The 72089-nt window shown below is 37.9% G+C and overlaps 1 protein-coding gene across 3 annotated transcripts; it reads left to right on the top strand.

Moving 5' to 3' along the window:
* The first annotated feature begins 15972 nt into the window (after positions 1 to 15972).
* Positions 15973 to 66065, top strand: LOC125878274 (dnaJ homolog subfamily C GRV2). 3 transcript variants are annotated; one of them, XM_049559491.1, is made up of 23 exons: positions 15978 to 16837; positions 18448 to 18681; positions 18827 to 18914; positions 19025 to 19233; positions 27160 to 27261; positions 27350 to 27412; positions 28418 to 29683; positions 29753 to 30658; positions 33093 to 33455; positions 34877 to 35017; positions 40285 to 40677; positions 40756 to 41238; positions 43462 to 43685; positions 43774 to 44118; positions 48533 to 48827; positions 50183 to 50620; positions 50692 to 51037; positions 51113 to 51453; positions 51543 to 52010; positions 52152 to 52276; positions 58179 to 58302; positions 62183 to 62251; positions 65443 to 66065. In XM_049559491.1, the coding sequence occupies exons 1-23, from the start codon at positions 16376 to 16378 to the stop codon at positions 65647 to 65649; spliced, it is 7692 nt and encodes a 2563-aa protein (XP_049415448.1). In that variant the 5' UTR covers positions 15978 to 16375; the 3' UTR covers positions 65650 to 66065. The 3 variants fall into 3 exon arrangements, with proteins under 3 accessions (XP_049415447.1, XP_049415446.1, XP_049415448.1); XM_049559490.1 differs by having other exon boundaries at positions 15973 to 16837; positions 28418 to 30658; positions 51116 to 51453; XM_049559489.1 differs by having other exon boundaries at positions 15977 to 16837; positions 28418 to 30658.
* Positions 66066 to 72089: the final 6024 nt, after the last annotated feature.

The raw sequence follows: 72089 nt of genomic DNA, 5'->3' as shown, positions 1-72089 counted from the left end.
AGTTAGGTATCTCTAATTCATTGGTCCGGCAACTAGAGAATTTCACCCCGCACATTGGTCCGAATACGTTTGTATAATTTACTAACCCTTACCTTTACCTCATATTAGACATCGCATCAATGTATGGCTTAGTCTTCACCCTCGCACCAATTGACACTAGACTATTAGATAGTATCACACTAAATCTATGTTGATAATTCTTTTCTTATTAACTACCTCCTTGGTCTGGCAAGTAGCAACAAGGCGAGTTCTAACGTTAGCCACCGTTAAAAAGACTTCTAAATGAAAGAATTATCAATGCATGTAATAACACTATAAAAGAATTACTTAGTTACTATTCATACGTTGTTAATCGCTTATGGTTCTCACAACCCTAGTTGTAGATTTAGTTACCCATAATAGCAAGAACACATTTCATATTTTTAGATGAAGAAATCATGAACTTACGTAATGAGAGGAATAAACCCAGAATCTCAACTTGAATTTCAAAGTCAAAATCTTCAAAATGAACTTAGAAAATCAAGAATTGCTAAAGTTGCAAGTTAATCTCCAAAGCCAAAAACTAGAATAAAAGTAATAAAGTCTCACCCCCAAAAACGAAGTTTACATGCCCTATATATAGAAAGACAAATCCCAAATAAAAAGGAAACAAAATAAGGAAATAAAGTTTCTAGACGCGGTTGTAGTTGACGACATTGACCTACAGTCCGTAGGTCCCTTCCAAGATTTGGGACTCAGGAGATTTTTCAACTCTTCAAATCTCCTCCTCTTAGTTGCAATTGACAGATCAACATCACGGACCGTGATTCAATCCACGATCCGTGGATCCTTCTCCATGGTTTCATACTTAGACTTTTGAAATCAGGTACTGGAACACCCTTCTCTGAATGGTTTGACGGAGTTGCAGGACGGCTTGTAGGTCGACCTATGGTCCATAAGTTGAGGTCGTGATTCCACACTTGGTCAACAATTCCCTGATTTCTTCTTCATGCTTTGCCTGTCCATCTACAATCACAATCTACGGAACGTGACTGGATCAACGGTCCATGAGTCACTTCCACGTCCGAACTTAATTCCTACAAACATGATAAAAACACATTACTACAAATACAAAATGGCTCTTGACACACACAACTTGTAAGTGAAATGTATTAAAAATACCGTAAAATCACGGTATAGCAAGTCTCTTGGCAATTCAACCAACCACTTACATGCTTCTCCCATTAAGGAAAATGGGAACAACCTCAATCGGACCGACTCTTGGGATATGTTCTTGAAGGAGAACGACCTGCAAACATCAACAAAGTTCCTTATATGCTCATGGGGATCCTCATGAGCCAACCCACCAAACAATCCTTTCAATTGCAAGAGCTACAACATGGTGCTTATGATGTGGAACACAACGTTCCCTTCATTCGGAGGCAAGCAAATGGAACCAACTCCACCCACAAGATTAGGGTCATTAGCATTCGGCTCATTGACATCATTGAGATTGTCGATGTCATCTTGGTGGCCCACTTGGCTACCATTGCTTCCGTTGACACTATTTCCTCTGTTTTTAAAACAACAACACAAACAAAAACTAAAAGTAAGTAGATTCAACTATAACTAAAAACAACAAAATTCAACTTCACCAAACAATCTCAACCAACACTACTCCTCGGTAGCGGGGCCATTTTTTATTAACGTTTCACGGACACTTCATCCAATTCTAAGTGTCAACGATCGCTAGTCAGTATAAACCCCAACTAATTAACGTTTCAAGGACACTTTATCCAATTCTAAGTGTCAACGATCGCTAGTCAGTATAAACCCCAACTAAATGAGTTGGGGTCGGATCCCATAGGGAGCGGTACGTGTTTGAGATTCAATTTGGAAGTACAAATTTGGTAAAATCAGTCACAGGGATAAATATTATCGAATAAAAACATAATTCAAATTAGGGAGTGACACGAATGTAAAATGAGGGGTTTTTTGTTTGGAATTATGAACTACAAACAGTGGCAAACAATACAAAATAACAATAATGAGAAAGGGTTCTTGGGTTGTGATTCGATTATAGGCTAATGTAGACAGATGGGTAATTGCAACTATTAACAAATAGATAAATATTAGTGAGTAAGCTAGGGTGTAGAGGAGATAAACTTTCTCTCGAACAATTTATCCCGAATCAAGTTGATTTCTTTTGAATATCAACAAGCAAGCAAAATAAGGACAACCCACACCTTAGTCCATTCATTCTCTCGAGCTGAATGTGTGGGATTAAGTTTAAGATTCACTCTCTTGAGCTGAACCCAGGTCAACCCAATACCCACTGACCATCAATCAATAAGCTTAGTTTTAAAACTTCTCTCTCGAGCAAGCCATAAACACGAGGGTGGAACTGCATTTGCAGCTACAATTCTTAAATTAAACCACAATTGATGATTGAACTCACTTCTAAATAACATTTAAACTAACAATTAGCAATACACATAAACTAAATCCGCCCATAATCACATAATCACACCCCAAGAATTGGGGTTTTATCTAGACATTATAAAAAGATAAAAATCGTTACCAAATTGAGTTTCCATCAACTGGGTAAGATTGATTTTGTCTTAACAATGTTCCAATTCGAAGAATATGAAACACCCACTTCCAATTTCTCAAATGTGTAAAACTTCAATTCTCCAAAGTTTAGGAAAATTAGAGAAAACTTGTCTCAATGCTAAGAATATTATGATATTAGATATAATGAAAATTTCATTCTAAGCTAAATGTTCAAAAATTTATTTATAGTCGTCAAAAATATGTTGCGAAGAGCCACTTGGCGAAGTAAGTCGGGCTCGCCGAACCACTCGGTGAGCCGCCCTTTGGTCACTTTCATCGCCTTTCTGCCTTGGCATTCGCATTCTCAAGTTCTGTAACTTTGGGCGATCCAACACTACATCGCGGAACAACTCGACGAACCACCATTTGGTCACTTTCATCGCCTTTCTGCCTTGGCATTCAGCATCCTGAAGTTCTGTAACTTTGGGCTATCCAACACTACATTGCGAAACCACTCAGCGATCCGCCGACTGCTCCTTTCTCTCGCCAACTTGGTTCTTTCCTTCAGAGCTTGGCACACTAGAACTTTAGGTGGTCAAATAGTCATTCCGCGATTCGCCAAGTGGACTTAGCGATCACCAGGCTTGCATTTCTTCATTTTTTCAGCTCACTTTGTTCCTTATTGCAAATTAGTGTCCTTGCTTTGTTCCTCAATCAATATACCTAGAAATCAAGGGCTTTACATCAGTTATTGACACAAAATAAGCATTTGAAGACACTAAATCTATATAAATAAAGCCATAAATAAGTTCAAATCTCGGACTCATAAGTTGTCTATGAGTAGTATATTGATTAATGTTTCAAGGACACTTCATCCAATTCTAAGTGTCAACGATCGCTAGTCAGTATATAACCCAACTAAATGAGTTGGAGTCTAATCCCACAGGAGTGGTACGTGTTTAAGATTCAATATGAAAGTACGAATATGCTCAACTCAGTCATAGGAATAAACATTTACGAAGAGAAACATAATTGAAATCAGCGGGTGACACGAATGTCAAATATAGGGGTTTTGGTTTTAATTTTCAACTACAGTAGCATCAAATAATATGGAATAAAAATAATGAGACGGGTTCTTGGGATGTCATCCGATTATAGGCTAATGTTGACAAATGGGTAATTGCAACTGTTAGGAAATAACTGTAAATTAGTGAATAAGCTAGACTATAGAGGAGGTAAACTTTCTCTCGAACAATTTACCCCGAATCAAGTCAATTTCTCTCAAACATCGATAAGCATGCAAAATAAGAACAACCTACGCCTTAGTCCATTCACTCTCTCGAGTTAAATGTGTGGAAAAGGGTTTAGGATTCACTCTCTCGAGCTGAACCCATGACAACCCAATACCCACAGATCATCAACCAATAATCTTGGTTTTAAAACCTCTCTCTCGAGCAAGCAAAAAACACGAAGCTAGAACTGCATTTGCAACTACAATTCTTTAAATTAACCCATAATTACTGATTGAAATCACTTCTAAATAGGATTTAAACTAAAAATTAGCAATATCGATAAACTAAATCAGCGCATAATCACATAATCACACCCCAAGAGTTGAGATTTTAGCTAGACATCATAAAAAGATAAAAATCGTTACCAAATTGTGTATCCAGCAACTGGGTAAGATTAATTTCGTCTTTACAAAGGTCCAAATTTAAGAATCTCAAAGACCCACTTCCAATTTCTCAAAAGTGAAAAAACTTCAATTCTTCAAAGCAAAGGAAAACTTGTCACAATACTCAAAGTTCAAAGCTCCAAATTCTCTCAAGATTAAAAGATAGCTATAAGATATATAACTAAAATGTTCAAAAACGTATTTATAGTCGCCAAAAATATGTTGTGAAGGACCATTTGGCACAATAAGTTGGGCTCGCAGATCAACTTGGCGATCCTCCATTTGGTCAATTCTATTGGCTTTTTGCCTTGGCCTTCAACATCCTCCAGGTCTGTAACTTTGGGCGATCTAACACTGTATCGCGGAACCACTCGGCGATCCGCCGACTGCTCCTTTCTCTCGCCAACTTGATTTTCTCCTTCAGAGCCTGGCACACTAGAACTTTAGACGGTCAAATGGCCACTCGACGACTCGCCAAATGGACTTGGCGATCACCAGGCTCTCTTTTCTTCCTTCTTTCAGCTTGTTTCGTTCCTTTTTCAAAATTATTATCCTTGCTTTGTTACTCAATCCAAATACTTGGAAATTAAGGATTTTATATCATTTATTGGCACAAAATAAACATTTGAGGACACTAAATATGTACAAATATAGCCCTAAATGAGTCCAAATCTTGGACTCATCATAGCACATGTAGATGAAGAAAGGAAAGAGTTAGCCAAAGATGTTCACCGGCTTGCTCACTTAGATAGTTCAGAATGGGTCAACATCTTCATTGGTAGCGGAGGTTAAGGAAAAACAAGATAGTGATCCTATATTACTTCACTTGAAAGGTGTAATTCATCAGCAGAAGGTTGAGGTTTTCTCCCAAGAGGGAGATATTGCTTCGTTACTATGGGCCACTTATGTGTTCCTAATGTGGGTGAGTTGAGGGCAACATATCCTTACAGAAGCCCATAAGTCCAGATATTCTATTTATCCAGGTGCCACTAAGATGTACCGTGATCTACAGGAAGTCTTTTGGTGGAACGGCATAAAGAGAGACATCGCATAATTTGTGGCTAAGTGTTCTAATTGTCAACAGGTGAAGGTAGAACAACAAAAACCAGGAGTTATGACTCAAGATATTAACATTCCTACATGGAAGAGGGAAATGATAAACATGGACTTCATTACGGGTTTACCTCGTACTCGCAGACAACATGACTCCATTTGGGTGATAGTGGACAAAGTCACTAAGTCCACTCACTTCTTGGCTATCAAAACTACAGATTCAGTGGAGGACTGAGCCCTTTGGTCATTTCCATTGCCCTTTTTGCTTGGGCCTTCAGCATCCTTAAGTTCTGTAACTTTGGGCTATCCAACACTGTATCGCGAAACCACTCGGTGATTCGACGACTACTCATTTCTCTCGCCAACTTGGTTTTCTTCTTTTAAGGCTTGACACACTGGAACTTTAGGCGGTCAAATAGCCATTCAGCGACTCGCCAAGTGGACTTGGCGATCACCAGACTTTCTTTCATTCACTCTTTCAGCTCGCTTAATTCCTTTTTGCAAATTAGTGTCCTTGCATTGCTCCTCAATCCATATACCTGGAAATCAAGGGCTTTACATTAGTTATTGGCACAAAACAAGCATTTGAGGACACTAAATCATTGTAAACAAAGCCCCAAATGAATCCAAATCGCGGATTCATCAACACCTCTAACTTAAACTTTTGCTTATCCTCAAGTAAAACTCAAGTTCAACAGTTCAAAAAGGATAACTCAAACCGTGGTACACAAGACTCAATCATGAATGCACATAAAAAGACTTAAACTTACTTATGCAAGGATCAATTGTGCACTCAATGGTTCAAGTTGTGACTCACCATTACCAAAGATTCTCAAGTTCACAATACTTGCTTCAAATGCAAGTTCAAGCTCAACAAAGGTACTCAAATGCCCTCACACAAAGTTGATTCCTTATTCACACACAATGGTTCAACACTTTATAGTTCTGAAATAAAAAACAACTCTCACACTCACAAAGATGAACACATGTATGACTTCACCCATAGGTTTGCCCTTATTTTCCAACTAACACTTGTTTCAGCTCACTCAAGATTAAAAAGGTCTTTTCAAGGTTTGTAACGGGGCTGAGTGTAAAGGTATGGTCATTTAGGCTTAGTGGCTGCTATTCTCATGAAATGTGGTACGAACAACACTTTCTTTCCTTTTCTTCAACATTTTCGTTCATGCTCAAAAGTCACCCCATTATTCTCTTTCCATGGAATACCGGACACCCCATTTCTTTTGCACTTTCACAACTTTATTTCAAAAAATTTTCATTCTTTTTCTTTTTCATTCTTCTTTTCTTTTTCTCTTTCCTTTTTTTTCTTTTTTTGTTTTGTATGGAGGGGTTTCATCTTTTTCACAACCATGGACCAAAGGGGACTTATTTGCACTACTTGATTTACCTTCTCTTTTTACCACACCCCAACTTAGGCTTTCGGTATAAGTTGGCTATTCAAACAAACCGCACTTCATGAGAATTATGGGTGAAGAGATAAAGAAAGGTCACAATTTCATCACGTTTCTTCCAAGGAAATGTTAAGGCTCAAAAGGGTGTTCACGCAAAATTCACACACTCACAAGGTTGGCCACAAAAGAGGTATAATGCCAAATTATTTCACTCTTTAAAAATGTTGCCTAAGATCATTTCAAGAGCTTGCATAACTTAGTCAACCGTACCAACAGGGGAAATTCTAGGTGTCATCACATAACGTTCACGGTAAGCTTATCCCACAAGGCATTGGAACCAATATCAAACAAGACTCCACACTTTCGCTAGTGTGTAATGTTCATCACAAGAGACTCAATTAGATAACCGGCTAGTCATAATCAGATGTAAAAAGTTCACATATTATCTATGCAACTTCATTTGGCCTCATTGTAGCCACACATTCATTTTTGTTCAATTGAGAGCACTATTCAAGTCATCGGTATTCATCACAACCGACACTCAAATTTGTACAAGAACAACCACAATTAAATACACAAGATGTGACAAAAAATTTTCAGAAGGGACCAAAAATCATTTACATTCAAAATAAGGAGCCACAAGCTCTAACATCCACAAAACAGAGTCAAAACACAAATTAAACACAAAACCCAATATATACAAAAGTAATAATCATAAGAGGTAGGTATGGAAATACCTCACCCCACCACAAACAAAAAGCAATTTGTCCTCAAATGTAATAAAATACTAAAACATCAATAAAAGTGACAAAAATAGAGGTAAAGAAAAGTCATGTCTAATCAGTCTCTCCATCTGTCGGGGAATCAGTGCCCGGTGTAGTACTCTGATCATGGGCATCAGTGTTCAGAGTATTAGGAAGAATAGATCCGGCCATGGTGGTGTCCGTCAGAGAAATCCGCATAGTTGAATCTATTATCACCTCTTCAACCTCTTTCAGGCCCTTATAGGAAGCCTCCTCATTAGCAACAAGTAGCTCCTCGTCGGTCTCATCCTTTGACTCGGCAACAACTACTTCCTCATTTCAAACCTCATCTCCGTTAGTTGCCAGAGGCACATCTGGATCAACTAGCACATCAGAGATCTCCACTATCCTGAAAATCATCGACATGTTGGTGGACTTCAGCTGGTCCACATCTCTCCTCAGTGCAACAATAGCGACTTTTAAGGCCGTCACCTTCTCAGTGGCCTATTGGCCACACTCGCACACCGCTATCCTTGCCACAAGGGCATCAATAGTAGAACTCAAGGGTGTCACAACATCAACAAGGGCCCTCTCGATCACGCCATGAATGGTAGCCTCACGCCTTTAGGCATGCCTATCGGCAGAATGTGCTAGTTGCCCCATCCGTAGCAATGTAGCTTGGGTGAGCGGGGATCGGCCAGCAGCAGTACCAGATCTAGGAGGCAAGGGAGCAGTAGAGGAACTGGAGTAACAGAAGGGATAACACTAGATGTACCTGAAGGCCCGGGGCTGGAGTAGGCAATACTACCTTTGCAGGTAGTGTCTGAATATCAACAACCAGGGATGTATCCACTGGGGATGCCTTCTTCTTCTCGGTATCATCTTTCAAGTACTCCACTTCAATCCTCCGGATGTAAGTACAAGAGGTGGGAGTAACTTCTACATCCTTTTTCTCATCCTTAGGCACCCGAGCCCATCTGCACAGCTCGATGATTAACATCGAAAAAGAGAGGAAAGTCTGGCGTTGTTTGGCCCTCATGACCATCTCCTGTGCCATAATCATCCCAGGTTCAACCTTGTCCCATCAATGGTGCAACCAAGACATGCTACTTTGGCGTGGCGAATAATCCACTCGTTCTGGGATGGCATGATGGTCCTGCTGATGAAGCCAATCCAGAACCTTGCTGCGATATTGAGGTCCTTATTTTCAATAGGTTCTCCAGCCTCGATCCACTTAGGAGCATCATCAAATATCAGAGGAGCCAACCATTTCTTCATATTCTCCAGCGTCTTTGTCCTGATCATATATTGACAGCCATCCTCAATTTCTGTTGAGCACTCCAGGACTGCATTAATAACATCACTATCACACTTCACCTTTTTATCCCTGACAACCACATGGTCAACCGGCTTGAATTTGGCTGCCGACTTCTTCATTTGTGGCACAAAGGCATTGTAGGCATGTAGAAGTCTCTAACCCAATTTGGAATGTACGGGCCACGGGGCTTAGTGAATAACTGGAATTTGTGTGATCTTAGGCAGTTCATGATCTCTGGGTACCTATTTATAATGCCATCTGTAGATAGCCTCTTCTCCTCTATGATGGTCCTCAATCCCTTAGTTTTTAGTTTGTTCATAGACCGAGAAAGAGGACCCTGTACCGGTGGTGCTAGGACCACAACATGTGCTGGAGCAAGAGGAGTAGTGGTGACCTGGGGAGTCCCCATCCTAGACGGATCATTCATTCTCTTGGATCGCATCTCCGCTCTTTAGGCTGCTACTAACTCATCATCCTCAGGCTCAAAAGTGGTATCTCAAGGATTCAGTGCTCACCCTTACTCTCAGACATGGTGAGGTGAGTGGCATAGATCCCATCACTATCGGAGCTGACCTCCGATGACGTAGGTACAGGTGCCTTGCCCTTTCCTTTTCCCTTCCCACTTGTTGTGGGGAGTTTGGTAGCCTTAGTCTTAGATGCAACTGCATCCTTGCTGATTTTTATTCCATTAGCCCTGTTGCAGGGTGGCATGTCTCTACCGACCACTTTTGGTCTAGCCATATCTGCAAAAACATCAAAAAGAGTTAGATTCATTTCAAGAAAAGTTGTAGAAAATTGTTGCAGGTAGACTCACAGAATCACTTTGGCGAGCCAGATCGGGGTCGCCGAAAGTATTGGCTCAAAATTTCTCGATAAAATTGTTTTGTCGTCAATGGGAAGGGCCTTTCAGCGAATCACCGACAACATTCGGCGAACAAGGACTAGCCCATCGAAAGTTACAGCGCATTTTAGGGGTTAGGGACGTAGAAAGGGCAGTCAAGAAAAACAATCGGTGAGTTGTCGAGTGCACTCGGCGAACTCAGGCTTCTTGCCGAAAGTTACAGAACCCAAATTCAATTTTAGCATGAAATAAAAGGTGATTTAGGGGGATTCGGTGAACCGTCGAGTGGTTTAGTGAGCTCGACCCAGCTCGCCAAACTGCCCAACGTGCCTACTTTCAACCCCGACTTCCAAATTCAACCCCACTGCCCCCGAAAACAAAATCAAACCATACACTGACCCAATTAGACTAAGACCCATGTTACCCATCCCTCCGGGATACTCAGACTTCTCCCGATTTGGCCAAATTTGGCCATTTGACGACTTTAGCCCTTAGGAATGACGCCAAACGCTCCATCATCGGGTAAAATACGTCATTTAGCACAAATGCGGGTTACTTAGACTTCACCCGACTAAACCCAACAACAACATAACACAACCCAACAAGATTTTGATCAATTTTAAGCACGAAAATTCGGGAAATCAACAATATAGATACTTTAGGTAAGATATTCGAATTAAAATAGGCACACATGCAAACAAGCACAAAAACAATGAAATCAAAGAGGCCCAACACACATCACAAAGGTAAGATCAATTGCAAATGAGTAAAATCACTAATTACAAGTTTGAGGTTCGGAAAACCAACCTTTTATGTCGAATACGAGATTTGAAAAGCTAGGCGATAAAGAATCTAACTCTGAACACAAAATCAACGACTAGGAGGTAGTAAAAACACAAAAATACGGGAAATATAGTGTGGGTGTGATTTTAGAAAGTTAAAAAGTGAGGGAATGTGAACGAGTTTGAAATTTTAAACCTTTGGCCTTTAAAATCCGTCCATTTCTCACCCATTTGACGACGTTAGTCTTGCTCGCCGACCCTTACAGGACCTCCAGTTAATGTGGGGTCCAAATGGCGGACAAAGTCGCGATCACCAACCCGTTCGGTGACACGGCGATTTGCTCCTTGCCCACCAAGTTTTATAGACTCCAATTTCAAAATTGCTTGAGTCCAACGGCGGTCCAAGTTGAGCTCACTAACCTCTTTGACGAGTCACCGACTGAACATTTTGCTCGCCAATCTCCACTAAGATGTACCATGATCTGCGGGAAGTCTTTTGATGGAATGGCATGAAGAGAGACATCACAAACTTTGTGGCTAAGTGTTCTAATTGTCAACAAGTGAAGGTAGAGCATTAGAAATCGGAAGTTATGACTCAAGATTTTAACATTCCTACATGGAAGAGGGAAGTGATAAACATGGACTTTATTACGGGTTACCTCGTACTCGCAGACAACATAACTCCATTTGGGTGATAGTGGACAAAGTCACTAAGTCCACTCACTTCTTGGCTGTCAAGACTACAGATTCAGCGGAGGACTACGCCAAACTCTACATCAATGAGATAGTCAAGTTGCATGGGTTTCCCTTGTCTATCATCTCATATAGAGATCTTCAATTTACCTCTCATTTCTGGAAATTGTTTAGGTCTTGGTACTCAAGTAAATCTCAGTACAACATTTCATCCACAGACGGATGGTCAGGCAGAACGTACCATTCAAACCTTAGAGGACATGTTGAGGGCTTGTGTGATCAATTTCAAGGGTAGTTGGGATTATCACCTACCTATCATAGAGTTCGCCTATAATAATAGCTTTTATTCGAGTATTCATATAGCCCTGTATGAGGCACTATATAAGAAAAGATATAGGTCCCCGATTGGTTGATTAGAAGTAGGTGAAGCAGCCTTGATAGGGCCAAATTCAGTTCATGAGGCTATGGAAAAAGTTCAACTAATTAGAGATAGACTAACGACAACTCAAAGTTGTCAGAAGTCCTATGCAGATGTGTGGAGAAGGGACTTGGAGTTTGAAATTGATGATTGGGTTTTCCTGAAGGTGTCACCTATGAAGTGGGTGATGAGATTTGGCAAGAAAGGGAAGCTCAATCCTAGATATGTAGGTCGGTACAGTATATGAAAAGGGTTGGTAATGTGGCTTATGAAATAGAGTTGCCAGCAGAACTAGCAGCGGTTCATCCAGTCTTTCACGTTTTCGTGTTGAAGAAGTGTATGGGTGATCCTGCATCAATAGTACCAATAGAGAGTGTGGTTGTGAATGATAGTCTCACTTATGAAGAAGTGTCAGTTGAAATTCTTAACCGTCAGGTTCGTAGGTTGAGAAATAAGGAAGTCGCTTTAGTGAATGTCTTGTGGAGGAGTCAGTCCGTAGAGAGAGCTACTTGGGAAGCAGAAGCAGTCATGAAGGCCAAGTATCCTCACCTCTTCCCTTTCGATTCCATTTCAGCTTTAGGTAATAGTTCATATCAGTCTCTTAGTTTATTCTTGCGTAAATTTAGTCTCAGTATCTTGTTCCTTCAATTGTTCTTGCATTTCAACATATTTGCATGTTCTTGGAACTCAGTTCAGTTAGATATCAGTTTCTAGTACTTAGTGGTAGGGATTACAACTCTTTCCCTCCATACTCAGCTTGTTTAGACTTCATTAGATGATGAATGTTCCCAAGGGGGAGATAATGTAACACCTCGAACCTCAAAATGAAGAAAATCATAGTTTTCAAAAAGTTGGTGCCAGTACCGACAGAACCACCCACAGACCGTAGGTAGAACCACAGACTGTAGGTGGGGTTCCGTTGCTAAGGTCCAAATTTTGATGGTCTCTGATCCCACCCACGGTCGACCAGTACGGTCCGTGGTTGGACCTATAGACCGTAGGTGAGGGTCAATAGCCAATTGGAGGGAAATGGCTATTGAGTCAACTTCAAATGGTCATATCTTTTATCAAAAGATTAATTAGGTGGCTCATGACCTATCAAATGAAAGATAATTGAATCCTCTTGCCAACACCACAGAGTTTGCTAAAATCCCATCTCCGAATAAAAATTTATGCTCGTTTTAGTGAAGCCCTATCTGGCAGAGCTTGACCGACAACTCCTACCAACGGTTGGTAGGTCAACCGACGACCCGCCAGTCCTGTAATAGGTGGCACTCGTCAGATTTAAGTCAGGGTCGTTTTGTTCGTTTCCCCTATTCATTGGACACTTAAAGTATGTCGTTTGATGCCTAAACTACATCGTTTTACTCAGTTTAAGCCTAATAACTTTGTCAGACATACCCAAAACCCTCATTCACCTAAAATCATCAAAACTTAGAGCAAAAAGGAGAAGAAAGAGGCGTCAGTTTCCCAAGAACAATCAGAAGGTTTGCTTTAAGCTTCAGCCCCTAAATTGAAGAATTTCTCCGTAGATTTCGTCACCAGGTATGTGAAATTTCACTAGTGGGTTCCTTCATCCACTAGGTCCCTAAAATTTAGCCAGTTCCTTGATTTTCCATATCTTGTTTAAACCTAAGGTTTCTAAAACCTTGGATATTTACTGTGATTTAGCTATCGTAGTATCCTAGGTCAAAATAGCATGTTTCTTGGAAAGTTTGTTAGTTCCTTGTATGAAACTCATAACCCTATTTGTGTAGATTGTCTTAGTTTATGAATTACACTTGCTAAGTCAGTTAAACAGATAATCATTCTCCAGAATTCAAATGCCACAGTATCAGTATATAAATGTTGCATTCTCAGATTGCATGTCAGTATTTTGAGCTATTCAGTATTTCAGTCACATTTCAGTCATTTACATATTCAGTTGGTAGTAGACTTAGCACCGAGTTGGACTAGGGTTCAACTTAGCCTTGTAGTCCAGAACTACGTGCCCCCGTAGGATTATAAGTCCCTTCTGTTGGGCATCAGATTTAGTGATCACTCCAGTCATGCCTTTATACCTCTGGCAAGGTATATTGGGCCCTCTCGATTGGGCTTATACATCAGACTCCACGTTTAGCTTACATGGTTTATGTCGGTTAATAGTAGCTACCACGGTCAGACTCTTAGTGCATTTGACCAGGTTATCAATATATACTTCAACATTCAGTCCAACATATTATTTTCATGATTAGTACTTAATCATTGCATTCAGCTTAGCTTTTCAGTTATGTTTCAGTAATTACATTCTTGCTCAGTTTATGTCATTGCTCAGTTATGCTTTATTCATCTTATATATATATTTGTTCAGCTTAGCATCTATATTCTGCATGTTCAGTACATTTTAAGTATTGACATATACTCTAGGCTACATCTTTTCATGATGTAGGTTCAGGTTCTCAGCATCCAGATCACGTTTAGATCTATTCTCAGTCCGCATTTCAGCAGCTTCAGTGGTGAGTCCTCATACTTCGAGGACAATAGACATGTTTTCTACTTTAGTCTTTTTATTAAGTGTTTAGTTTTGTTAGAGTTAGTTGGGGGCATGTCCAACAACTCAACTCATATAGAGGCTTTTCAGACACAGTAGTAGAATCAACTTGAATTGTTAAGTTTAATCTTTCAGTTGTTATTAAACTCTTAGCATATTTTATACATTCAAACTAGTTAGGTAATCCCCACTTTCATTTATCATTGTTTATGCTTCAGCATAGTACATGTTTTATTTAATTATTCTCAGTTTGCTTGATATATGCTAGATACAGGGTTAACTTCGGGTCACTCGTGATCCTAGGTCCCGTGTTACATTAAGGGGTAGCCTCGGGGCGTGACATAATTCTCTTAGTTCATAAATTGTACTTGCTAGGTCAGTTTAACAGATAATCATGCCCCATATTTCGAATGTCACATTATCAGTACATAATTATTACATTCTCAGATTGCGTGTCAGTATGTTAGTCATATTTCAGTCATATACATATTCAGTTGGGAGTAGACTTAGCACCGAGTTGCACTAGGGTTTAGCGTACCCTCATAGTCTAGAACTACGTGCCCCCGTAGGAGTATAAGTCCCCTCTATTGGGCATCAGATTTAGTGATCACGCTAGTCATGCCTTTATACACTTGGCAAGGTATGTTGGGTCCTCTCGATGGGTCATATACATCGGACTCCACGTTTAGCTCACGTGGCCTTATGTCGGTTAATAGTAGTTCCCATAGTCAAACTCTTAGTGCATTTGAGCAGGTTTTCAATATATACTTCAACATTCAGTTTAACATGTTATTTTCATGATTAGTACTTGGTCATTGCGTTCAACTTAGCTTTTCAGTTATGTTTCAGTATTTACATTCTTGCTCAATTTATGTCATTGCTCAGTTATGCTTTGTTTAGCTTAGTATCTATATCCTGCATTCCCAATACATTCCATATACTGACGCATACTCTGCTACATCCTTTCATGTGTAGGTTTAGGTACTCAGCATCCAGATCGCGCTTAAATCGATTCTTGATCCGCGTTCAACAGCTTCAGTGGTGAGTCCTCATACTTCAAGGACAATATACATGCTTTTCATTTAGTAGTAGTAGAATCAACTTGAATTGTTAAGTTTAATCTTTCAGTTGTTATTAAACTCTTAGTATGGTTTATACATTCAGACTAGTTGAGTATTCCCCATTTTCAGTTATCCATGTTTTAGTTTCTGCATAGTACATGTTTTATTCGGTGATTCTCAGTATGCTTAATATATGCCAGACACAGGATTAGCTTGGGATCACTCGTGATCCTAGGTCATGTGTTACGTCAAAGGGTAGCCCCGGGGGGGTGACAATATGTATGTTGTCCATGGGACATAAGTTGTAGCTTTTGCCCTTAGCGATATAGTAGAAATTGTTGCCCATGAGACAGAAGTTGCTATTTTAATCTCCAAGCTATTTTTTTCACGTTAAGGTCATTTTTTTAAATATCATTAATTAGAAACAAGAATTTTAAATAAAAAATTTTACACGATAAAAATTTAATCAAAACACTTTGAGAGACACTAGGCATAATTCCCTATATATAAGTCAAAGTTAGGCCATTTAAATTTTTAATGACTACACTATTTCTTCTTTCTTATAATTATATTTGTCCAATATAAGCCAAATTTCATTTAAAAAAAAGAAATTAGTGAAGTGCGTAAAATAAATAATAAAATTGAAGATATTGAGAGTTTTGCAAACAATTTAAGAAACCATTATGATAGTTGGATGAAAACTGTGTATTTTATATTGATTAAAATTTTACAAGATGATAAAATCCTAAATTGACTAGTTGGTAGTGTCATTTTGGTCAAGTGTGGAGGAGAATAGTGAAATTATTTCAAATAGGAGGGCAAAAAAAGAAATGTTTTGGTGCGAAAAGAAGTGCCTTACTGCCTAGGCAATAATCAAGGCTGTCAAAGAGGAATGAACCCATTATTATACGTATAGTGATGAACCGGCTTCTGTGATCTGTTGGTATTTTTTGTTTTCCACATATCTCTCTCAGATTAATAGTGTGATTTCACATCAAAAGATTTCTTCATCTTTCGGAATTTGCTAATTGGGGTTCTGTGGTTTATTCATAAATTGATGAGAGATAGGGTTTTCTGCAGATTGAATTGTTGAATATTGAGATTTCCTTCTTTCTGTAAATTTTGTGAATTGTCATGATATTTGGATTTTGATTGTGATAAAGTAAAATAATTAAAAAAAAGCTGTTCTGACTTTGAAGGCTGGGTGCCAATCAGTCTCGGCAGAGACCGTCATCGGCTGGGCCGGCCGGTGGTTCGGGAATATGGTTTTTCCTGCGCCCTAGTCCACCACAGCCTTACTCTCTTCAATACCTTCCTCAAATGGATTTTGTCAGCCGACACGCTTCTGACCAGCAAACACCTTCTGAATCCACATCCTCCTATTCTGCTCCACCCTCTCATGCCTCCGAAGAGCCCGAGTACTTGGCCCGTTATATGGTTGTCAAACACTCATGGAGAGGTCGATACAAAAGGATTTTTTGCATATCAAATTTTGCTTTGATTACACTCGATCCAGCTACATTATCAGTCACCAATTCCTACGATGTTGGGACTGATTATGATGGTGCCGCCCCTATTATTGGCAGGGATGATAATTCAAATGAGTTTACCATAAGTGTCAGGACTGATGGCCGTGGGAAGTTCAAGTCTATGAAGTTTTCTTCCAAGTATAGAGCAAGCATTTTGACAGAGTTGCATAGAATAAGGTGGAATAAGCTTGGAGCGGTGGGAGAGTTTCCTGTTTTGCATCTAAAGAGGAGAACTTCAGAGTGGGTTCCTTTTGTAAGTGTTTTTCCTCCTTGTCTGGTTTGAATAGCTAGCAGTCTTATGGTATTAGCTTTAGACAATTCTTTCTATGATAGATGCTTTGACACCACCCGGTTCCCTTAATTTTTCTCATGACCATCAGGTGACTTATGTGACACAATACTCGTTTTATTGGTGCTTGATAACAATATCTTATCTTACAGTGAGAAGTCAGAATTCATACAGGGAACAATAAGATTTATTTAAAACAAAGTGTTCCCTATAAGAATGTACTTATCCGGAAAAAAAGTAATGGAATGTTGTTAAAACACCAATTGTGAGTTGATAGAGTGGTCAATGAAGTGGGTTGAGAATCATGAGGTCTCAATTCTATTCCTAAGAGAGGCAAAAAACACTAGGTGATCTCTCCCCACCTGTTCAAGCCTTGGTGGACAGAGTTATATGATACCTGTACTGGTGCGAAGTAGTAGGTACTTGTGGATTAGTCGTGATGCTCACATGCCAGATCAGACACCATGGTTATTCAACAAAAAAAATTACTTCTACTATAATGGGAATTTAAGTTGGTAACTATTTGGATTATGATGAGATGGGCTATGTTTGGGCAAAACCAAAATATCCTAGGATACAAGCACCAATTTGCTTTCTTGTATAAAGAAGATATCTTGCTTCAAGCTTACAGATCAAGCCCATTAAACTATAGGACGTTGTCACTTTCTATAATTGATTGTAGTCTTCAAAACTTTTTGCTCTGTGCATCTCTTTTCCTTCTCTTTTTTTTTTGTTTCTTTTGGTTATGGCAAAATCCACTGATTACTGGAACACTTATTGTAGAGCATATAAAACATCTGCTAGTGAAGTTATATTATGTCCCATTTTCCATCCCAGTTGGTGATACATTCTGGATTTACTTGAAGTCTCAGCCTCTTAGGTGTCTGTTACCTGAATGTGTAACACATTTGTATCTTCTAATGAGTAGGGGGACTTAGTCCTCTGCTTATAATCGCTGTTGGCTGTATGTTATAATGTTACAGAATGCTTTAAAGTTGTACTTGACAAAATTATTTTGTGAATTGCCTACAATTCCAAAGGCATGTCCATTGACAAAGTGTAAAAGATAATCTTTAATTTTCTTTTTGTTTTGATGTTTCAAGAATTGGCTCATCTCCAAAAAATCCATGCTTGAGGCATTAGTGACAGAATATATGCTATTAGCTTTCTCTTCCATCATGTTGTAAGGAATAAGTGGCAGGTGGTTTTGTGCTTTCTTTTTCAACAGTATTTTGAGTCCTGCTCTCTGCTCTCGGCTGTTAATAGCCTTATCTTGATATATACACCTACCGAGAGGATTAAAAAAAAAGAGAGGATTAGGGTTTTTCGGCCATCGCTGCTTAATTCTCTCTATGCTTTGGTAGTATTGATTTATGATCTGCTTTCCTATTGTCTATTGCTTTCTCAGTGTCAACTTGATGAGTTAAGTAATGCATACACTAATACTGAAATCTTTGTATGATGGTGACTGCACTGGTTGTATTTCTCTCGGTTTTCCTCTTTTTTTTCCAAACCCCTTGCCCTGGTACAGAAAGCGAACATGATAATTTTCCTTTTCCTCTTCGGGGGTGCAGAAGTTGAAAATTACTTATATAGGAGTTGAGCTTATTGAACTAAAAACTGGAGAACTTCGTTGGTGCTTGGACTTCAGAGATATGGGCTCTCCTGCAATTATCCTACTATCTGACCCTTATGGTAAGAAAAATACAGATCATGGAGGTTTTGTTCTTTGCTCGCTCTATGGAAGAAAATCTAAAGCTTTCCAAGCTACTTCGGGAACTACAAATGCTGCCATCATATCAAATCTGGTAATAAAGATGTCCTTGCATTGCTCTCAAGTAACTAACTTTTGGCTGATTCTCATCCAATGAAACTTTACTTTCTGAACCATGAGTCATTTTCATGCTCTAGTCATACTTTTTTGATGTTTAATTTGCTAAATATTTTGATCAGACTAAAACTGCGACATCCATGGTGGGTGTGGGATTAACTGTTGACAGTTCTCATGCGCTGGCTGTATCCGAGTACATAAATAGGAGAGGTATCTCTTGAGAGAATAACTATACATTTACTCTCACTTTCTTCTTGTGAAATCCTTGGTACTTACAGAATGTCATCCTACTTGTTTGACTACATCAATGTCAAATTCAGCTAAAGAGGCTGTTGGGGCAGATGAAACTCCTTGTGGAGCTTGGTTAGTAACAAGATTGCGCTCTACTGCTCGGGGGACTCTGAATACTCCAGGAGTAAGTTTGTCTATTGGCCCAAAAGGGGGTCTCGGAGAACATGGTGATGCGGTATCTCGTCAACTCATTCTCACAAAGGGTTCACTTGTGGAAAGACGACCCGAGAACTATGAAGTAAGCTGTATATTCTCTTGTTTGTTTCTTTTTCCAAGAATTTTATGTTTGAGACTCTTCTCCTTTTCTCATACAAATCTTTATTCTTAATCCCTTCAGCTCGTCCCCTCCTAGCAAGAGAATAAGACTTATCTATAAAACTTTGCGCCTTGTGTGGTCCAGTAGCATACTTAGAGAAGGCAGCACAACTGACATAACAATCAACTAATATCAATCTCGTACTTGGTTTTAGCTATATTAATCCTCAGTGCCTATTTCGCTTTGTTTAGGTCTATTTTATTTCAGTACTACTAATGTATTTTAAGGTAAGATATGATGTTTTGTAAGGTTAAGAGGTTCTTCTCTAAATGCAAACTTATCCAAACACAGGACATACACGTCACTTAGTAGAATAAAAGACTGCTGAAAAAACAAATACAAGTATTTATCACAGTTAGTTGGGGTCATTTGTATGAATACTTTTCTTTCAGTGTATTGTCTATCAGAAACAATCTCTCTACCTTCACAAGGTAGGGGTAAGGCTGCGTACACACCACTCTTTCCGGTCCCCACTTGTGTGATTACACTAGGTATGTTGTTGTTGTTGCTATTAATGTGTTATGATTTTAACTAAATTTACTTTGATTTTAAGAGCCTACTGTTTTAGAGACAGCTTTCTTCCATCTGATTTAAGTTTTCATTGTCTCCTTTTTTCATCTTCAATATTACATTGATGCACCTATGAATCAGTGTACTTGGACTATGTAGGGCATAGCTAAACCAAATTTACATTTGTGTCAATTCAATTTCCTGAAGTGTGATAACCAAATAGTTAAAACAATGTTCACATTGCCAATTAAAGTTTTTTTTTGAAACTGGTAATGTTGTATTCCTCAGCATTAAGGTATGCTGGAGACCTCCAAAAGGATTGCCAATTAAAGTTAATGAGGGTGTATTAGGGAAATTAAATAGATAATGAAAATTATTATCTGATACAATTGCAGAAGTTTATGTATAACCCCAAGGACATGGTAATGATTAGTTATGAGCTACTAAAAATAAAAAAGTACATCACCTATATCAAAGACGATGCATTTACTCTCTGAGTATGAGACAATAGAACAAAAAAACCCTTAGCTATCGTGAACAAGGTTGATAGCTCATTATTCGAATATCGTGAAGCTCTCACTCATAGGCTTTACTGGTGCTCAGATCCAAATATGGCAGAAAAGGAAGGGGGTGAGTACAATGAGTACTCAGTAAGTATTGTTGATCTCCCTAGGAAGTAGTGGTGAGAGTCAATCTGGAAAGTACTCTTCCAAAATATATCATATGGATCCTAGTAGAGACAAAAAACATTAGGTGATTTCTTTCCATCTATTCCAATCTCGATAGATAGAGTTACATAGTACGTGTTGCTAATGGGAGGTGACGGGTATTCCTTTGAATTAGTTGAGGTGCGTGCAAGCTGGCCCGGATGCCACAATTATCAAAAGAAAAATCATGTGCAAGTATTGTATAAGCAGCCTGCTTTGCTTTCTTCGCATTTCCTTTTGTGAAATTATTCAATTTGCTATTTTTACGTTAGGGTTGCTTGCTTGTCTTTATTCTTGATTCTTGCCTTAAGTTGTGCTATAAATTTTAGATTTCTTGCCCTTTTTAGTGTTACTTTTAGTAAACCTTAGATTGTCACAAATGTGTTTTAGTGACATTATTTTATTGATATCTTCTATTCACCTGTTTTTTTTTTTTTGTTAGATAAGTTGCACATGTTTTCATAGTTAGTGCTCTTCCATTTTGCCGGACTCTTTGTTGTCCCAGTGTTAATAAACTCTTCATTGTAGTAGTTTATAGATTATTGTGACTTAAGTGAATGATGGTAGAGTAAGAGCATGTCACGGGGGGGAGGGGTTAGGTGCAGGGTCAAGGGTGACAAGGGAGCCGATTAGTGTCATCAAAACGGGCTTAGCCCATGGGGCTAGCCCAACTCAACCCGTTATTGGGGTAGGTTGGGATAGAATTTCTCAAGCCCATCTAAAATTAGGGCTTATAAGCCCTTGGCCCTTGAGGCTTGATCAGGGACTGACCGGGGTTGGCCCATGGGCCAAAACTTTTTATTTAAGGGTAACTTACAATAATCTCACTAGTATATAATCTAATTACTTAAATACACGCTAGGTTGTAATATTATGAATCTTACTAGATTTTGGTACGTCCAAATACATGTATCTCGGAATATATGGACTCAAAATTAAGTTAATTTATTCTATCCAAGTAGATTGACATGTATCTAGGATACATAGACAAATATCGCGCCCTCCCCTCCCTCCCATCTTGTTTGTCACTTTCTTATCACGCTCGCGTATCTGGTATGCGAGATACATGCTAATTACACTGGATTTTATGCTAGTGTTATTGAAACAAGACCATTGTTTGCCATATTTGCTTTGAAAATCTTCTCATTTTCTTGATGTTATAGAATTAAAAGTTTGAAAAGAAAAAAAAATGAAAAAAGAAAAAAAGAAGGGCTAGCCCGCCCCAGCCCTCTGCCCTTCCAGGGTTGGGTTGGGTTGGGTTGGGTTATACATTTTTAGGCCCTTCCAAATGAAGGGCCGACCCTTCCAAATGAAGGGCCGGCCCGCCCTAGCCCTTCAAATTCGTTGGCCCGTGAGGCTTGGGCCGGGTGGGTTTGGGCCGGCCCTTTTTGACAGCTCTAGAGTCGATAGGTTGAGAGTTGGGTCTTGGAACATAGGGACTTTAATGGGGAAGTCTATTCAGTTCGTGAAGATTCTCAAAAAGAGGAAGATGAATATAGCTTGTATTCTTGAGACCAAATTGGTGAATGGCATACTCATCTTAGTAGATAGGAATCTTAGGGAGCTAGTGGTAGTGGCTTGGAGGGTGAATAATAGGAAGATGGGGATTAAGCCATTGATGTGAGGACTACCTTGAATGTATGCTGACTTGGATGAAGAGGTTAATAAGTGGTTTTGAAAGAATTTGGATGAGGTTGTGAGGAGTATCTTGAACACCGAGAAGCTATTCATTGGAAGAGATTTCAATGGCCACATTAAGACAACTTCAAGGGGTTATGATGATGTACATGGTGGTTTTGGTTTTAACTTTTAAGGATAGAAATGAAGGAGAGCTCTACCTTTTGTCTTCTCCAAAGCTTTTTATTTGATGATAGCTAATTCGAGTTTCCCAAAGGAGGATCACTTGGTGACCTTCCATAGTATAGTGGCTAAGACTCAAATAGATCACTTACTCTTAAGAAGTGTGATAAAAGTCTTTGTATGGACTGCAGGGTTATCTCTAGTGATTATCTCACAACTCAACATAAGCTCTTGGCAATGGATTTAGAGATAAAGAGGAAGAGGAAGAAGAAGAAGAGGGCCCTATATGACCTTCCGAGGATCAATTGGGGTGGCTTTAACTATTGTCGGTGATGAGGGAGAAGTTGATGGTGATAGGGTGATAAAAATCGGGTTACTAGAATAAACAAGACAATAATGCGGAAGCAAAATTACTAAGATTAAAAACAAAAATTGGAAGGTATGTGCAATTCGAGAATAAAATCCCCAAATTTCAAGAAAAGTACTAAGAATCCTAATTGATCTTATTCAAAATTAGTGGATTAAACTAATTATGATACTAATAGAGTCAATTCAAGAACTTGGATCAAAAGTGCTCTAGACCCCTATTTTGAAGAAATGTGGGACACCAATTAGTATAAGACTGTTAGAATAGGAATAAATATATAAATCCTACTTAGTATAGGAATAGGAATAGGAATCCTAATTGGAAAAGGCGTCATAGGAATAAGAATCCTAATTTGAAAAGGAGTCCAATGTAGTGGCTATAAATAGGGTCTCAATGTAATAATGTAGATACACAATTTCAATAATATATTTCTCCTATATTTCTCACATGATATCAATTTCTCACCTGGTATCAGAGCAATGGTGAGAAAATTAAATCAACCTTCATTGTGCAATTTTCCGTTGACCTAAATTGCTGCCCGAGAAGATAAAATTTTCTGGCAGTGTTTTTCAGCAATTTTTTTTCCAGTGGGGTCGCCTCCTAATTCCGAGGCTGACCATAAATTTTTTCCTGATTCCGATCAGCTTTTGGTGATCAGATCTCTTTTTCCGGCAGTCAGATCTATTTCCAACAGTTCCAGATCAGTTTTTGGTGATCAAATCTTTTTTTCGGGCAGTTAGATCTATTTCCAACAGTTCCAGTTCCGGCAGTCAGCCATTCCAACAATCAGATTCTGGCCCCAAAATTCTTCTTCTTATTTTTTTTTTTTGTGAGAATATTCTAATTTCACAATATGTCGTTCGGGATTCATACTTTTGGCTCCAAGAATATAGGAAGTTCAAGTGCTATGATCACTACAAAACCATTTATGGGAAGCTCAAACTATTCAGCTTGGGCTTCTTCGGTTGAGTTATGGTGCAAGGGCCAAGGCGTTCAAGATCACTTAACCAATAATGCTTGTGTGGTAGATGAAAAGGCAAAGGCTAGTGAGGCAAATGATAAGCCAAAGCACAATGGGAGATGGTTGATGCTCAATTAGTCTTTTCCCCATTACCAATTTTCTTCCCCAATCCACAATTCATTTTAGAAATTAGTCTTTTCCCAGTACCAATTTTGTACTTCAGATTATTACTGAAAGAGAGCCACAGTCTTCTAATTGTTTTCCACACAGAACACCGAAGTGTACCAGTCACCTCCTCAGTAATCCAGCTATTCAGGAGCCCATATTTCTGTGAAATGAAGCTCCTCCAAAGTGCCATATCTTCACCACAAAATCTCCACAACCAATCCACAATTCATTCTTTTTTTTAATGACAAGGGAAACCCGCAGCCGCTACCCTTTGAGTGCGCACAGGGTAAAACCCCCGCTCCTATTCAATAGCTCGCAAACCACATAGGAGAGGTAACCCGCACTAGGCAAGCCCGGTGCGACGAGCTCGACCCAGAAGGCAAACCCCTTGCTTTCGCTGGCAAGGAGTTTCAAACTTGAGACCTCCAACATGGAAGTCCCAAGCCCAAACCACTGGGCCACAATTCATTCTAGAAATTAGTCTTTTCCCCATTACCAATTTTGTACTTCAGATTTTTTTTTTTTTGATAACCGAAAAATCCGTTCGTGACCTGCCCTTTGGACCAATCACAGCCTTCTAAACTCGGTGGATAATGGGCCCGCCCCTCTACCCTTCTCCACTTAAATACCGGGCTTCGCTTTGCATGACGTGGGGCTTGAACCTGCAACCTAAGCCACAAATCCTCCACCTTTTGTACTTCAGATTATTACTGAAAGAGAGCCACAATCTTCTAATTGTTTTCCACACAGAACACCCAAGTGTTCTAGTCACCTCCTCAATAATCCAGCTATTCAGGAGCCCATATTTTTGTGAAATGAATCTCCTCCAAAGTGCCATTTCTTCACAACAAAATCTCCACAACCATTTCTTCAGTAAACTTTCATTGTGTGCACGTATCTTCTTTATGCCTAGACCACCCTACTCTTTGCTAAGGATCACCTTATCTCATTTGACTAGATTGTACCCCTTCTTCTCTTTGTTGCCTTGCCATAGAAATACTCTTCTTGCCTTGTTAAATTTTTTCTTTATGTTGACTGGTAGAGGGAACAAACTCATCATAGAGGTAGGTTGGCCATCCATGACTGACTTTATAAGAGTTAGTCTACTGCCCAAAGACAGATATTGACTTTTCCATCTTGCTAGTTTCCTCTCACTTCTTTGCTAAATCTCATTCCACGCTTGCAGCTCCTTGTTCTTTACTCCGAGAGGCATACCTAGGTATTTAGTAGGTAGGGAAGCCACTTGACACCCTAGGTTCTCTGCTAGGATCTGCATATTAGGCACTTGGTTGATTGGGTAGAGACAACTTTTCTGCCAGTCAACATGGAGCCCTGAAACGCCTGCAAAATTGGTTTGGATAGCTCTCAAATGCCTTATTTGTGTAACTTCAACTTCACCAAAAACTAGGGAATCGTTTGCATAAAGTAGATGAGATATCTCCATAGCATTGCCCATATTTCTGTTAGCACAAAAGCCTCTAATCCATCCATTCTCCCCTGTGGGGAAACTTGATGTGCAAATATTCTGTTTACTTCTCCTTAATTTAGAAACCTCTACTCTCTAGATTTTGTTGATTCCCATGTTTTTTTTATGACTATGGTGTCCGGACTAACTTTGGTGTACCTCGACTAATTCCACTGGGTACCTGCCACCTCCCACCTGCAACAAGTACCAAGTAACTCTGTCCACATAGGCTAGGACATATGGGAAGAATCACCTAATGTTAATCGTCTCCATTGAGTTTTGAACCTGAGACCTCAGGGTTCTCAACCACTTCATTGACCACTAGGCCACACCCTTGGGTGCTCCCATTCTATTCTCACCTGTTAAAATAAGTCATCTCTTCAGCAAATAGCATGCACTGTGAAAACCTCGTCCTATTATTGGCTAGCTCATTAGATCATTCTTAAAATAGGGTATACATAGCACATGAAAGATTAAGTATATATATGTTGTTCAATTTTACCAATGTTAGAATCTTAGGAATATTCTATAGCATATGTGTAAGTATAGTAGGTAGCTTGATTTACTCCTAGATTTACAACTAGCTTTTTACTCCTAGATTTACAACTAGATTTTTACTCCTAGATTTACTTCTATCTTGATTAGGTATTGATTTGTATTGATTATGTATTGATTTCCTTTCCTTTTTAGGACATTTATACTTTAGCTATTTAAAGCCCAATAGCTTGTGAGAATAATCAAGCTAAGTTCTCTCTCAAACTCTTGTCCTCTCACAACAACTTCAAAAAATAAGTATATATCTGTGGTTAACTCATACTGTATAAAAGTTGAAATTTTAAGATATAATTTCTGTTCCCACTAATCATCTGGCTGAAAAGGCAAAAAACATTTTAATTTTTCGAAGTTACTATGTAATGAATAGTACTACTCTAAGTACAGTAGACAGTGTTGGAACACAATTCCTACTTGCATTTTCTGGAACATATGGAAGCCGCAGGAGAGAAACAATAGATGTCTTATTTCTTAATGATAGGATAGACATTATCTTATATGTCAAATCTAGATGTTTGAAGAGCCTTTATTTATGGTGAAGAACTAGCTTTTAATCTGTATCTTGACTCTGTCTAATCTCTTGTACTCCTTAACCTTTAGATGAAAACATCTCCCTCTCTTGTAATTTTGGTACTCATTAATAAAGTCATTACTAAAGCATTTTTTATAGTTACTATGGTATGAACAGTACTCCTACAAGTACAGTAGACAGTATTGGAAGGCGATTCCTACTTGCATTTTCTGGAACATATGGCTGAAGAGAAACAACAGAGGTCCTAATGATAGGAGAGACATTATCTTACATGTCAAATCAGATGTTCGAAGAGCCTTTATTTATGGCGTAGAGCAAGCATTTTTATTGGATCTTGACTCTATGTTTTATGTCTCGTACTCAATTAAGTCTTAGATGGAAATTTCTTCCTCTCTTGTACTTTTTGCTACTAGTTAATAAAACCATTACCTTTCTCATCATAAGAAGAAAAAAATAAAATAAAATGTTCTACTTTAGCAATACATATACACTCAAGTGATCTCATTATTTGTACTGCTGAATTATTTATAATTATGTGGCGTGTCTGAGAGGTGTGTGTTATCCATGAAAATGATGACCTAAAGTACTGAGCAATATGGTCAATAGCTTTCGAGCTATTACTGCAGACTTGTCACTTAGTTACATTTACCTTGTTCCCCAACCTAGCACTAGGTAGAGGTGACAATTTTGGTCCTCCTTGATCTCCTACTTTAGGAATCTGTTATGATGCTCTTTTTGTTTGATTTTATAAAAATGTTATTAATACTTTCTAACAAATGCTTGCAGGCAGTTGTTGTGCGTCCTCTATCTGCCGTTGGTGCCCTTGTTCGATTTGCTGAGGAGCCCCAAATGTTTGCTATTGAATTTAATGATGGATGCCCAATTCATGTGTGCCTTTGTGGCTTTGCCAGATGTCAAATTTGTTTATTTACTTGTGTTTGTTAGACTTTTTGCCTTATGTCCCTTTTTTCTTCAGGTATATGCTAGCACGTCTCGTGATAACTTACTTGCAGCAGTTCGTGATGTTTTGCAAACAGAAGTAAGGCCTCTTTTGTTTGTACTTAATGTAGGTCTTAATCTAAATCATTCAGATCTCAGTCGTTAAGTCTGTTTTCAAAGTCTGAATCGTAATTATTCAGATCTTAATCATTAAGTGCATTTATTTGTCTTATTTTACAACTTCTTAATGGGTCTAAATAGATCTGAATGATTAAGATCTATAACAAAGTTTTAATATCATTAAGATGTCTATTTAAGAATTTGTGCGAAGATGATAGGTCACGGCTTCTCTATCTACTTTCACCCACCACCTATAACCACCATATCAGCCACAACTACCTCCACCGATCACCACCACCTACCATCCACAACCACCAATCAACAAAATCAATCGTCATCTCCACTAGCCATAATTTGCAGTCACACCCCCAGCGATTATTATATCCGCTAATCACCACTGATAATTATCACCACTAGTCAACATTATATATCTCTAATAACCATTATCATTTACCATCGTCATTAGCTATCAATATATCTCACTCCTAATTATCAGCCGTCATCACCAATAACCATGGTTAATCAGTACCACTATACAATAAGATAATACCCACAACCACCAACATCAGTCAATACCATCCCAAATCGATACACACAATCACCATCGTTAGTCATCACCAGTACCAATTGCCATATAAAATTTTAATTTTTTTTTGATATAATATTAGATCAATTTAGTGTCTTATTTAAATTTTTATTTATTATTATATAAACAAAGACAAATTTTATACATTCAGATGTTGAGGAAACAAATAGTCTTAACTATCAGTATTCAAAACTTAATCAGATGTGCATTTAGATTCAAATGCCTTAATCTTAATGAAAACAAATGAGGCCTAAGTGGACATGCTCTTCTTGGTCATTAATAGTTTTTTAAGCCTTTCCAAGGGGTTGGATTGAATGCATTCTCACATGTTTAGACATCATTGAATACATGGATTTGCTTAAGTCATATCGCCTTACACATCTTGTTTATTTTGTGTAGCGCCAGTGTCCGGTCCCGGTGCTCCCAAGGCTAACAATGCCTGGTCATCGAATTGATCCACCATGTGGCAGATTCCACTTAAAATTCTCTGCTTCACAACAACCTGTTGCTGACTTGGAAACTGCAACTTTGCATTTAAAACACATGGCAGCAGCTGCTAAAGATGCTGTGGCCGAGGGAGGATCTATTCCTGGATCAAGAGCAAAACTATGGCGCAGGATACGAGAGTTTAATGCATGTATTCCATATGGTGGAGTACCGTCTGGTATTGAAGTACCGGAGGTGACGCTAATGGCTTTGATTACGATGCTTCCGGCTGCTCCCAATCTCCCACCAGAGTCACCATCACTGCCTCCACCCTCTCCTAAAGCTGCTGCTACAGTGATGGGTTTCATTGCTTGTTTGCGTAGGCTGCTTTCATCAAGAAGTGCTGCTTCTCATGTGATGTCTTTTCCTGCTGCTGTTGGTCGTATAATGGGTCTACTTAGAAATGGGTCTGAAGGAGTAGCTGGTGAAACTGCAGGCCTTGTGGCGGTACTTATTGGTGGTGGTCCAGGGGAAACTAACATGCATACAGATACAAAAGGGGAATGGCATGCAACAATAATGCATACCAAGTCTGTGCTGTTTGCTCAACAAAGTAATCTTATAATTCTGGTAAATCGGTTAAGGCCTGTATCAGTGTCACCACTATTGTCAATGTCTATTGTTGAGGTTCTTGAGGCAATGGTCTGTGAACCACATGGAGAAACAACCCAGTATACAGTGTTTGTGGAGTTACTACGTCTAGTAGCTGGCTTGCGCCGCCAGCTGTTTGCATTGTTTGGACATCCTGCCGAAAGTGTGCGAGAAACAGTAGCCGTCATTATGAGAACAATTGCTGAAGAAGATGCAGTTGCAGCAGAATCAATGCGTGATGCTGCTTTGCGAGATGGTGCACTACTGCGTCATTTGTTGCATGCACTATACCTTCCTTCTGGTGAGCGACGTGAAGTTAGCAGGCAACTTGTGGCTCTTTGGGCCGACTCTTATCAACCTGCTCTTGATCTGTTATCTAGAGTTCTGCCTCCTGGACTTGTTGCTTATTTGCACACTAGATCCAATGGGGTTCCAGTTGAAGGTGTATCTGACCAGGAAAATTCATTGCTGAGTAGACGACGCACACGGTTGCTTCAGCAAAGGAGGATTCATCCTGGGAAAGAGATCGCATCTCAAGGGCAATCTTTGCCTTCTGCTACTAACTATGAAGTTAGTGAGCAAGCTCCTGTAAGTTCTGTCCCTTTCAGAACTTCTGATGGTTATCAAAGGGCTGCTGTTGATTCAATCTCTGGACAGGTGCCAGCCATGCACTCTTCAGCTGGCAATGCAGGTGAATGCTTCCAAGGTGAGCTGTCTGCTGCTGCTGCTCCTCAAACTGATCAGTCGTCAACCATTCCTGCTCCTGACGGTCCTTCAACAAGTACACATTACTTGGTTGAATCAAACACTGCAAATGCTGTGGATTCTGATGTTACTGCGATTTCCCAGGATACAGGCCTTCCAGCTCCTGCACAGGTAGTGGTTGAAGATGCACCTGTGGGATGTGGAAGGTTGTTACTGAATTGGCCAGAATTCTGGCGAGCTTTCAGTCTTGACCATAATCGCGCTGACTTAATTTGGAATGAGCGGACCCGGCAGGAATTGCGAGAGTCATTGCAGGCTGAAGTTCATAATCTCGATGTTGAAAAAGAACGCTCTGAAGATATTGCCCCTGGTGGTGCAAATAGAGACTCAATAACCGACCAAGATAGTGTGCCTCAAATATCGTGGAACTACAGAGAGTTTTCTGTTAGATATCCTAGCTTATCAAAAGAAGTTTGTGTGGGTCAATACTATTTGCGTTTACTTCTTGAGAGTGGCACAAGTGGGAGGGCACAAGATTTTCCTCTGCGTGACCCTGTTGCTTTTTTCAGAGCACTGTATCACCGGTTTCTATGTGATGCTGACACTGGGCTTACTGTGGATGGTGCTATTCCTGATAAATTGGGTGCTTCTGATGATTGGTGTGATATGGGAAGATTAGATGGTTTTGGAGGAGGGGGAGGCTCCTCTGTCAGGGAGCTCTGTGCACGGGCCATGGCAATTGTTTATGAACAACACTACAACACAGTTGGCTCATTTGAAGGCACAGCGCACATTACAGTTCTCTTGGACCGGACTGATGATAGAGCTTTACGGCACCGTCTTCTTCTTCTTCTAAAGGTGCATCTCATTTATTTTATTATTGTATTTCTATTTAATGATTGTCTTTAAATAACACCACATGTCCAGAAAAGGAAAAGACGATTGGTTCATCTAAGTTTAAGGTGTACAAAAAACAGCACATGCTGTTTGATCTTTAACTAACACCACCTGTCCATGGAAAACAAAGAAGGTGCTTCTTCCATGTAAAAGGAGTAAAAAGGAAAACAGAAAACTAGGTTTGTTGGACTTATTATGGGTCCTAGTAACAAAAGATATAAAGACTCTTCACGACCCATTTTAATGGGAGAACTTTTGTCGGATACCTTGATTCACTCGAATGATGAAGATTTACGTTCTTGTTACATAATCTAGTGTTCTTTTTTCGAAAAATTTGGTCAAGTTGAAAAAATGACTATTTGAAGTTGAGGTTGAAAAAGAGTATTTGGAAGCTGAAATTGTGTCTGGACATGAATTTCATTTGAAAAAGAAGTTAGAAGTTTTAGAAGCGGAAAGCATTATTCATTTGAAACACTCCTCAAACAAGTTATTTAGTTTCAAATTCTCTATTTCAAGTTGGAGTTTCAAATAATGGACAAAATTGTAAATTGACTTGCAATATATATATATCTGTGTGTGTGTGCGCGCGCGCCAAATATGCCTTGCTTCCAATCTGCCTCAGTTAGGAGTCTTTCATCTGCAGTTCCTCTTATGCTTTGGCATTTCCCAATTCCTGTGGCTTTTCTGCTTTATTTAAAAATAGACATGTTGGTTGTGGAACCATTCCTTGTCACTTTGGTGTTCTAGTAACTGTCCTGCTAAAGCATGGCTTATATCTCAGAATGAGAAGCTTGCTTGTAAGAAGGCCCATTTGATGCATTATGATGGCATCCTAAATTTTATTTTTTCTTCTAATCTCTATTCGTAGATATCTCAGGTTTAAGGTCTTTAGTGTCTGGAAACAAGTTCATTCTAGTTTCTGCTTTGTTTTGGTGCTTTCTCATATTTGTGGTCGCCAATAGTTGTGTTATGCATTGTAGATAAGATGAGGTGCAAATAATGAATGTTATTATTGTTTTGATGAAACCCTGAAATCTAGTCTGGCAACAAATTTGTTTTCCTTGAACATGTTACGTCAGAGGTGGTGGCTCTAAAATAGCTGCTTAGGTGGAAATGCTATGCCTCCTTTACTTGACCATTGCTTCGCTTTGATGAGTAAAAGATGGCTAATCATTTTAGCTTTTAGGGTTTTTTTGATTTCATTTTATGAGAAAATAATCTGTGTAAGACGCATCATTACCTGGGTGCTTGGTTACCTTTTTTGTTTCTTGTATGAATGATACTTGCAAAACATATGTGCGATAACCTATCTAATAATTATATAAGATGGAGTGGTGAATAGAATTTTTTTTTTTTATGACAAGGGAAACCCGCAGCCGCTACCCTTTGGGTGCGCACAGGGTAAAACCTCCGCTCCTATGCAATAGCTCGCAAACCACATAGGAGAGGTAACCCGCACTAGGCAATCCCGGTGCGACGCGACCTAGAAGGAAAATCCCTTGCTTTCGCTGGCAAGGGGTTTCGAACTCGAGATCTCCAACATGGAAGTCCCAAGCCCAAACCACTTGTTGTAACAAAAAAATAATTCATGATAGTAGTGTTGTAAGAATATTTAAAATTATTTTTTGTATAATAAACCTTTTACGTGTATATTAGTAATTAAAGGCAGTTTTTGGTTTTGGTGTTCCCTGAGTTTTGTATTCGGAACCTACAAATATTAGAAGAACAAATCTACTTTCATTTGTAGAAAAAAAAGCGGTAAATTTTGTTTATGAAGTAAACAAAATCTGTAATTGCCATAGATGTATACAATTGTATAATCTCATACAGATGTATTAGGCCAATCCAGTTGAAATACTTATTCAGTATGTAAATAACAAATAACTCAATAGCACTTTTGAAATTCATCATCTCTGGATATAAAAAGAACCACTTCTTCCGTGGGAGAGCAAAGCAGAGTCACTTTCTACACTAATTTCTGATGCTGAAGAATATAATTTGTGTTCCTGTGATCTCATGTAATAACTGTTCCTCAAATACGCTTTATATTTGAAAATGGATTTAATCCAATCGACAGCTAATGGCACATGGTGAACAAACAAATGTAAGCTTTCTTAGCTGTTGTCAGATGATATGTGTAGTGAAAAGTGAGGCCATCTTTATCTATTGGGAGTAATTTCTTGGAAGGGTTACCACACTTCTGGAATTATAATGAATTGGCTCCTGAACTGTTACTTGGAAAATTATTTAGTTGTGGAGAGAGTCTATATGGTTCTTTTAATCACACAAGCACTAGTTAATTTTTCACCTTCATGTCTGATCAAAATATTTTTTGGCAAGAGTATAACTTTGAGCGTGCTATATATTCTTTTTCAATATTTCCCAACTTGCGCAGGTTTTGATGAAGGTTTTGACTAATGTAGAGGCATGTGTCTTGGTTGGAGGCTGTGTACTGGCTGTTGACCTACTAACAGTAGTTCATGAAGCTTCAGAAAGAACAGCTATACCTCTGCAATCGAATTTGATTGCTGCTACTGCATTTATTGAACCCTTGAAGGAGTGGATGTTTCTTGACAAGGATGGTCTGCAAGCTGGACCAGTGGAGAAGGACGCTATTAGGAGACTCTGGTCAAAAAAGGAAATAGATTGGACCACCAGATGTTGGGCTACTGGGATGCCAGATTGGAAGAAGTTGCGAGATATTCGTGAGCTCAGGTGGGCTTTGGCTGCCCGAGTTCCTGTTCTCACTCCAACCCAGGTATTGCACTACTTTCATATTTTGTTTTTTTTTAAAAGGTAACTTGTATTATAAACACAGGAATACTCAGATTCCAGTAATACTTACAATCAGAAATACAAAAGTGTTGCTGTTTTCCTATGAACTCCTTAAGGACTCTAACATACTAGTGATATCCTCATCTTCGTGAGGATATTCATGTTTACACCAAAAATAGAAAAGAGTCAAACATTTCAGCTTCATCTTCTCCATAGAGCAGCTCTTGTTCTCAAAACATCTTTGATTCCTTTCCAGCCAAATAGTCCACCAAGTGCAGGCTGGGACAATCTGCCCCGACTGATTTCCAACCCGATTCCAACATGCCAAAGCTTCCTTTATGTTTCCTGGCATAGACCAACTGATGCCCCTTTTATTGATGAAAATTTGCCAAAGTTTCACCGTCTCCTTTTTTTTTGATTTGCACCGGGTGTCCGAGTCTCTTTGAGCCCCGACTAATCCCGGGGGTGCACAGGCCCTCGGCAAGGAGTTTCCTGCAAGTGCACCATGGTTAATTCAGGTTTTACCCAGTCCGATGGCCCTCAGAAATTGTTTGCACCTAGTGGGTTTCGAACTTGAGACCTTGAAAGGGAGCAAACCCCAAGGCTCAAGTCAATTGCCAGCAGGCCAACCCCTGAGGGTTAAGTTTCACCGTCTCCTTACAGTGTAAAAAGAGATGATTTATTGTCTCTGTCTCACATTCACAAAAAAAACATCTGGAGCACAAATCAAGGCCCTTCTTCATACGGTTATCCTGCGTGAGAACAACCTGTTTTGCTAAAAACTTGTTTTTCAATTTCCCACGTCCCATTTTGACAGTGAATAGATTTGAAAAGAACTTTGAAATTTGGTAACACTTAAACTGAGTGGTCTTGAAGTTGAAAACGGATTCTTTTTTATTTTGATATCTTTTGTTGTGTTGAAGTTAGTAAATGTTAACTTTCTTCTGTAATATTAATCAAGATTGTGATGCATATTTTAGGAGGGTTTGGAGGTCGCGGGTAAGGGTAGAAGGTTAGTAGGCAGTTAAAGAGTTGTCGTATTACTATCCTATTCATATATTTGGCTTCGCAGTTGTATAGAGCACCGTGTCGGTCGTAGTATTAGCCTATTTATATAGTCTTTGGCTTTTGGTATCTGATATCACCTATTCATTAGTTCTTCGCTCAAATTTGTGCTAGATTTTCAGTAAAACAAGCTTAAGGTGTATATTCTGTTGGCTATGTTATTTCTCGGACTTGACTTGTTTGATTTATGCCTAATCAAAGAGGAAACAGTCAGAGCTTCTTTTTGCATGTATGAACATATGTCTATGTACGTGTATTGGGATATGGGAATATAGTAACAGTTTGTCACATCCTTCTAATTCCACTATGTTATTGTTCAAAATGGCTATGGCATTCCAGGTAGGAGAAGTAGCATTGAGCATATTACACAGCATGGTTGCGGCACACTCAGATATAGATGATGCTGGAGAGATAGTTACACCAACACCTAGGGTCAAGCGAATTTTATCAAGTCCACGTTGCCTTCCGCATATTGCTCAGGTTAAATTATTTGACTTGTTATGGTGCACTTTTCTATAGTAAAGGAGTCCTTGGTTAAAATCGCTGTTATATTTGCCAAAATTTTGAAGTTTCATCATATTGGGTGGACTTGGAAGAGCAATAACAACTATGCCTCAGTCTTAAACAAGTTGGATTAGTAGGAACAACTGGCCTCTAAAATATATTCTGAAAGCATTGATGGCGTAGCTGTTACTTTTTCTACTTCATTTATCAACCCTTCCCTTCTCTTTCTGTTCAATATTAGTTAGCGTATGTGAATTGGTAATTATTTTAATCAAGATTCTATTATTCTGTTTAAACATGGTTTCTTCTAGTGGAAGTATGAAAAAAGTTTCTGAAGTTATGGAGAAGGTCTGTTTAGGTACAGGTGATACTATTTCTTTAAGACTTTTTTCCTTGATAGATAAGATAATAGATAATTTGATTTTTTTTTGAAATAAAGAAACTTAGGTTGCAGATTTCGAATATCCATTGGAATAATCAAAAGTCAATGTGAAGGTGTAAACAAACAATTTGAACAGCTCTATATCTGCTTACATAACAACTATGACACTGGCATTCAACATTCCTTAATGCCCTCTTGATACTCTATGCTGCTCTATTGAATTGTTTTTTCTTCCTCTTTTCAGTATCCCTATGATCAATTTAAAAGATTTTGCAGAGACAATATTTATTCATATTCTTCTATCCAAGTTGGAATACCACAGTGAAATAACTGACTGGGGCATGCGTTTTCAGAATAAGGATTGGCATATAAAATTGAACAGTCTAGGCTAGATTTAATGCTCCTCAAATCACTTGAAAATAGTGCTTGAAATGGGAGTGGGGAAAGAAATAATTGAGAATTAGCTGTTTTTTAAATGTTGGATTCTAGTTGAGAAGCTTGATGCATGAAAATCTCCGGAGAGAGATGACAAGCTGTCAGACTTCCGAGGGTTTCTGACACTTCCGAGAATAAGGTGGAGGAAATGATCCTTCTAGAACTATGTGTCCTCAATGAAAGAGTTGGTTCGTGCAGAATAGGCAGTCTAATGTCTCATTTGTTTGCACTTAATGGAGGTCTGAATCTGAATGGTTCGGACATTAGACCATTATGTGCATTTTTTCCCTAAAAAATCTCTTTATGGGTCTGAAAGCATCTGATTCAGTCGAGTCTTATTTCTATCCAGACTCTTTTCAAAGCGCTTATTTATTTCTTCGTAAAGCTCAAACAATTTTTTTTTTCTCTATGGACGCCTGCTCTTTCTCCCTCTCTCCAAGAGCGTGCCCTCTCTCCTTCAAAAGGGTTGTTGAATTTTTTTTCTTGAATGGGTAAGATTCCAAAACTTTTTATAAGTTTGTTTATTAATTTTTATATTCAAAATATCTTTGGTATTATTGTGCGACAACTCTGAAAATGTTGCTTGTAATTTTAGGTTTTATTTATAAAATTAGTAGTCTCGTGGTGCTTATTCGATAAAACAAAATTTGTGCTAGTTATATTGAATAAGATTACACGAATAAAGTTTTTGTTGTTACTTTACTATGGTAAAGCCTCTTTTCCTTTCAATTCCTTTATTTTCTTGGTGCATGATGGTTGATCGCATGTTGGGATATGGTACACCCTTACTTTCACTATTACCCTTTTGATTATTCCCAAATTATTCTCCAAACAAATATAAATTAGTTAAGAATCCTATTAAAAAGAGGATAAATATAAAAAAAGTTTCAAATTTTTTCTTATGCGATTATGGAAAAGATGGTGATAATACAAAAGATAATAAGTTCAGATGAAGATAAAATTTAATACGGACCAAACTAAGGGCTAAGAGAATTATAACAAAAGTCAAGTTTAGTTTTATTAAATTGCATTAGTCAAATTGGATATTTTTTCTTCATATACAGATCACTACTTCTATTTTTTTTCACCCTTTTCCTATGTCTTTTTGATGTTCTTTTCTTCTAGATTATGCTCCTCAATAACCATACAAAGGAATAAAAATTGATGCCTTGTTTTTGCTTCATTTTTCTCTTACAATTTTTTTGCCGTATATATAAAGAATATATTAAAATTAGTGAGTAACCTAAATGAGAATTTATCAGTGTTATTGACACTTTGACTATATTCAAGTTTATTCTTGAGTTAGACGAGAGATTGCGGACTTGCTTACTCTAGAAAAGCTTAGATACTTCATGTGTATCCTTATTTGTGCCAAGTTCGTCTCAATAATATTAGTAGCTTAATGCCAAATTATAATTAGAGGCCTTAAATATATGTGTATGCACACAAATAATTTAAATGTTTTATCAAACTTAAATGTGAAATTTTTATCACATAATAATTTTATTTTGTTTAAATAAAAAAAATTCTAATATTTTATTAATATAAACACCAAAATATAATTTTAATTGAATTATATAATTATTATGCTTATATAATGATGAATTATACACATTCAAATGTTCAAAAACAAACAATCTTAATCTTTTAGGGGTCGTTTGGTAGACTGTATTGGAGAAAATAATGCTTGCATTAGCTTGATGTATTACTAGTACCTTGTTTGGTACACTTTTCTAACCTATGCATAACTAATGCTTGTATTAGTAATACACTCTATTGTGTATTGAAGAGTGTATTACTAATACCATCTATTTCTATGCATTAGTAATGCAATGGGTTCTAATGCATGCATTAACATTATTAAAGACACAATTGCCCTCAAAAACATTTTTACATCCTTTCCACTATATATTTTTTTTTTTGATAAAGGTAACATTTGTATATCAATCATCAGCTCAAAGCTGGTATCCAAAAATTTACATCATATCCTCCCTCCACACGTGTGTCAGGCATAAACAAAAGATAAGGAAAAGAAAGAAGAAAAAAGAGATCTATCCCTAGATCCTCCTTTCACCTTTATAAGGACCCTAGAATGTCTACAATAGCCACAGAGTCATCTATATACTCTGAACTACACCAATAGCAAAAAGTGATAATACAGTTCATTTTAATCTTGTGCAGAGGGCTGCTCTTGTTATCAAAATTCCTAGAAATCCTTTCTTTCCATATGGTCCACCAAATAACAGCTGGGACAATTTTCCATCTACTCTCGTCTGTGCTGCCACTGCCCTCCATATTCCAGCTTTCTAGTGCCTGTCCTGTTCTCCCTGGAACAGTCCAACTTATACCTCTGAAGCTAGTAAACAAATTCAATAACTGGCCAACCACTTTACACTGCAAGAACAAATGATTAATTGTCTCTGCAACCTGCTCACAAACACAACATCTTGGGCACATTTGTATTCCCCTCTTCATAAGATTCTCTTGTGTAAGTACAACCTCTTTCACCACCAACCAAGTAAAAACTACCACTTTATATGGTATTTTAACCTTCCATATAAGCTTCCAAGGCAGAAAGTTAACTTGGGATCCCATTTGATTCATATTTCTATATGCAGAACTAACAGTGAATAAACCTTTATTATGACATTTCCATTTAAGAGTGTCTTCTGCTTCCTTGAATCCTAAGAACTGATCAAGTGTTCCATAAAATTCAGCCAATCTTTCCACCTCCCAGTCTTGCATCAGTCTTCTGTAGGTAAGGTTCCATCCATGTTCAGACCAAACTTCATAAAGAGTCTACTCTTGTTGTTGGTTCAGGTGATGAATATCTGGGAACAAGCGTTTGAGGCTTCCATTCCCTAACCAGTTATCTTCCCAAAACTTGATCTTCCTCCCATTGTTCACATTACATTCAGTTTTCGCATAGAAACCATGCCATAAGTTTCTAATTGATCTCCACAAACTGGTTCCATATGTGGATGTCACTTCCTTAGTCTTCCAGGGTCCTTCCTTCCCATATTTGGCCTGGATCACCCTACCCCACAAAGATTGTTCTTCTAAAGGAAATCTCCACAACCACTTCATGAGAAGACTTTTGTTCTGCTTCCTAAGATTTTTGATTGCCAGTCCTCCCTGCTTCTTGGATAGTAGCAATGTCTTCCATTCGACTAGGTGGAAACCTTTATATTCCTTCTCACCGTGCCACAAAAAATTCCTTCTCAGAGCATCAATTCTTTCTTCCACCTTTGCTGGAAGGGGAAAAACTGACATTAAGTAAGTTGGTAATGCATCTAGGACTGAGTTAATCAGCACTAATCTACCACCTCTTGATAAATATTGAGACTTCCACCTAGACAATCTTTTCTCACATCTTTCCACTACTCCATTCCATATCTCCTTGGATTTGCTATTGGCACCCAAAGGCATACCCAAGTATGTTGCTTGTAACTGTCCTATTTCTACACCCAAAATATCCACCAGATTTTGTATTCTGGGCACGTCATTGATTGGAAAGATGTGACTCTTCCTCCAATTAATGTGCAACCCTGATACTGACTCAAATAGTATGAGAACTATCCTCAAAATTTTTAGTTGGCTGTCTTCTGCATCACAAAAAATCAAAGTGTCATCTGCATATTGCAGATGGGTGATTTCCAATCTAGTATTCACCTCTTTGACCACATTAAAACCCCTTATCCAATCATTCCTATGCGCTGTTTTAATCATACTGTTCAGGCCTTCCATGACTAGCAAAAATAAGAAAGGTGAGAGTGGATCACCTTGTCTCAAGCCTCTGCTTGCCGTAAAGAAACCTTCAGGAGAACCATTTATTAGTATTGAGAACTTGACAGTGCTAATGCAGAACCTTATCCATCCTTTCTACTATATTTGTGGAGGGTATTTTTGTAAACAAATATTTTTTCTAAAAAAACTATGTAATGCATAATATTTTTAGTACACCAAACCAAACATTGCATAAAAAAATCTCATCATATCTAATGCAAGCATAACTAATACAAGCATTACTAATACACTATATTTTGCATTATTCTTATACACTCTACCAAACGACCCCTTAGTGTTCAAATCTAGAGACAACATCTTAATCATTTTAGACGTGCATTCAAATTCAGACGTCTTAATCTTAATAAAACAAACAAGGCATGAGTTAAGAAAGTCAACATGATTAACTAATTGAAAGTATTTAGTACCTGAATTACTATTCAATGTGATTTTTTTTTATAATGCAAATAGGGGTTTTAAGCTTCTCTTATGCTTGTACCAGACGGAATTTCTCTTATCTCATATTCACTTCTGATAGTTTTCTTAAGTCTCAAGTTCAGATCACAGTTTTAATGAGTGACATGGGGATGTTCTCTAACTTCCTCTCGTTTGATTCTTCTTTTATAACTGTGATTTATAGGCTATGCTCTCTGGAGAACCAAGTGTTGTTGAAGGTGCTGCTGTTTTGTTGAAGGCCATTGTTACTAGGAATCCCAAGGCAATGATAAAATTATATAGCACTGGAGCCTTTTACTTTGCTCTAGCTTATCCTGGATCCAATCTCCTCTCAATTGCTCAGCTGTTCTCAGTGACACATGTTCATCAAGCATTTCATGGAGGGGAAGAAGCCGCCGTCTCCTCTTCTTTGCCTTTGGCAAAACGCAGTGTTTTGGGTGGGCTTTTACCTGAGTCCTTGCTCTATGTTCTGGAACGTAGCAGTTCTGCTGCATTTGCAGCTGCAATGGTCTCTGATTCTGACACTCCTGAGATTATCTGGACACACAAGATGAGAGCTGAGAATCTTATCCGTCAGGTTGTTCAGATCAACAGGATTTTGCCGTACCTTTCCAAGATTGTGAGTTGCTGCTAAACTTTACCTCTGTCTCTGCAGGTCCTTCAGCATCTTGGTGATTTTACGCAGAAGTTGTCACAACATTGCCATTCTTTGTATGAATATGCTCCTATGCCACCTGTGACATATCCAGAGCTGAAGGATGAGATGTGGTGCCACCGTTATTACCTTCGTAATTTATGTGATGAAGTTCGCTTTCCTAATTGGCCAATTGTTGAACACATCGAATTCTTGCAATCGCTGCTGGTTATGTGGCGAGAGGAGTTAACTCGGAGACCCATGGATCTTTCTGAAGAAGAGGCTTGCAAAATATTAGAGATTTCCTTGGATGAGGTGTCAAGAGATGATGCTCCCAAAAGACAATCAGAGGAGACAGTTAATATCTCTAAGCAGATTGAGAACATTGATGAAGAAAAGCTCAAGCGACAATATCGAAAACTTGCAATGAAGTATCATCCAGACAAAAATCCCGAGGGGAGGGAAAAGTTTCTGGCAGTGCAGAAAGCTTACGAACGGCTGCAGGTAGTTGTATACTCCCTAGTTTAGTGTTTAGACTAATATTTTCCATTTAACCAATTTTTCGTTCTGAAACCTCAAATTTTGAAATCAGGAGAGTGAAAGGTTGTGGGACCCTAGGCCAGGAATTGTTGGATATGTTTTAGTTTTAATCTCCAATTCCATTTTTTCTATAAACTGTGTGTTCCTTCTTTATTTCCCTATCGGTAACACATTTTAAATAGGCTCAGTGTGTTAATGCAATTGTGAGTATGGTTTGTAACTTGTAGGCTAGAGCTAGGAGTTGAAACTTCGTGACTTTTGCCTTCTAATATTTTGACATCATGTTTAATCTTGAAGTCTTAACCGTGAACATACATACAATTGGTAGAAACAGTGAAACCTTTACTACTCTTTCCCCCAAAGATTGCTGGTTATGTGAAACCATTTCTTCTTTTTTTTGGACAAAGGTAACAGTTTTGTGTATTAATCTTCAGCACTAAAGGCTGGGATCCCAAATTTACATCATGGAGCTCCATCATTTCTTCTTATATGATCTTTGTCAATCCTCACATCATTAGCTATCTTTTGGGGTTGAGTTAGACCCAAAGATCCATTTTCTTTGCATGGTTTTAAAGTCAGGTTCCAAGTTTGGGACCTGCAGGCTATGGCCCCACCTTGCTTTCGTGAGTGTAATCACTGGGGAACGTTCTAAGAAAAAGCACTGTCCCTGAGAAATATTTTGACAGTGTAATGTCTGAGGTTTCCTTAGCTTACGTGAGTATTGTGCCTAAATTAATACTATTACAAGGATCAGAACCTCGTGTGAGCAAACTCTGATCAGAGCTTCCACACACTACTCAGTTAACTCATTTCCGAAAAAAAAAATCAAATTATCTCTGGTATATCAAGGGTCGGCCCATATCAAGATCACATTGGTTGATTTCCAGAATTTTATAGCGACCCACATTGTTCTTGCCATATCCTTGCAAGTTTTCTAATAGCTTTCTGGATAATTCTTTTTAGTTTGTTCTCTTGATTACTTGTGTTGATTCTCTCGCACAATTTTGAGATTATTCTTTCGTTTTCTTGAAATTTGTTGTTGGAATTCTTTTCAACCCAATAACATGTCATAAGGATTTGAGAAGTTTGGGTGCAACCTGCAAGAAAATGGACTTCAAAGGTTTCTCAATAAAGAAAATGGAATCCAAACAATGAATGGTTGAATTGTTTCTTTACTTGATCATATTTTGTTTGTTCAGTACAAGACGTTTAATCAGACATCTTCTGTTATTCTACATGCAACAGTGTAGATTTTCCCATATTAGTTGTGGGAAGAAGTTGTTGTCTCCTTGTATGTTCTTGGACATTTCTCACCTCATGAGCTAACTTTTAAGGTTGAGTTATATCCCATACCTATTTTTTTTAAACACAGGTTTTGTTCTACGGTGAATAATAATATATTGATTGAATTGTAGGGATGGGCTGATCTAAAGGTGTTTTATGACTAGTTTCATATGTTACAGTAGACTTCTAATCATCAGCCTTGATTTTGTAAAAATATACCTATAATTAATGAGATGGAGATCATATATATCTACGCTGAGTATATTCTGTCAAGTGAAATCTGAGCTCAAATCTATGCACATATCTTATGCATGAAACCCTGATTAGAAGTCCCTTAATGTGATCCTTCTTCACTAGTCATGCCTTTTATTATACATCCCTACATAGTGATCAATAAATCATCTCGTCGCCGTACCAAGTGTCTGATCAAGTCTTTTAAGTGACAATTCTACTTTTAAGTGATATCTCTATGAATGTTTGTTCCACCTATTAGCTTTATGATGACTTCCTAGCGACAGCGTATGTGGAATGAGTCAAGAATTCAAACAGATAATCCATATACAGGAGCTTGATTTTTCAATTCTTTCGCTCAGTAAATTTTGAGGGCGAGATAGAGCTGCTGCATAATTTGGTTTTTCCTCTAAAGAAAGGTGGAACACCCTTAAGTTTACCAGTTTTTTAAAAAAGGTGGAACACTCTTGAGGAAACCCAAAGAAGGTATGTGCAGATATTCTATGTTTGGAGGGAGTAAAATATAACTTGTAGATGAGTTTACTGCCTTCATGATTTGGTTGTTTCTTGCTTCTAGTTTTGACAATATTGTTGTTCTTACCATTTCCCTTAAATCCACATGTATATTTGCTTATTTTCTTTTCTTTCTTCTCTCTTAAACACTTTGGTCAGGCTACAATGCAAGGACTGCAAGGTCCACAGGTTTGGCGATTATTGCTTCTATTGAAGGGACAATGTATTTTGTACAGACGACATGGAGATGTATTGGAGCCATTTAAATACGCTGGTTATCCAATGTTATTAAATGCAATCACTGTGGATAAAGACGACGCCAATTTCCTTTCTTCTGATCGAGCATCTCTTCTTGTTGCTGCATCTGAATTGATATGGCTAACGTGTGTTCTCTGAATATAATTGAATTTTTATTTTCTATACTACCGCTTTCAGCTATATGAAATATTTTCATGCTTTTTAATGTCTCAGGTGTGCATCTTCTTCACTAAATGGTGAAGAACTTGTAAGGGATGGAGGAATACAACTTCTTGCAAATCTTGTGTCCCGTTGTATGTGTGTAGTTCAACCAACTACTCCTGCAAGTGAACCATCTACTGTCATTGTCACAAATGTGATGAGAACCTTTTCAGTGTTGAGTCAGTTTGAGAGTGCCAGAGCTGACATGCTTGAATTTTCTGGCTTAGTTGATGATATTGTACATTGTACTGAACTTGAGCTTGTACCAGCTGCTGTTGATGCTTCCCTCCAGACAATTGCTCATGTTTCTGTGTCCTCTGAATTTCAAGATAACTTACTTAAGGCTGGTGTTTTGTGGTACGTGAATTATTTTATGATGAACTGCATAGATTACCTGAACCACTGATTAGAATAGATGGATCATGATACTTTCTGGATAGGGTCAAAGCTGTTGTTTCTTGTGGCTATTACTTTTTGCCTAATCCTACCTCTATTGTAGCTTTTTGTTTCCACTTGCAGGATGAGCTAAACAGGTGATGCACCTGGATCTGCTTTCTGTTTTACCTTTGTTGGATATGTTCTGTTGATATCAAAAAGGTCTTTGAAAGCTTTTTTTAGGAATCACATATTTATAAATGTCGTATAGTACTCAAGCTAACAGAATATTTTGACAATGAGTGATTTCTGTGAGGGTTACTTTCCATTTACAGAACAGGAAACTATTAGCTACTGCTCTATCTTTAGCTTTGTGAGTTAATGATAGGTTATCAACCATGCTTGCTCATATCCTATCCGTTTCACGTAGTATGTGTCCATTTTCTGAAATAATACTTTGCTTTATTTGTATGCTTCCTAAATATTAATTTGCTAATACCTTATACAATTAATTTTTTGCTTTAGGATCCCTTCTTTCTTTTTTGAAATGGTAAGTATTATTAATGTCAAAACTATCACTAGGAAAGTGCTGTGATTACATCCAAAACAAGAGAAGAAGAAAAATAAACTACCGGAACCCCAGAAAACTAAGCTATACAAAAGATTCGATGAACTGCAATAGGGATTTGGCATCATCTATCCATTCCACTTTACACCAAAAAGAAATCAAAAGTATACATTCAGATTTGATTTTCATTATATTGCTGTCGTTTTTGCTTCAAAACATCTTCTATTCTTCTGCCTCTAAATGCATGCAGATGGAGTTCCAAGCCTTCTTCAGTTTCTTTAAGCCCTCTTTGTACCAGCATAAAAACAGATTAGCAGGTGAATTGGGCATGACCTTTTTAAGGTTCAAACATTGAAGAACATATGCCAAATCTGATAAGTACAAGGACAATGAAAAAATAATTCTCCTCCACATAGAAAGCATTGACTGACTAGTTGTATGCCTCTCTTGTGTAAATTTTAAGTTGTCGAGTTACACAATCTTCTTTGATGACTAGCCATGTAAAGCACATCACTTAAGCTGGTGCCTTAGAGCTCCAAACCTTCTTCCATGAGCCATAAGTTTCTTGGTTGGCTTCTTTTACTAACATGCAGTAGCATGACTTCACTGAATTGGAACCATCTCTCTGCCCTGTCCAAATTAAATTATCTTCACTGATGTTTAAATCTAGAACTGAGGAAAGAAGACCAAAGAAATCAGAATTCTGCCCATTTTCCAATCATTTAAGTTTCTTCTAAAGATGATAAAAAAGTTGCCTTCTTTACTTTGTGCTGCACTGAGGTTAATGTCCACTGCTAGATTAAACACGGAAGGGAACTTCTCTTTGAGAGGGGAGTGCCCAATCCATATATCTTGCGTGTTAGCACCCTTCTTCCATTTCCAATTTCGATACTAATGTTGGGAGGAGAAAGAGGCTATAGTGCTCTAATATTTTTGTCCAGATACCAACTCCTTGTGGGGGTGGTCAAGTTAGTGCACCACATATTCATCAAACGATATTTCTCTGTTATGATATTCCTCCATAAACCATCGACTTCAACATTAAATCTCCATAGCCATTTCATCAAAACGCTCCTATTTTGCATTCTTAGATTCTTGATACCTATCTACCATCTTCCTTCTTTGAAATGACAATACCCCACTTCACCAGGCTAAATGCTTCACATTCTCTGTCCATTACCAAATTAAATGTCTCCTCATCTTGTCTAGTTTTTTTTTCCAACCCCCCCTCTTGCACCTAAATGGTAATCTCAAAGAGATGGAAGAATCTCTGTTTGGCAGCCCAAAATTGTAGCCATAACTTGCAAATCCAGCACTTGATTAATTGGTAACAAACTATTCTTAGCCAGTTAACATGTAGACCTGACACAGCTCCCAAAAACATCTATTGACTTTCTTCTTAATCACAAAAAATGTGAGTGTTGTCAGCATTGAGAGATGTGAGATCGACAAGTTACTTTGATGTCCACTGTTCACTTTGAATCGCTTAATCCAGTTTTCAGTTACAACATACTTAAGGAGCTTGCTTAACCTTCCATTACCAACAAATATAAGAAAGGAGATATTGGATCCCCTTCTGTAAGGTCTCTTTGAGTAGGGAAGAATCCCTGTGGAGAGCCATTGATGAGAACTGAGAATCTGACAGTACTTATTTAATACCATATCCACTTTGTGACTTACTTCCAAAGCCCATATCTCTGAGGAAATTGAGTAGAAAATCCCAATTGACATGATCGTATGTTATTTTTTTGTGTCAATCTTCCACATTAATCTTGGTTTTGTCTCCCTTTTCCTGGAATCATAACATTCATTTGCAATAAGAGCTGTATCCATAATTTGTCTCCCTTTTAAGAATGCCACGTGTGTGTTGGGAACTAGCCTAGGCATTATCCGTTGGGTTCGAAAGAAACAGTGCGTCATGCGGAAGCTTATAAAAGAAACGTCTATTATTATATGATATGCAATTGGCCTACATATTTTAAAAACTAATTAAAAGCATAAAAATGTAGAGAGAAAATCTCCCCATAAACAAAAGTCTCTAAACGACTACATTGTAGATCCTATTGTGTTCATTGCATGAGAAGAAGGGTCTTCAATTTACAGGGTTCCATACTTTTCCTACTTTTCCCATAAGGAATGAATAACTAAATATGGAAGAGAATTATATTTTTTTTTTTCAGGAAAAGTTGAAGCATTTATGGTAATACTTCTCTTAACTTTTTTTCAAGAGAAAAGTTAAACTCAAATATGGTAAGAAAATCAGGGCAAAACCCTAACATTATTTTCTTCAAGTCTCACTGTAAGTAGTTTGGTTTGACCATTATCTTGTAAAAGCTTCCAATTAGATCAATGGGTCTAAAGTTTTTCAACTCTCTAGCTGCCTTCTGGGAATCAAGTAATATATAAATAGGCATTGAAGCTTTTTTCAAAATTTTTCAGTTGGCGAAAATGATCAATAACCTTCATTAAGTCTTCTTTCACTCTAGTCCAACACTTTTGGAAGAAACCCATATGGTATCCATCAGATCCTGGAGCTTATTACCAGCACATTGGTTTTATTTATTTATGTACCTCTCCTCTTTGAAAGGTCTTTGTAGCCATGCATTTTTCTCGTGAGAAATCTCTGTTGAATCACTCGAGAAATTTTTATTGAATCACTCATATTATGTGATGGTTTCCAAAACTTCTATTTCCGGGTGTAGTTTCTCATAGAAATCACAATTTCATTTTTTAGCTCTCTGGTTCCTCAAAGGTTGTCTCTTCCACTACTACCTTGTCAATGTGATTGTATCTTTTATGGGCATTGGCCATTTTCTGAAAGCATTGGTGTTTTTGTCCCCTTGCTTCAGTCATAACACACTGGATATCTGTCTCCAAGATATCTCATTATCTCCTCTGCTTTGGACATGTCCTCCATTTCCATTAGAATGCTAACTTTTTCTTAACATTTCTTCTTCAGCAACTCCTTATCTTCCTTTTTTTTTTTTTTTTAAAAAAAGTAACTCTCTATCTTCCACAATTCTGTCCATGTATTTTCCTGATTTCATAATTCTCAGCAGCCTCTTTAGACCACTCTTTCAATTTCAGTTTCAATATCTTCAGTTTTTTAGCTCGATTGGAGTCCAAACTGTCTTCTTCAATAAAAGAGGACCACCAACTCTCCACCATATCACAAATCTCTCTTGTTCAAGCAACCAGTTATGAAATTTAAAATACTTGGTATTCTTTGCTTTATGATCATTTTGAGTATCAGAAAATAGCAACTATTTTGTACACATTGCATTTCTAGTTATCTAGAATATATTACTCCAATCTATTTTTATGTGGATTAGTCAATTGGCGAGGTATTGTTGTTTTTATAAATTTAAATTGGATCAAGTGTCTGGAAAAATAAAACATGAAAAATTTAAGAACTTTATTTAAAAGTCTATCTATCACATTGTTTTGATTTATTAAGTTACTTACCTAATAGATCAGAGAATCATATTTCTACAAATAAAACTAAAATTGAAATAAAAAATCATCGTCAAAAGCATGAAGTGGGGATCAGAATTGAAACAGAGGTTGCGACTCCACCCTCCAATCTATCAAAAGCCTCCCCTTCTATCTTCCTCTCCTTCTGTTCAAGGGCCCTCTCCACCCTTAAAATAAACCATGAAAATTGACCTCTAAGGTCCAACTTGTCACATAGGATGGATGCAGTAAAATCTAATGCCTGGTTTCTTGATGTTGAATTCTTTTTACTTTATTTTTTTTAAAAATTTAAATTCTCTAAAGTTTTCTTTTATAAGTCATTGGTATTTATTGTCTTATGCTTGTCTGCTGTAGGTACCTGTTGCCACTGTTGTTTCAGTATGATTCTACTGCAGAAGAGACAGAAAAATCTGAAGCTCATGGTGTTGGTGTTAGTGTTCAAATTGCAAAGAATATGCATGCTGTACGGTCAGCTCAGGCTTTGGCAAGACTCAGTGGTTTGGGTACTGATGAGAATCAGACACCATATAATAAGGTTGCAGCTGATGCGCTTAGCGCATTGCTGACACCAAAGCTTGCCAGTATGCTGAAAGATAAATCTCTCAAAGACTTGTTATCCAAACTAAATTTAAACTTGGAGATCCCAGAGGTGATTGCTGCAGATCTTTAAGTTCACTTGGTGGATCTTTCTGTTGCATATGCAAAACTGAGTTTTTTCTTTTACAGCTTTCCTGAGAATGGTTAAGGGTAACCTTTTTTAATTGGGGGTTGCCTCTATTTTATTATTATTTCTCATTTGTCTAGTGCTGCAGGAGTTTCATTATCTCCTGCAGGGAGTAGCAAAAACATGGTTCGCCACAAAATGTACCCAATTACTCCATACTAACAGGCAACTCGTGGGAGTTAGTCCTAATTTGACGAAGAGTATTTTCTAACCCTTAAAGGCTCTTGAGCTTTTTTCCTTTTCTTGTTTTTGTTTGACAAGACTTTTCTTGAGAAACTATCTCTGTACAACAACAACAACAACATACCCAGTGAAATCCCACTAAGTGGGGTCTGGGGAGGGTAGAGTGTACGCAGACCTTACCACTACCTCGTGGAGGTAGAGAGGCTGTTTCCGGAGGACCCTCAGCTCAAGTACGACAACCCAAGTAAAAGAAGAGGAAACATTATATAGGACATAGTATCCAATAGGAGAAAAGTGCATAATCAACAAAGGAGACAATAACATCAAGAAAATACTGTGAGAGGTGAAACGCAGTAAACGATAAATGGCTATAGAGTCACAGACAAGAACTACAAGAGCAAGGCTAGGACTACTACAAACGCTACCCACCGAAACCCTCGCACGGGAAGACAACACGCTAGCCCCACTAACCTTCAACCTTAATACGCGACCTCCACTCCTTCCTATCTAGAGTCATGTCCTCGGTAATGCGAAACTGAGCCAAGTCCTGTCTAATCACCTCTCCCCAATACTTCTTAGGCCTACCTCTACCCCTCCGCGTACCCTCTACAACCAGCCCCTCGCACCTCCTCACTGAGGCGTCTGTGCACCGTCTCTTCACATGCCCAAACCATCTTAGTCTCGCTTCCCTCAGCTTGTCCACCACAGAGGCCACTCCCACCTTCTCTCGGATAAACTCATTCCTAATCTTATCGCTCCTAGTGTGCCCACACATCCACCTCAACATCCTCATCTCCGCAACATGCAGTTTTTGAACATGTGAGTTCTTGGCTGGCCAACACTCCGCTCCATACAACAAGGCCGGTTTAACTACCACTCTGAGAAACTATCTCTGTGCATGTGAAAAATGGCCATTTAATGAATGACATCCTTTAGATGGACTTGAAATGATTTTTTTCCATATTGCACTCATAAACTCTATTGTTGATAGATTGTTTGTTTTCCTCTCTTTCCTTCTCTATTTTATTTTTTGAGTCTGAAAATGCTCATTCTGATTTTCTCTGTCCATCTCAATTTGCCATTGCTTCTGAATGCAGATAATTTGGAACACTTCAACCCGCACAGAACTGTTAAAGTATGTTGACAAGCAGCGTGATAGCCAGGGTCCTGATGGTTCATATGACCTGAAAGATTTGCATTCCTTCACATTTGAAGCATTGTCTAAGGAACTTTTTGTTGGAAATGTGTACTTGAGAGTGTACAATGACCAACCAGATTATGAAACTAGTGAACCTGAGGTCTTCTGTGTTGCTCTTGTTGATTTTATATCATATCTGGTACGGAGTGATGCTGCAGTGGGAACAGATACTCCTTCAACCACTGGGACATCAGAGTTCCAAAATGATACGATTAATGAACCACATAATGAAGAGCAGCTGTCTAATGATGATTCAACTCCTTCAGATGTGAAACAGATGAAGAAAGAGGAAAATGAATTGGTTAATAAATTTCGCTTTGCTTTAACCGCACTCCAGGTACACATGGGAATCATTTGTCCCGTTTAATATGGTGATCTGATGTTTGACATATGCATTTCTTTCTTCAGAATCTCCTGACAAGCAACCCAGATTTGGCATCAGTTTTTTCTGCGAAAGAAAAATTGTTACCAATTTTTGAATGCTTTGCTGTTCCTGTTGCTTCAACAACCAATGTCCCTCAACTGTGTCTGAGTGTCCTGTCACGCTTGACAACACACGCTCCTTGCTTGGATGCAATTGTGTCTGATGGATCCAGTCTGCTTCTTCTATTGCAAATGCTTCACTCCTCTCCTAGCTGTCGCGAAGGAGCTCTCCATGTTCTGTATGCTTTAGCTAGCACACCAGAGCTTGCATGGGCAGCTGCTAAGCATGGTGGAGTGGTCTACATTCTCGAACTTCTCCTGCCTTTGCAAGGTAATTTTTTTTCTTGGCATTCTCTTCTAGATCATTATCCTAGACAGTCTAAAAATATTGATTAATGTTTTGCAGAAGTTCCTCTGCAGCAAAGAGCAGCAGCTGCGTCATTGTTGGGAAAACTTGTTGGGCAACCAATGCATGGACCTAGAGTTGCTATAACTCTGGCTAGGTTTCTTCCTGATGGCTTGGTATCTGTTATCAAGGATGGTCCTGGTGAAGCTGTTGTGAGCATTCTTGAACAAACGACAGAGACTCCAGAACTCGTGTGGACTCCAGCAATGGCTGCTTCTTTGTCTGCTCAACTTGCGACCATGGCATCAGAACTGTACCGTGAACAGATGAAAGGAAGTGTTGTTGATTGGGATGTACCTGAGCAGGCAACTGGCCAACAGGAAATGAGAGATGAGCCTCAGGTATTGATTGATAAATTGCACATTTGGCACCATTTCCCAGAACTACTCTTTTTTTTTTGTTTTAATGGTGAATTTTTATGGTGATGTAGGTTGGAGGAATCTATGTTAGATTATTCTTAAAAGATCCAAAGTTTCCTCTTAGAAATCCGAAGAGGTTTTTGGAGGGTCTATTGGATCAGTATCTTTCATCAATCGCTGCGACACATTATGATGTCCAATCTGTTGACCCTGAACTTCCTCTTCTTCTATCTGCTGCTCTGGTGTCATTATTACGCGTGCACCCTACTCTTGCAGATCATGTTGGATTTTTAGGATATGTACCAAAACTTGTGTCTGCGGTGGCATATGAAGGGAGAAGAGAAACAATGGCCATTGGGGAAGTGAAAAATGTTGACTACTCCAAGGAAGAATATGAAGCTGATAGTAGCTCAAAGCAGCCCCCTTCACCAACTCTACAAGAGCGTGTGCGTCTAAGTTGTTTGCGTGTTCTGCATCAACTTGCAGGAAGTACAACGTGCGCTGAAGCTATGGCAGCTACTAGTGTTGGGACACCCCAGGTATGTGCTTTACCAAATGCATAACTTAGAATAAGTTGAGATATTTTTGTTTCTTGGTTTCTGCTGTTTAAAATACTTAAAAACAAAATACTTTGCTGCAAGGTCCTGCTTTAATTGTCATTTGTGCCTTTGGTGTTTCAGATTGTTCCCCTTCTGATGAAAGCTATTGGATGGCAAGGTGGAAGTATTCTAGCTCTTGAAACATTAAAACGTGTAGTCGTTGCTGGAAACCGGGCTAGGGATGCGTTGGTTGCTCAGGGACTCAAGTGAGTACATAATTTGATTATGTAGAAAGTTAGTATTCGTACAGATTGAAAATTAGTTTTCTATATGTTGGAGTTGCACTAATTGCTTTTCAGAATATAACTGAGATAATTTCTTGTCACAAATCTCACCATCAAAAAATAATAATTCTCTTTCACAGATTTTATTTGGGTCTGAAAGTAAATTGGAGGTTTTTCTTATAGAAAGCTATAGGCAAGGTGTTGGAAATGACCGAGTCTTGATCAAGTACTATTTTATTGAAGTGTGCTTTATAATATGTTTTCATTTTTTCTTTTGGTACAATAGATCCCCAAAGGAGTTAGAGCCTGTTTGGATTGACTTATTTTAAGTGCTTTTAAGCTAAAATAACATTTAAGCATTTTGTTTGAGTAAGATAATAAAGTGCTTTTTTTTTTTTTTGATAACCGAGAAATCCGTCTGTGACCCGCAGTTTGGACCAATCATAGCCTTCTAAACTCGGTGGATAATGGTCCCGCCCCTCTACCCTTCTCCACTTAAATACCGGGCTTCGCTTTGCATGGTGTGGGGCTTGAACCATAAAGTGCTTTTAAGCACTTGTTTTAAGCCAAAATAACAAAAATAAGCCAAAAGCCATAAGTTAGGATTCCTAGCTTATGCTTGTAAGCCCATCCAAACATGCTCTAAGTGATGCATAGTCCACCAGGTGCAGCTTTGAACCAATGCTATTGTTAGGTTTGGCCAAAAGAAGGTAGAGGAGTGAACAGTTAGTTTTCGTACTTAGTCTTGACAGATTAAAAATTAGTCTTCTATATCTTGGAGTTGCACTAATTGCTTAATTTTGTACTTATGCTTGTACAAATTAGAAATTAGTTTTCTATATCTTGGAGTTGCACTAATTGCTTTCCAGAATATAATTATGGTAATTTCTTGTCACAAATTTCACCTATACAAAATGAATTGTCACAGATTCTGTTTGGTTCTGAAAAGTAAGTTGGACGACTTGTTTCTCATATGATGCTAATTGGCAATGTGTTGCAAATGATTGAGTCTTGATCTAGTACTATTTTATGAAAATTTGCTTTCTGACATGTTGTCGTAATTTTTTCTTTACCAGTTTAAAAGAAAAGATATGTTGTCGTCATATTTTCTTTTGTTATAATAGATCCCTAAAGGAGTAAGTGATACATAGTCCACCGGGTGCAGCTTTGAACCATGCTATTGGCAAGTTTATCCATGTTAGAATATGAATAGGAACAATAATAGTATATACAATCCTACTTAGAATAGGAATATGAATAGGAATAGTATAGAGAATCCTATTTGGAAAAGGATTATAATATAGTGTCCTAGTTGGAAAAGGAGTCTAATGTAGTGTCCATAAATAGGGTCTCAATGTAGTAATATAGGTACACAATTCAATAATATTCTTTTCCAATATTTCTCACATGGTATCAGAGCCTCTATGATCTTGGTAGAGAATCAAAGAGCTTCCACTGTCAGCGGGAGGCTAGTACCCATATATGCCACTCGTCTGGCCAACAATTATGTTAGCAAAAATAGTGTCACCGTGTATCTTTCTGGTGACGATGACTACTTTCTCATATTTGATTTGTGTAGCACTGTACATCATTTGGGTAACTACTTTCTCATGTTTTATTTGTGTAGCGCCGTACTATCTTTCTGGTGATTACTTCCTCATATCTGATTAGTGTAGCACCATGCCGTCTTTCCGATGAGTACTTTTTCATATCTAATTGGCGTAACACTGTTCTTTCCGGTGACTACTTTCTTATTTGTGTAGGGTTGTGCTATCATTCTGACCCTACCCTTATAATTTCTATTTTTCTGTAGGATCGTGCCATCATTCCGATCCTTGCATAAATAATTTCTATTTTGCAATAGGGTCGTGCCATCATTCTAACCCTACCCATAGTTCTCTTTCTTTGTAGGATCGTGCCATCATTCCGACCCTACCCATATAATTTTATTTCTCAGATTGTGACCACTTTCAACCATCAAATCTAGTACTCCGATGCATGAACATGTTTCAGCCAATTTTTCAGTGACTTTCTTGTTTAATGTCGACTCATCTATTGATTTTAAAACGGCCCATATATTTTTTTATACCATATTTTGAGCACTTTCCAATGTTCGATGCCTTGTGGATAAGTTTATATGGAGCAACTACCTAATTTTGTTACTTCGGGGAAGTTAAGTAGCCTTGTATTTCGATTACGTAAGTCACTCTATGGTTTGAAATAATCTTCTCAAGCATGGTTTGGGAAGTTAAACACTTTAATTTAGGAATTTATCACTCTGTATTTTATCGACATTATGCATCAAATCTAGTATTTCATGAGAAGACTAAGCCCATTGGGATTGACTGCCAATTTTGTGAAGTTGAGTGATCAACTTGCCAATAAGAACAATAATAGTATACGCAATCTTACGTATAATAGGAATATGAATAGGAATAGTATATAGAATCCTATTTGGAAAATAATTATAATAGTGTCCTAGTTAGAATAGGAGTCTAATGTAGTGTCTATAAATAGAGTCTCAATGTAATAATGTGGATACACAATTTAATAATATTCTTTTCCAATATTTCTCACAAGCCAAAAGAAGGTAGATGAGTGAACCTATTTTAAATTGTCTTTCATCATAAGTTTCATATGCAATGGTGAGATAGTAGGTTCTACCTTGAAATTCGATAAGGTGAACCAAGCGAGGACTAGGCTAGTATGACTCTCAATTCCTTTATGGACTCAGAAGGTGTTCAGAGAAGTCGGTGATCATTGTGGTGCCTGGTAGAAACAAAGGAGAGGAGATGGAATTTAGAGGTGAGAGGGGATGGAGATTCAGTTTCGGAAGTGGTGACAGTGGAATTTGAAGGGGTTATTTTCTCTATTTAAGTGGTGTGAGCCACACATGAGAACCAGTGCCGTATAAGATGGACTCTTTGGACTGTAGGCTATTTCAAATGCGAAAATACTTGAACTCACACGTGGCACATCATGTGAGAAGAGGGTTTCAACAGTGACAACAATACAGGAAATAGGACTGGGTATTAGTAAGAAGGAACTGGGCCTGCACACTTTGGCCCAATGCATTTCGGAAGATATGACACTGAAGGAGTTAATACTAGGGCCTAGACTTGATCATTTTAATGAAGAGTTAGCGGCTAACTCTTTCTCACCTCTTCTGAGAGTACAAGTAAAGAACTATGATGGAGAACCTATTATGAAAGAGGGAAGGAAATATAAGATGAAAAGGAAGTGAAAGATTGAGATTTTGATACATCAATTTGGGTGTGTCAAAACATCATCAAATTAAGCAATGTATTTGGGGTGAACTTTTATGGTTGCGAGAAAGAACAAAGTAAAACATGATTTGATAACTGCTCATGGGATATGGAATGTCTCTTCTCATGTCTTACCAGTGTTTTGGAAGGCGCGAGGCATCAAACCACGACAAGGGCTTGCTTCACTAAGGCGAGAGGTGAACTTTTTGAAGTGAAGCACCAATTAATACAAAAAAGATAAAATAATAAATTTACATATATGGATTACCAAAACCTCAATGGCAATAACATATTAGCAAATATTTCAATTCAAAAACCACTACCACTAGATGATGCCATTGAAATTTACTGTTTAAAGGCAAAAAGAGTTGATGTATAAATTATTATGCAACAAAAACTGAATTGAAAAGAACAATGAAAATAAAAAAACTGAATTAAAAAGAACAATGAAAATTAAAAAAACTGAACAGAAAAAGGAAGAAACTGAGGTTCTGTTCTGCCTGAAAAAGAGAAGAAAACAGAGGTTCTGTCGGCGGGGAAAAGAGAAAGAAAAGGAAGAAGTAGAAGAAAGAAAAGAAAGAAGTAGAAGAAAGAAAGAAAAGAAAATTCCTGAAGGAAGAAGGGCTGCAACTGTAATGGAGAAAAAAAACAAGAGCTGTGTGACAGGGTCTGACCAAAAATCCTAAATTAAGTTGTGATTTTTATCCTGTTATTTGAAAAGAAAAGCGTCGCGTCAAGTTGCATCAGCGCCTCAGTGGTGCATTGTCGCCTTTCTCGCCTCAATCCAGAAAAGCGATAATCTCATGCTTCACCACGCCACACACCTTTCAAAACAGTGTTTTACCCCGTCCTCTGGTGCACTAGTCTCACGGTTATAGACTTATCACAGTCTATGGACTACGTATGTTGCCCGGGTCTCTGTAATTCTGGCACTACTACTGGCTGATGACATCATCATGGTCAGGCAATGTATGCTCTACTGTTGTAATGATAAGGCATGCTAAAAAACTAATCAATTATCACAGAAGATGCAGCATAACTTTTGAGAACTGAATGCATGACAAGACAAGCTAAACATTATCATGGGAAGATTCAATAAACTTCATAAACTAAACGAACGATAAATCATGTGAAACAGCTAAGCAATAACATAATAACACTGAATCTGCTAGGAGATTCAAATCGTGTGAAAACACACCCTAGGACCCCACTTAGTGGGATTTCACCGGGTATGTTATTGTTGTAAGCAACACATATAACATGCTTTGCAGGAAAAGCAAGCAAACTTAGAGTTGAAGTTTAACTTGCCTCGGAAACGGCAACCCTTACTTCACTTGAAATGCTCAAACTGATCTAATTGAGCTCCAATGGCCTATTATAAAAAAAAATTGAGCTCCAATGGCCTCCATCTATTTAAAATCATGCTCAGAGCGATCAAAAACCTCGGAATAGCCATTTTCGGGATCCTGGTCGATGTCAAAGTTTGATAGATCAGGTCTACTTAAGGTCAACCTGCACTGAATCTGCCCAAACAGTCCAACAGGTTGTCCTCACCTTGAGGAGTCCAAATCTATGCTCCAAGTCAAATCTTGAAGAGAAACTACGCATATACAGAGGTTTGATTCATTTTTCAATACCAAGTTAAGAGGGTGTTTGGATTGGCTTAAAAGTGGGTCAAACCTACTTTTAAGTCAGTTTTTGACTTCCAAAAGTGTTTGGCAAAAATAAAAACAACTTAAAATAAGTCAAAAAATGACTTAAAATAAGTTAGGAAGTGTTTGGTAAGGTTAAAAATAACTTAGAATAAGTTTAAAATGACTTTAAATAAGTTAAAAAATCAAAAGTAAGCTTCCCCTATTTTTTATTTTTTGAAGTAAAAGTCATTTAAGTTTTAACTTTTTATTTTTGACTTAAAAGCTACTTTTTTTTAAGTCAATCCAAATGGACTCACCACCTGATCAACGGACTCAGAATTTGATAAGTTTTATGTTCCTGCAAATCCCATGACTAGGATTCCTAATCCATAATCAAAATCTTACTTTGATTGGAAATCGATGGTCAATTGAGAATTATCCCCAAATCTATCCCCAAGGCAAGAAACCTATTTTGGTGTAGAATTCATGATCCAAACATGTTATAAGGATCAAAGAAGGTCTGAAAATGTTACCTCAATGTTCTTCCTTGATCCCCAATGTTTGTCACCTTTACTCCCCAAGTTATGCTCTAAAAATCACCTAGTGTGTTTGCCTCTGCTATGATTTGAACCTAAGACCTCATGGTTTCAACTCACTCCATTGGTTAAGTGGTCACACTGTTGGGTGCAAGATTAGCAAACTCTGAACTGTCCTTGGTGGTATTTTTATGGTTTGCTTGGCATTTAAAAAGTATTCTCAGTGTATCTTTTAGAAACTGCCCTTAGTATATACTTTTATGGTTTGCTTGGCACTTAAAAAGTATCCTCTGTTTATCTTTTAGAAATTGTGTGGGTGTTATTTTTTCTTTTTATCATAGATTTCCAACAAAATTAACGAATTTATTCAGTCTGAAAAGGATATTCTTTGTACCCTTCCTTCTTCCTCACTATCTTACCTACACTCAAATTGCTTTCTTTTATATAGGGTTGGACTTGTTGAAGTACTCCTGGGCCTTCTTGATTGGAGGGCTGGAGGAAGAAATGGTCTTCACCCCCAGATGCAGTGGAATGAGTCTGAAGCATCCATTGGCAGGGTGCTTGCAGTTGAGGTCAGTGTGTCTTATTACTGTTACTTGATTTGCATGATCTGTAGTCTACTTTATCTTGTTTTAAGTATCTGGTAGTACTTCCTGTGTCATCTCATAACAGGCAATGACCGGTGCTTGATGATTCTGTCCGTTTTGGTTCATGCTTTGTAAGCCTGTAAAAGTCAATTAATGATATGATCACTGTGGAATGAACTTCTTAGTTGGTTTTCCTAAATAAAGTTCTTGCATTTGAGAAAGCCTTTCTTAGGACTTTAATCTTTCACTATTGCAGCGTTTTTGAGAGCGTGAAGCGACAAGGCCTCACTTTGCTTAAAGCATGAAAGCAAATCACTTCTTCCTCAAAGTGAAGTGCAATTTTTTAGGGCTCATTGGGAAGAAAGATTACGTGCGGCCGTTTTTTTTAATTTTTTCCCAGAGACAATACATAACAAATGTTCAATTTAAAAACTAAAAAATAGACTGTACAAAATTTTCCATAGGACAATTAAAATCAAAACTAAACCATAAATAGATCAACATCCTATTCTTCTACAAGATTGTCAAAATATCTAATTCTATCATCATCATCATTATAGTTCTCCTCGTTTTTTTCATCAATTAAGGATAAACTCATAACTACTTCTTTTCTCCTCCTATGTGAGCTTGAACATGATGTACTCCCTCTTAAACCATAAAAGCTCTCCCCAGTTCCACTTGCCTCCGCAACATCAACCCCCTAGTGAAATTAGAATCCCCATCAAATACTTCTTCATCTGCATGAGTTTCAGTGAGACTCCAATTAGCCATTCATTAGCCTCACCAATATTATCCAAACAAATTGGATCAATGACATTGCGAGTGTTGTTACGGCGCCTCAATATTCTATTGTATTATATAAAAAATGAACACTTGATCATTGAGGCTCTTTAGGGTGAATCTATTCTTCTTCTTGTTATGAATCTGCAATGAAGTTGTGGCAAGTAATTAGTAGGAGTTAGAACAATTGAGATATAATTTAGTTATCATTACTAAATCTTTCTTCTTACATGTTCAAACATACTCCAATTCTCTCACATCCTCATGAGCTACAAGTTAGACATCAAACTTTGATGGCAAACTTTTGTAACTTTGGAGTGGAGCAACCATAATGCTTCCATTATTCAACTGTATTAGTAGAAGTGTAGAACAAATATTCGAAAGTCAATAAGTATTAAGAAATAACTTTAGAGCTATAAAGAAATATAGAAGCACTTTCCCACCTGGTGATCTTATCTTTCTGTCTAATAGCCATTGGACACCCAAAAAGTCCCTTAGCATTCACGTCAGCACTAAATTGATTCGTAATTTTATCTTATTCAGAAGCACCAGGGATCAACTTCTCGATACAATCATATAGTTTCTTCCACACTTCTTCATCTAGTAAATCCCTCACTTCGTTATCATAAAACAATTCCTGGTAGGAGGTGGCAAGTTCAAATCCCACCAGAGACAAAAACACCAGTTGATTTTTTCCAATATGTTCTAGCCTTGATGGATAGAGGTACTTTCTACCTATTGCTAGTGGGAGTTGGGAGGTATCCCGTGGAATTAGTCAAGGTGTGCGCAAGCCTACCAGACACCAAGGCTATAAAAAAACAGTTCCTGGTTTAGAACATTCCTAGCTACATGCAAAGATTGGTGAAGTTGATCCAACCACCTCTTTATATTTCAGCTCGTCATTAAATGACTCTTGAATTTCCTTGTTAGCCCTACCCATAGCTTCATAAATGTAGCCAAGTGGTGGTTTTTGCTCCCCATCCACCAAACAAAATGAAGTACTTTAATAGAAGAACCACTTATTTTGAAAGCATGAACAATATTATTTCAAAAGGTTCTTCGTCATGTTTGATAATAAAGATGTTTGAACAATGTAAGAATGCACTCTAACTGCCCGAGTGGAATCTGTATTGAAGGGTATTTCCTTGAAAATGTCACTGACATCAAATTTATAAAATGAACTCCATAAATATGCAGGTACACTCCCTTCAACATATCACTCGCTTTAGCGTTTTCCCTAGCATTCTCTGTAATAACCTTAAGAATGTTCTTTGCTCTAATTTTCTCTGTAGTATTCTCAAACAAGGAGATCATTTTGATGGAATCTGTAGAAAAGTCACTATCATCAATTTATTCAAGAAACAAATTACTTTTTGGAGAATTTACCAACGCATTGACGATCATTTTTTAATTTCTTGCTGTCCACTTATCCATCATATGGAACATCCATATTTGTTCCATTCTACTTATGATCTTCCACAATTTCTTTTTTTGTGTCTTCCACTTTTTTTGTGATGGAGTATAATACCATCATGCATTTGGTGGTGTATTTGGAAAGAAAGAAATAGCAGATGCTATGATAACAAAGCTAATTCAATAGAGAAAGTCAAATGGAACTGCTTGACTACTTTTTAATTTTGCTGTAAAGAAGAAGGGATAGAAGAAGCTGCACAAATTTTGGATTTTATAGGCACTTTGTAATCTATTAGCCTTTTTGTTTTTTCTCTTGTTGGAAACCAATTTTTGGAGGTCTCCAGCATATCCTTAACGCTAATGAATACAACATTATCTTTATAAAAAAAAAAAAGTACCTCTAACTTCATGATAAGCGGTGGGCTTCATTCTTGGACCAAACTGGCCAACAGCCTCAATGAAGGCTCCAAAGGCGTCGGTTTGATTGACACAATTGAAGGGGAGCCCTACATCATACATTTATCTTATAAAAGTTGTAACTGCACGATCCCTTCAATCTCCTTGGCAACATTTTGAGGATTACCACTTTTCTTTGCCCCATGTCCTGGATTTTGTGGGAAATAACAATCTATAGGACCTTTAGTGTTACTGGTAGATCCACAACTTGAAGACAATTTTTGCCCCCTTCCTCATTTTTTAGGAAGCAACAACTTATTAGCTTCACCATTTTCCATTTTACCATCCTCATCATCAAAACTGTGCACTTGTTGATGTTGCATTTGAGTTTTTCACTCAATATGTCTATCCGTGAACTTTTTCAAGCCTTCCTTCCCATGTGCCTGGCATTTTGGATAAGCTGTGACATTGGGGTTACTACTGATGACATGAATTTATTGATGATTAATTCCCCCTTTTAAAATCTTGGTACAAAAGAGACATCTAACTGAGATCTTCTTGGTCTCGCTCACTTCATGTACATATGTCCAAGCCGGGTCTTTCTTTTGATCTTGTGATGTCATTTACAATTTGTTAAGAGCAAAAGAACTAAAATTTTCAGCTATTTTAATTGAAAAAAATCCACTGAAAATCGACTTCATGAAAGAATTAAAATGCAGCTATATCAATTCAGTCTGTTAAAATTTAAGAGCAGCAAAAGATTATAACACAGAAGAAGAAGAAGAAGAAGAAGAAGAAGAAGAAGAAAAACAAAAAAAAATGGCAAGGAAGAATAAAAAAGAACACCTCAGCAGCTTGAGGATTCTTTTGTTGAGAAAAGCAGCAGCAGCTTGAGGAGCTTTTAGCAGAAAAACAAGTGGCTGAAGAAAAAGTGGTGCAGCAGCATTTACAGATTGGATAGGTTCACCCTCTGTAAATGTTGCTGGTCAAAACTGTAAATGTACCCTTGAAGTGAGTACCTGTCGCCTCGTGTTCTCACTTTATGCGATTAAACGACAACTTCCTATAACACTTCACTATTGCCTATGGACTTGTTGACTGTACATTAGTGGATAAATATATTGTGTGTATAGTGCACTCGCTATTGAAATGTTGAGTATCTGAAGAATTTTATTGCTGTGAAGGCATGTTTAACCATCCCCACTCTTTGCATGTTTTTGCCAGTTGTATATTTTGTGATATCCATTACTAACTAGTGTTAAAAATACTTGTCCAGGTTTTGCATGCTTTTGCCGCAGAAGGGGCCCATTGTACTAAAGTTCGTGAGATACTAAATGCTTCCGATGTAAGTTCCAAACACGTAAACAGTTTGTGCTTGTCATTCCAGTTTGTTATTGTTCACAACTTTTTCAAAATTCTGAGGCTTTCCCCCATGTACTGAACTCAATTCTTTAGTTCTGGATGTTACTCTGCAATTGTTAAGAATGAATAAATTTATCTAGAATTAGAGGAAAGGAGCAGAAATTGACTTGTTGCTATAAGGTTAATTTAGAATCGTTTGGAACATGCTTGTGCATACCTAATAAATCTTTGGTTCACAATCTTAAGGTTCGTTTGGACTTTAAGTGCAAAATAAAGAGCAAAAAACTCTTTAAGGTTCGTTGGGACTTTAAGTGCAAAATAAAGTGTGGACTTAAATGAAAAAGGTTATAGGGAGGAAAATACAAATATATATGTTTAGTCCAAGACTAACAATTTATAAGCATGAATGACAAATATGAACAATGAAATTGAAAAATAATTACAATAAAGTGAAATATCAATTGTTTAGTGTCGTCTCTTTAAAAGAGGTTCATTGGCAAGGAAGAGTATGTCTTAGAACCTTGATGACGACACCGAAGTGCACATTAAGCTAGGTGAAGAGCTCAACACTTTTTGAGCCTCTTTTCAGGGCTTACATGTGCCTTTGACAACACTGGTTTTGAGTCATTTATGCATTTCATCAAGCAGTGTGCATCATTCCCCATCGTTCATCAATGGTGTTTTTTTTTTTTTTTTTTGAGAAAGATCAATGGTGTTTCTTTCATCCAACAACTTTCCTATATTCCGACAATGGCACTACAATCATGCTTAGGTTCTACTTCTTTCAACACATACATGTCCAACAATTAACTCCCAATCAACCTATCCACTATTAAATCACTCCCCCAATCTCTACAACATTCATCAATTTCAATCCAAGAACTTTTGGCTTCCAATCACTATCACATAAATCTCTACATTTAAATAGTAATCACACTATCATGCATCTGAGATTAGGGGTGTAGGCTTACCTCTAGGAAGAAATCCTAGCCAAATCCTTCACTTGAGTTCTTGAGAAGATTTTAAAAAAATTTATGGGTTCCAGGAGTAGGAGGTGTTAATAAACGTGGAAGGAGTTGGAGGTATAGAGAGGGGAGAGAACCTTCAAAGACGTGACCAAAACATATGCCCTTTGTCTCTCTTCGCAACCGTAAAAATATTAGGGGTCAACCATGGATCCAACCTATGGCCATGGTTAGGGCTTGTCCTTGAGCCTTGAATCCAACATACTGGACTTGGTCACAACAGGGGGCTCTCTGGGAACAATCAGGGCATTTTGGCACGATTGGAACCATTGGCCACGGTAGTTGGCTGTTTTGCTACGTCCCCCTGGAATGATCATAACTCCTTGTAGGAAGGTCCAAATGGTAAACAGTTTGGAGCGTTGGAAACTAGACTGGAGGACCTTTCATTTGATAGGTAATTCACCACATAAAACTTTATATTCTGGAGTTGTAAGCTTGTTTGAAGTTGGACCTTGTTTGAGGTTATTTGAGATATTAGTCCCACAGACAACTCATTCCATTGGAATATTGGGGAAATTATCAAAAGCATAGACACATATGCATTCTACCAGAGAAAATACCTAACCAACCCGAATCCAGTTTTCATTCATATCCATTGATCATTTTCTCTAGCAAAACTTATCACTACTCCTACTAGAACCATTATTTCCATATTACCCTCTTCCCCTTCTGGATTGCAAAAGACAGTTGCATCTTCGTCCACACCAGCCCATCTGGGTTCGTGGCTACATAGAAAATGTCGAATTTGAATTACTATTTTGTCATAATTTATGGTATGTCTAACTAATACATGTGTGGTGGTAATTCGCATAATAATGAATATTGCAGTACTGTAATTAAAATTCAAAGATTCAAAATTGTGTCCTGAAGGTAGAGGTGCGCAAACACCACGGTTATCAATAATAACAATAATGATACTAAAAATTGTGACCCTTTGGGGTTGCCCAGTGGTTTGGGCTTGGAACTTCCATGTTGGAGGTCTCAAGTTTGAAACCCCTTGCCGGCGAAAGCAAGAGGTTTGCCTTCTGGGTCGAGCTCGTCGCACCAGATTTGCCTAGTGCGGGTTACCTCTCCTATGTGGCTTGCAAGCTATTGCATAAGAGTGGGGTCTTACCCCGTGCGCACCCAAAGGATAGCGGCTGCAGGTTTCCCTTGTCATCAAAAAATAATAATTGTATCCTGAAGCTAGAATTTCACAACTCAAAATTCAGGACATAATTTCCTAAAGTTTGAAAGTCACAATTCAAAATTTAGGACTTGATGTTATGAAGTCCAAATTTCGCGGTTCAAACTTACGGATACTGTGAAGAAATTTATGAACTGATATCAGTTGAGACCTTTGTGATCTTGGCAATCTACTCTTTTTCCTTTTGTAAAAGTATCCAACAGTTCGAACTGAGTGTCCTAAGATTGACATGTAACAGTCCAAACTTCAGGACATAGTGTCATGTTCACTCGTGAAAATGCAAACTATTTCCAAAAGTTAACTATGCAAATTTCAGGACATTGTATCCTGAAATTCATTTGTGATAATGCAAACCATATCCTGAAGTTTGCGTCTGGTGGTGTAAATTTCAGAACTTTGATTTTTTTCAACTTTTACTCAGGTATTATCCAAACATCTTAGTCATTTGCTCATGAGTACAACCACGTCCAAGAGTCTCGTGTTTCATTTCTTTTTACTGATAATCTAAAATAAAGATTGTGCAAAAAGGTTCTTGTATGTATATAATTATTTGATATAAAGAAAAAAAATGCTGAAAGCAAAGACGAAAAACACTGAGTGAAGTCGTTTCTTTTGAGAATTTGAATCAGTAGAAGAAATAAGTCATTTATCCTAGTTTTAGACATTTATTAGAAGCAGGTGCCTGAAGAAGAGAGGAAGAAGAAAAACAATACTATTGTTTGGTGGGATAACTTTGTCAACATATAATTTACTAACAAAACACTTGGCCATTTTGAAAGTACTTAAAGAACAGCTGAAATTTAAGGAGTGGTGTTAAAAATGGCTGTTTGTGCACTTTGCCTGAGTTACATGTATTCGGGACCAATTCTTACTATCATAAAAAGTGTTAAGAGATTGTTGTAAGTGAGAGGTCGTAAGTTGGATCTAATGAAGCCAAGTTTGTGATCAAACTTAAACTTGCAGGTTTGGAGTGCTTATAAAGATCAGAGACATGATTTATTTCTCCCTTCAAATGCCCAATCTGCAGCTGCTGGAGTTGCTGGTTTGATTGAAAATTCTTCATCCAGGTTGATATATGCACTGACAGCTCCTCCAGCACAAACTGGTCTAGCTAAACCTCCTGTCGTGACAACATCTGAATCGAATGGCAAGCAGGATCAAGTTTCATAAGATGAAAAGTTAGACATGATACATACGTCTGCTGAAATGTTTCAGCCAAAAAGTTATGCTGCTCCTCTTGTTGGCACTTGGAAGGCATGCATTGTCCTTCCATGGGCAGAATTTTTTATTTTCTAAAAAGAGCTTCATCATGTGATCCCCCCCCCCTCCCCGGCCTTTGTTCTTCATCTTGTGTACAGTTTTTTCACCCTTTCTAGGCTTGCTCTTATTTTGATGTCGTGGAATTACGGAAGAGGTCAAATTAAAAGCAGGAGTACATGATTATCCAATGTATAAGACTAGCAAAACATCCTGTAAATTTCTTATAGTACTAGTAGAGTTCATTTTGGTGAGTTTTTGTGCTTCTGAATTGTTGTACAACTGAGCTGATTCACAGAGCTTTTCAAATTAAACATGAAATTTATGCCGTCCGCTGAGTTGCCATCGTTGTAAATAAACTCCCCCAACATCATATTGGAGTTTTTTAATTTTTAGTGAGATAATTGTTGTTCTACGTTATTTTCTATTGATTACCTTTGTAAAATAACATCTAATGGAGTTGGATGAATCCAAAACCCTTGATTAACAACTCTACCGTGGATTGCAGGATAAATTCATGGGAATCCAAAAACCTAGACACATTATACAATGTTTGAATTTTAGTCTTTTCTTCCATTCTCCAAGAATGGGAGTATGTTAAAGTGTGTGTTTGCTTGTACTCTATTCCCTTTTTTCATAGTATATCATAAAATCCCGACAGATGTACCCTATGTTACCTTTGTTACACTGGCGATGCTTTATGGCTGAACTCACCATACTAAAGAGAGAATATTATTTGCTAGTGGTGACATTAGCAATGGCTAGCTAGCATGGGAGATGATGAGAAAACCGACTCACAAATCACATTCCATATTGCAAAGAAGCCAACCCCAGAAAGTTTGCCTGTGTGTTGTCTTTTTAGGCCTCTAATACTAAACACTACTTTCAGCTCTTCGAAAGCTTGGTGTTTGATGCCTAAGTCTCTAATCGCCCTTGTAATTATAATTCATCTCCTTGCGCACACTTGTTTTGTCGAATCTACAAATTTAGAAAATAAACTTTGATTATATTTGTCACGCCTCAATCCCATTAAGACGGACATATACCCTATGCCCTACGGACTTAAGAGTACCAATTTATAACCTATAATTATCACACATGTAGCTATTACAATCATGAAGCTCTAACAGGTATATGGATGAGCTACAGTGATAAAAACCAACATAGATAGACCCAAAACATATATACATGACTTGGCCGTTGAAGTCACAATTGCTAATGAACCAAATATACTTGAACATTAGCCTACGAAATAAGATGGCAAACTTAGGTTTAGTCAGGATAGGCTCCGTCTTATCCTTAACTACTATACAACACCAAAATGCATCTACAAAAGACTCGGTAAAGCTTCGAATCAATCTGGAGCTCATCAAAAGTAGTTGAGTATCGTATGCTCCTACCGAGGAGATCTATTACCTGAAGTACATGTACATGTGGCATGAAACACACCATCCCCCCATAAGGGACGTTAGTACGAAAGAATGTACTGAAAATGTAAGAAATAAAGTGATCATATATAAACCAAGAGCTCAAATGAAATCAAGTATCAATCTGTGAATGGCTAGATAAGAATTAAAAACCACCTTTTACTTACTTGTTATGTACATAACATTCTTTTTTCTTGTTATGATCTATGTAAGGCATGCCATACAAATGACTAGTCGATTAGTGGTAGAAAATGATGACCTGTGATAGACATTTTCTAATCACTAGGTCACTTGTCTTCATAAATATATATTGGGATACACCCATGCAAGGCTTTCGCCCCTCGGATGCTACCCTTATACTCAAATTAAAATCCCATGCTAGGCTTTTGTCCTTAGGCTACAACCCATAATGTCACGACCCAAAGTACACCCTAGATTTGACATGGTGTATAAGAGACCGAGAAGCCCTACACAAGCCACTTGACATGAACACAACACAATATAATAGACAAAAGTAGAGAATCTCATATCATTATAAAAGTTGTCATAAAAGCGAAAGACTAAACATGGTCTTGACAAGCCATTCTAATATATCAAGAAGGGGTTGGGACGTAACCTGTACACCATGTACAACATCCGAAAACTCAATACATATGAAAAATATAGTAAAGGTGACATGGTCTTCGGATCATGAGTTAAAAGAAGCGGTGCTTAGAAAGTCCGTTGAGGCTTTCTCCCAAGGGGGAGATGGTGTGCTTAGATATCAAGGTCGTTTGTGTGTTCCTAATGTAGATGACTTGAGGGAACAAATCTTGTCAGAAGTCTACAGTTCTCGGTATTTCATTCACCCGGGAGCCACCAAGATGTACTGTGACTTGCGAGAGATCTATTGGTGGAATGGGATGAAGAAGGATATTGCAGGATTTGTGGCAAAGTGTCCTAACTACCAGCAAGAGAAAGTTGAGCATAAGAAACTGGGAGGTTTGTCCCAAGATATAAGTATTTCTACTTGGAAATGGGAGGATTTGAATATGGACTTCATAGTAGGGTTTTCTCGCACCCGGCGACAATATGATTCGATTTAGGTTAAGTAGACTGAATGATGAAAATCGGCTCATTTCATTCCCATCAAAGTTTCTTATTCGGCGGAAGATTATGCTAAGTTGTATTTCAGGGAAATGGTAAGGTTGCATGGAGTGCCCTTGTCCATTATCTCCGATAGAGGTACCCAATTCACTTCATAGTTTTGTAAATCTTTCCAAAAGGGTCTTGGTACTAATGTTAAGCTTAACACGACTTTTCATCCACAAACCGATGGGCAAGTAGAGCGTACTATCCAAAATTTGGAAGATATGTTGAGAGCTTGTGTGATTGACTTCAAAGGTAATTGGGATGATTATTTGCCTTTGATTGAGTTTTCCTATAATAATAGCTATCACTCCAGTATTGGTATGACTTCATTTGAGGCTCTTTATGGAAAGAGGTGTAGATCTCCTATAGGTTGGTTTGAGGTGGGTGAAGTTGCCTTGGTAGGACCCGAGTTAGTTCATGAGGCTGTGGAGAAAATCTGACTTATTAGAGAAAGGTTGAGAACAACCCAAAGTCGACAAAAGTCCTATGTCGATGTTAGAAGAAGAGACCTAGAGTTTGAGGTAAATGATTGGGTTTACTTGAAAATCTCACCCATGAAGGGTGTAATGAGATTTGGTAAGAAGGGGAAACTTAGTCCCCATTATGTAGGCCCATATCAGATTTTGAGACGTGTTGGTAAGGTTGCTTATGAGTTATGAATTGAGTTGCCTAATGAGTTGGCATCGGTGCATCCTGTTTTCCATGTCTCTATGTTAAAGAAATGTGTTGGAGATCCGACATCTATTGTTTCACTTAAAAGGTTTGAGAGTTAAAAAGAATCTTTCTTATGAAGAAGTTTCGGTTGAGATTTTAGACCGACAAGTCAAGAAGTTGAGAAACAAAGAAGTTGCTTCTGTGAAAGTGTTGTGGAGGAATCAGTTAGTTCAGGGTGTTACATGGGAGGATGAGGCCGATATGATGTCCCGATATCCTTATCTTTTTCCTTCTACCCCTACTCTAGCTTGAATCATTTAATTCCTCTTGGTTTACTCTTTGTTTTGGTGTCATGTGTCTTAGATATTCCCATGATTCCTCATTTTATTCATGTTCATGAAGAACTTGAATTTGAAAGAAAATAAGTTTATATATGATTGATTTTCCTCATGTTGATGTGCATTGAGTATGAGTTGTATATAGACTTCATGAGATGAATTATTGAACATGCTTTAGCTTGGAGTTGATATATCTTCCTCGGATATATGCATTTGAGTATGTATGAATTTCATGATATGATGATATAAGTATGTCTTAGCTTGGAGTTGATGTTTCCTCCTCGGATATGTGCATTTATGTGATTTCATGCATGATGGGTTGATAGGATAGAATTCTTGTCTCCATTTGATGTCTAGAATACCATTCAAGAACGAATGTTCCCAAGGGGAAGATACTGTAACACCTCGAATTCAGAAAAGGAAAAAATATATTCTTTTCGCAGCCATTCGACGAAGTAGCTCGAGGACGCCGAATGACTCGGCGATCTGCCGAGTAGACCCACCTCGCCTTTTTGAATTGATTTCTGAGTCCAGTGTTCTGGAACTTTGGTGAGCAGGATCGAGCTCATCGTTCCACTTGGCGAATCGCCAAAGTGAATCCCCCATCGCCTAATTGGCTTGGTCCAAGAGCCGACTCATAGTAACTTTCGGCGAGCTCAAGGCTCACTTGGCAAGTCGCCGAGTGGCTTTTGGTGAGCTCCAGCGGGTTCCAATTTCAGCTTTTAAGTCAGAGACTTCTGGGTCTTTTCAGATTATTGTAATTCAACACCATGTCATTTTACCCTTCACCTAAAGACCTATATAAAAGTTTTACCCTAAATTTAAAAGGATTCTATCAAATTCTTTAAAAGAAGAACAAGACTCCCTCTCAAATATTTCTCTCTCTAGAAGTTTAAAGAAGAAGATTCAAGCTAGGGTTCAAGGTCATGCCTCCATTCTTCAATTGCTTTTTGGACTTTGATAGCAAGGTATGATAGCTTTTCATCCATGGAATCCTTGCATCTATGGAGCCCCTAAGTTCTCCAATTGAAAAGTAGAAATTCCCCAATTTGAGTTAGGGTTTTCTTCTAAGTTGTGGGTCTTAGTGAATGTTGATTCAATTGAATTAATTATGATTGATTGTGCATGAAATGAGAGGATTCTATGCTTTTATGATGAAATTCCATGTACCCATGTTTCTAAGATGAAATTGATTAAAATGGGTTTTATGTTATGAAAGGAGAATTTATGGATATATGTGTATTCTTACAGGATAAATAAGATACAATATGAATTTCTTTGAGATTGAAGCATATGTGAGGATTTATGATAAGAATTGCTTTGAGAGTGAAGCATATGTTATTAATTGTTGATTGTTGATGTGATTGTTGTGGAAGGGATTTTCCCACATGATTTTCTTATGTATGAATGTGAATGGCTTTCTCACATTGAGTGATTCTAGGTTGAAATGACTTCTCACCTAGAATGAATCTAAAGCTTAGGAAGTATGAGAATGATGAGGCTAGAGGCGATTACGCATGAACTCTAATGAGATGAATAAGGGGAGATTACCCATATTCCTTTGAGTCAGACTAGAGGCGAATACCCATGGTCCTAAGTAAATGACAAGAGGCGACTACCCATGTCATATGATAGAAAGACATGAGATGAATACCCATGTCACATGATTTAAGGACAAGAGGCAACTACCCTTGATCCCAAAGTAAGTTGGATAATTGGCAACTACCCATGCTTCCATAGTAAGTTAGACTAGAGGCGAGTACCCATGATCCTTTACAATAAGGCAGGATGAGATTCTCCATGTCTTAAAAGATAAGCTAGGATATGTATGATAGGTGATGAGCTTGGATTGTTGCTTGAGTTTTCCTTCCATGATTAGTAAGACTAGTGGTGGCTACCTATGTCTTGACTAAGTATGAATTGACGATACATCAAGAAGTACTCCTTACATGTCGTGATGATCTATTATGTGCATCGATTTTGCTTTATGACTTATGTTGTCTAACTCTTATGTTATGTTTATGAAAGTTATCATATTTAGTACATTCTTGTACTAATGCATACTCTTGCCTACATTTCTTACCCAAATGTAGGGTCCGGTGTTCCCGATTCTCATCCCCGTGGCTAGGATCCATAGTAGAAGAAAAGTTGAAGATTGGTAAGTCCTCATTAATCCGAGGATTTGGCCTCTACTTTCCATATGTTCTTTTCATTTAGTTTTTGAACATTGATGTACGAGCTATGTCCTGAGATTCTATTGTATTAAATGGTTTTTCAGACAAGTGTATTAGCCTTCTGCTTTGCAATTAAAGACTTTGGTTATTTTGAAAATGTTTTAAATCTTATCGATTTCTATTATCTTGACTATGAAATCTAAGTAGCTTGTATGAGGCCTCTCAGGGTCTTGTACGCCATGTTACAACTAGGGGGTACCCCTGGGTTGTGACAATATAAGACCCCAAGAGGCCCCACACAAGACAAGTGACATGCATACAACATAATATAATAGACAAAGGTAGAGAATCTCATATCATTAGAAAAGATTGACATAAAAGAGAAAGTCTAAACATAGTTTTGACAAACCATTCTAATACATCAAGAAGTGGTTTGGACATAACTCGTACACCACGTACAACATCCAAAAACTCAACACATATGAAAAATATAGTAAAGGTGACATGGTACTCACCCACCAAGTCTTCAATTAACTAAGCCATTCACTAGCTACGAGTGGGAGGAGAAAGATAGTTAGACCCTACATTAGTTAATTAATGTAGGCACACATATGCATTAGTACATGGAA

The sequence above is a fragment of the Solanum stenotomum genome, chromosome 10, assembly GCF_019186545.1.
Source record: "Solanum stenotomum isolate F172 chromosome 10, ASM1918654v1, whole genome shotgun sequence".
Lineage (NCBI taxonomy): Eukaryota > Viridiplantae > Streptophyta > Magnoliopsida > Solanales > Solanaceae > Solanum > Solanum stenotomum.
This window is presented reverse-complemented; position numbering and strand designations above follow the sequence as displayed.

What these genes read in the sequence shown, in the direction of transcription:
- LOC125878274 (XM_049559489.1), top strand. Translation starts at nt 16,376, where the DNA reads ATGGATTTTGTCAGCCGACACGCTTCTGACCAGCAAACACCTTCTGAA. An exon ending in TAAACTTGGAGATCCCAGAG is followed by an intron (nt 48,828 to 50,182) that starts GTGATTGCTGCA and finishes TTCTGAATGCAG; the next exon opens with ATAATTTGGAACACTTCAAC. An exon ending in TTGCTTTAACCGCACTCCAG is followed by an intron (nt 50,621 to 50,691) that starts GTACACATGGGA and finishes TTCTTTCTTCAG; the next exon opens with AATCTCCTGACAAGCAACCC.